Raw genomic sequence first — 72,089 nt, forward strand, 5'->3', positions numbered from 1 at the left:
AGTGATACTTACATGCAGTCATGTTTTGAACCAATATGCCACTCAGTAGATGAACGAATTTACAAAATGGATTTATGTATGCACGGTGGAATTCATACTTCAAATTCATACGGAGCTGGAAAGTCTTGGAAAAATCCCACGAAGTAAAGTAACCAAGACACAAAGAAACAGATTCCGTGGTTTGCTCATTTTTAATAAGTAGGAAATGTCTAGGATAGTAATAGCAGTTGAGCAGAATTGCTCAATAACTATATATGTATGACCATATAAGATGATGATGAGAAAAATGGAATCCTGGATATGGGAACAAAATTTTCTGTTTGTGGTTGTTTTTAATGTACTATGTGATTTCTTTTTTCTTTTGTGTTTTTCCTTTGGTTTATCCCTGTTATATTTGATTTCAATATCCTGTGTATTGTATATACATTTATCTTAATTTGGCAAGGGAAGAGGAACAACGAAATGGCAAGACTAAGAACAAAGGGCAAACCAATGCAATAGCAATACTCACAAAACAACATGTTGGAAATTTACATTACAACTTATGAGGGGTATTGGGCTGAAGGAAAACTGTGAGAAAATTGAGGGAGGGGGTAAAAAGTTACACATGTTATGTATTCACTACCTTATAATTACTGCAACCCCTTCTATATATCACCTTGACGATATAATTAAATTAAAAATTAGCTGTATAAAATATAATATTACTCTATTGGTATAGTAAATATTATTCTATGTGTATTACCTTTTAAAGAAATGAACATTTTTGGCTGCTAATTTGAATTAATTACCCCTTTATCAGAGGGTCATCAACTTGAATATTATCAAACTATACAATATTTTCAGAATATAATTGTCATTATTTTGAAAAAAAGATTGTTTTAGTATTGTCTCATTCTAAAACAAAAAAAGTTCAATTCTGTTGAAACTCCTAACTTTTAAAACGGAATAATTGTTAAGAGGACAGAGTATATATGTTTTTCAACATTCCTATGACTACTAACTACTCATTTTCAAATTCTGAACATGCCACACTAGAGACATTCAAAACAGTACCTGTTTGCATTTTATTTAATTCTGCAATAAGTGCAGTTTTCAATGGGGCGTTACATATTTAAATTCAACAGAAAAAATAGCCACAGTCTGGTAGAAGGTAAAACTATGAAGTATCTATATTAATTCCTCAAGAGTAAAAATTTGTCCATCAAAGTAAGCCATCATTTCTATAACCATCAATCCCAAGTTTTTATGCCATAAAGTCATCCTAGCCCCAAAATTTCCAACTTGTAATGTGCACCTTAAAATTCCTTAAATTCACAACATGACAAGCATATAACTATTGTAAAAAAATACTACATTTCTGCTAATGTGATGCCCTTCGTATTCTTGAAAGAACACTACACTAAACTTGCTGCATCATTTTCCACCCAGTGTTATCCTTGAGATCAGAACACTTGCACATATTATTTACAGTTATATATTTTATCTATCATAGATATTCAGGAGATCTGAATGTCTGAATATTAAGATCTGAAGACTCTGGGAGGACGGTTCCTTAGATTCTTACCTCCAATAAACTGCTCACGAAAAGCCTGACACAAGTGGCACTGAGGTTCAAGTGGTAGAGCAGTAACCTTGAGCAAAAACAGGCTCAGGGACAGTGCCCAGGCCTAGAAGTTAAGATGTCACACAATTACTCTCTTCATACCATGTTACACCAAAGTCTCAAAAAGTTGCTCTTTTGGTAAATTTATAAATTAATAGCATCAATTTGTTGTCAACTTTATCTAGATTATTCACATTATCATGTTACTTATGAACTGTTGAAATTAACTGTTAACTAAGTTCTAATTATAGCTTACATGAAAGAATATTTTAGGCAAATAGAATGCCAGAATCATTTGTGAATTTGTAAATTAAATCTTCTACTTAAAAACAATTTTATAATAACCTATAGAATATTAAATTACAAACAAAAATATTTATTTTAAATCTAAATTATTATTTAGCCAGGTCTACAATGTCCTACTTTAAATGAACTTTCCTATTTCTCTAGACTTAAGCTTTTGAAATCCTTCATCATTTCTTTGGAATCTAACAGAATGATGGTTGCTTTTTCAAATTCTTGGTTGGGAATCATGAGGTCTTTTGCATCTAGTAATGTTCTGTAATGAAGACGACATTTAAACACAACTGAGGATTATATATGAGTTGCATTTCAATAGGAAACTTGACTTCTCAAAACATATTGACAAAATTAGCCCATACTTCCAACTGTCTATTCCTTTCTGGCTTATTTTTTATTCCTTTCTTGGTTTGTTTTATTGAGACAAAATTATACTACCTATTCCACTGAAAGTATCACTATGTCATTCCACTCTCTAATCACCTGTCTTAGTCTGAGTGCTACAATTCCTGGCTTATATCACATTGTCCTACCATAGTTTTTTTATTTATTTAATCTAGATACAGACTAGCAATTCTGAACTTCTCCAATAATATTTTCCACTAGAATGATGGCTGAGGCTGTTTATGTACTATTTTCAAAGATGTTCTAACATTTGGCACAGGATATGAATATTTTCATGTGCACTAAAGGGGTCTCTGATTCATTCCACTCTGGATCCAATCCCTTTATTAATGATGACTTAACTTTCTTACTATCTCCGTTCCCACCTATGTAATATTCTCAAGCTTTTTGGAGAAATTTCACTTGAGGTCTTTCAAATATTAAAAATTATCACTTGATTTTCTTTTTACTCAGGACATATTTTCTAACTTTTCTACAGAATCTGAGAGTTGTTCCATATGTGTGTTTGAACATATAAGTGCATCTGTGTGTATGTGCGTATTTGTATGTATATATGTATGCAAAAACCTCAAGCTCTGGCTGGGAAGGTGGCTCAGTGATAGAGTGCTTGCCTTGCATGCATGAGGCCCTGGGTTCAATTCCTCAGCACCACATAAGCAAAAAAAAAAGCTGGAAGTGGCGCTGTGGCTCAAGTGGTAGAGCGCTAGCCTTGAGCTGAAGAGCTGAGGGACAGCGCCCAGGCCCAGAGTTCAGGACCCACTACCGGACCCCCCCCCCAAAAAAAAAAAAAAAAACCTCAAGCTCTTCTTCAGCAATCTTGCTCATAACTAGCATTCCATCACTTGAGACATTATTCTAATGCATCTTTTGGCTGGTTAATTATAGTGTTTTGCCCAAGCTTGTTGCAAACTGAACTTCCCAGACTCCTTTACATTCTTAAGTTTTATTTCTCCAGGGGTATCAACTTTTGAACTGCAACCATTTTTGTGAGTGTAAAATCTAAGCTGTTTCCCATATTTTTAAATCGAGTTCATATAAAGATAGGTGAACCTACACATTACATATGCTGAGTATACACTGATAGAAATGTGATCCTAAGCAGGGTTCAAGTGGTTCATAACTGTAATCCTAGCTAATTAGGAGGCTGAGATCTGATGATTGCAGTTCAAATCCAGCATGAGTAGGAAAGTTTCTGAGGCATTTATCTCTAATTAACCACCAGAAAACTGGAAGTGGTGTGGGGTTCAATGGTAGAGAAAAAGTTTTGAGCTGAAGAATAGAGGGACAGTGCCCAGGCCCGGAATTCAGGCCCCACTACCATCAAAAAACAAGAAAGAAAGAAAGAAAAGAAAAAGAAAAAGAAATGTAATTTTAGCCACTAGTTCATTGCTAGTATAATTCCTGCTCTTGACATGGCCTTTTTTCCATTTAAGTCCATGGTCTTATATCTGAATTGCTTAGAACCAAAATTATTCTTTCATTCTATTTTTCACAAATTTGAATGATTAACTATCATGATTTAGAGCTAGTAGAAGAAGGAGACTGGTCTCATCCTTCGTGTTCCACTTAGTAGTAATGCTTTGTCTATGTCACTCCCATAGATCTACATACTGGCGTTGGCTTTATTATTTGAAAGTTGTCTTATTTGCAGAGTCTTCTATAGAGTATTGAACCATTATACTTAAATACAGAACTTCTCTTTCTCCTATTCCTATTTTTTCTCCTTCTGTTAACTTATGTACACTTGGATAATAATGCACAACACACTGACAAAAAATGTTTCTGAGAATCTTCTTCCCACTTAAAATAGGTCTTAATTTACAGAGCACTTAGGAAATTTGAACTTAATGTACTCCAGGATAATGTTTTACATTTTCATGCTCTTTATTGTGAAAATGGTGGACAGAAGGGTTAGAGTTACATAAGTAAGTTAATGACTACATTATCTAACGAGCATTGTTACCTCCGCATTTGTCTTTCCCCTGCCATGCCTTTTCTTTTTTTTTCTTTTTTTTTGGGGGGGGGGCCGGTTGTGGGGCCTGAACTCTGGGCCTGGGCGCTGTCCCTCAGTTCTTAAGGTCAAGGCTAGCGCTCTACCACTTGAGCCACAGTGCCACTTCTGGCTTTTTGCTTATGTGGTGCCCAGGAATCGAACCCAGGGCCTCATGCATGCAAGGCAAGCACTCTACCACTGGGCCACCTTCCCAGCCCTCTGCCATGCTTTTTCTCCCCACCACCCCAACTTTCCCCTCCTATCCCCAAGTTGTAAAGTTCGTTTTCAACGTAGTGTTTTGTTCGTCTCATTGTTACAACAGGTCATACTGTATCCTTGTTTCACCATTTTATTTCCCTTCCCCTCCCTACATTAGAAAAACGTATGTGCAAGGTCACCAACATCAAACAGTGGAAATGGGTTATACCATGGATGAAGAAAATAGAAGAGAAACAAAAAAAGCCACATAATATATGTTAGATACATTAAAAACAATAGTAAAAAAGAAAAAAAAAACAAGTTGTGTCTCTATTTTGGGGCTCATTTCACTTAACATATTATTACATGGCCATATGTACATGGATAATGTTTTATAAGCCATGTAAATTCCATATTTTCTTGTTACTAAGTTGTCTCTGAAACACGTGTTACCTCATGCCCAAAGATGTCTTTGTGCTATTTCAATGAAGCCAGAAAACATTCATTTTGCCTGGAGAAGCACCGTAGATTGTTACTGAAGTAATTGGAAGGAACTTTTACAGGAAGAAGAAACTGAATCCAGGAGAGAAATTGAACATAGAGAAATGACAAATTTCAAGTTAATTTGTGTTGTCCTTTTACTGTACAAGAAAATAATCCAAGGCTTGAAGGAAACTCTGTCCCTGACTTTTTGAGTTTGCTCTTTATTCATAAAACTTTCTGTAGACTTCTAGTTCAGAGTATTACAAAAGGAAACAATATGCCATTTGAAGGCCAGCATAGAAAAAATGGAAATAACATTGCTGTACAATGTTCTACTGCCAAGAAACAAAGACACGGAGGTTTTAAAATGTCTTATGCATGGATGTTTAAGTCCTGAGATGATTCTCTTGTTGTAAAAGTCAGATATCATTCCTTTCTTCTGGTCCTGAGTTCGCCATATCCATAAGGATTCCATAAAGCAGGATACAGTGAGTATGATCAGCAAAAGGAGCATCTTTTCAAACCAGTGCTTTAAGGATGGTTCCAAAGAAATATGTGGGGTTCTTTGTTTGCTTTTTTTGTTTCTTTACTTTGTGCTGCTTCTGGGGCTTGAACTCAGAGCCTGGACCCTGTCCCTGAACAATTGTCTTTCCTGCCCACCTGCCCCCAAAGCTAGTACACTACTGCTTGAGCCAAAAGTCCACTTCCGGATTTTTTGGTGTTTAATTAGAGATAAGAATTTGACAGATTCTCCTGCCTGGGTTGGCTTTGAACTGAGATAGTAAGAAAGCTAAGTGACATCAACTGTATGGACTTCTCTTTGGAACCAAGAATTATTAGATTAAGATTATTATAAAGGTAATATTTGACCATTTTTAAAAGAAGAGAATACATCCAGCAAAGAAGCCATAACTTAAATAATTCAGCAAAAGTAGGTGTACTGAATCATATTGGAAAAAATGTTCTGCTTGGGAAGATTACTATTCACGTCATAGTCCCTTTTGGGAAAGCTTAAAGTATATTTGACTATTTTGTTGGTTGTGGGACTTGAACTCTGATCCTGGGCATTGTTCCTCAGCTCTTGAGCTCAAATTGAGTGTTCTACCAGTTTAGATACAGCACCACTTCCTGATTTCTGATGGCTAATTGAAGATAAGCGTCCCATGTACCTTCCTGACCATGCTAGCTTTGAACCACAATCCTCTGGTCTCAACCTCTTGAGTAGCTAGGATGACAGCTGTGAGCCACCAGCACCCGGCTCATATTTGTATTTATGTGCACTTAATGACACTGTAGACAAATAATGGAAATTTGAATCAAATGATGACATTTCAGCTTTTCAGAAAATTTGAGGTAGCAATAAATATGTCCTCCTTTTCCATGTTGTTACATTAAAGACTCATGAGCTATTGGACTCTTACTTTAGCATCTTCTGATGTCTGTGGCGGTGGACTTAGTATAAATAATTGTTAGTAGAGAAATATAGAAAGACTGAGATTTTTAGAAAGCAATGGAAATCAGATAGGAAAGAATAACAAAGAATGGCATTCAATTTATCACACAGAGATTAAGAACTAGCCTAAGTGATATAGAATGCTAAAGGTAATGAGGAGTAAGCTTGGTTCATAGCTAGTTCTTCAATAATCAAATATGGTTCCCTAGAAGAATTTCTGGTATAATTTAGTTATTATTATTGTGAGGTCTGCTCCTGGATGGCTAGCAGACTCTACCCTCCTCTCAGCAAAGTCTCCTCCCAGTACCTGTGTTAACTAGGCATCTAGGACACCTGGAAGAGGTCACATCTGCATCCGCTGAGGTCAATCTGAATTTGATGTGGCCACACCTTTCTGCAACCATACCCTATATAAGGCCTACCCCAGGCCCAGATGCCCTCTCTCTGCTCTTTTCTAGATCTTTCTCAGCTCTTTCCTTCTCTTCTCTTTCCCAGCTCTCTTCTCTTTCCTAGCTCTCCCTTTCCCACCTCTTTCCCAGATACTCTCTTTTCTAGCTCTTTTCTCTCTTTTCTAGCTCTTTTCTCTTTCCCAGCTCTCTCTTTCCCAGCTGTTTCTCTTTCCCAGATCTCCCAGCAATCTTTCCCAGGCCTTTCCCCACCACGTGGAGGACCAAGATGGCCTGATGCCAGCTGGAACGAAGAATACACCTACTACTTGTCTGAATACCACGTGCATGGTGCTGTTCTTGCTCGGCTATCTCTTTTTTAAAAAAAAAAACTAACAATTCCCATTTATTTCATCCATCTGGATTTATTCCTTCACTTCTATCACAACTATTAATTAACTGGTGCCTTTTTGGTGCCATGCTGACCAAAAAGATTTCCAATTCTCACTTAGACGACCCTTCTCATTGTGATTAGCAGTGACCACTCAAAATCTTGGAATCTTTGAATTTCCAGGATTAATCTTCACTTGATATCTAAGCACATTCCGGACATTAATTGCCGTGACTTACTAACAAAATGTTTTTTTTTTCTCAACACAGCCTTCTAATATAGGTAAAGTACATGAATTAAGAACTATGGTTAAGTCATTATTGGAAGGAGCAATTATATATTCAAATATAGGTTCTTTATCTGGCATTTACTAGCTAAAGAATTTTTGCCAGTCCTGGTGCTTGAACTCAGGTCCAGGGAACACTTCCTGAGATGTTTCTTTTCTTTTCTTTTCTTTTTTGCTTAAGGCTTGCACTCTACCACTTGAGGCACAGCACCACTTCCTTTTCTGTTTATGTGGTACTGAGGAATTGAACCCAGGATTTCTTGCATTCTAAGCAATCACTGTACCATGAAGCCACATTCCCAGAGCCCTAAATGACTTTCTTAATATGGCATTACTTTTTCATTCCATTACTATGTATTATAATTTAGGCTAGGTGGTAGAAAAGGAAGTCGAAAACAATACTAAGTCCAGTAAGGCTAACATTCCTATCACCCTAAAGAAGTACAGTGTTAAGACCTGCAGGACTCATAGGGATGTTGCATGTTACATTATTATATAAAAAAACAAAAATTCATCCCTGACATACACAACATTATACTTACACTTTTAAGTTCAAGAGCCAAAAATCTAAACCTTTTTATTGATTGGGTGTATTTCCTAGGAAGGAAGAAGGAGAATGTAGAAGGTGAAGTTGGAAAAATATGTATATTGGCTCTTAGTCCACATTTTTTGCACTTTTAAAAAGTGCTACTGACGAACTCCACATCTACTTTAATATACTGTCTGCACAAAATGCAGAAAATGAAGACATTTATTCTGGTGGATAGTCACATATATTAACAAAATACAGTTCTGGAAAAAGAAGTTACCAGTATAAAGTATTGTCTATAAAATCGTTTCATGTCCTAGCAGAACAAAATGTATCATTGAAATAATTAGTCCAGCTTTCTTTGAGATTTTATGCTCTCACAGTATTAAGATGTTCTCTAATTCCAGTAACATGGAAGCATAAAAGACATGATTTGAAGATCTCAGTAGTTTTAGAAACAAAAGTACATAATAGTTTCCTTCCTGCAGAGACATGTGATGGCAAGTATGACTGATTGTATTATAGTTCTCTTCTTTTTCCTCTTTATCTCAAGTATTGCATATCTTGGCATATTAGTCTGTCCTGTATCAGCTTACTGTAGGTGAGATTTACCTCTACTATGCAATGTCAAGATGGGTCATGTGACTTACTTCGGCTTACAAATATGAACCAGAAGTGGTCAAAGGCTATTTCTAGAGGAAGATTTCTATCCCATTGTCTGTGTCTAAGAGCTAACTTCTTTACCCTTACCGATAAAAATAGCATATTTCTAGAGGGAAACTTTTTTCAACTTATATACTGGAAGAATATAGCTCGTAAAATTGAAGCAAAACTCAAACACAGCAAGAATTAAGCGAATATTAGTATGTGATATTAATATGTTAGTTTCTTACCATTCTTGTATGACTACAGCACATCAGAATTTAACAAATACTAAACAAGTACGAAACAAATAGATAACACTTCCTGTTTGATGCTATTACATTTTTTAAATAAATAAGCATTCTCTATGTGATCACGTGGGGTTAACTCTTTCTATAAATGTGTTTAATCACTCTAGAGTACTGTATCTAACATCCACAATCATTATCAAGAACTTCTGATTGAGATGAGAAAGAAATACCTAGATTTCTCGCTTCTCTTTTCCTCTTCTCCTTTTCCTAGTGAGAATTCTCAGCCTTTCTCCAAATTCTCCTATTAATAAAGAAAGAATAACACATTGTGGATATCAAGCAAAAGGCTTCAAAGCCAGAATTTTATTCTTTCAGAAATAGATGAAATAAATAAGAGTGGCTCAAGGAAGAAGAAAAGCATGGTTTTTCCCTTTCTGGCTTCAACAATAGAGACTGAACACTACTCTAAACATCTAATAAACAATTTTCCTTGGCTAATTTTTAAAAAATATTGTTTTTTAATAAATAATAATTTTGACAATTAAAAAATTTAAAATATGTAGTAATTTGATGTTTGCTTTTAGTAGGCATGAAATAAGACTGCATTAACATTGTGTGAGTTGAGAGGCTAAATTTTATCAGAATCCAAACAAAATGAAAAATATATGATGTTAAGAAAATAGCTTTTAGGTAAATTTTCAACATGAAACACAGGGACGTCTTTTTTCTTCTTTTCCTCTCCACACTTCAATAAGCAGTTCATGTAATTCAAATAGCTGTGTTTCTTTCAGAAATATATTACACATAAACAAGTTAAAAGATGAGAACTAATATTGGTGGTGCATTCTTTAAAAATAGCAGTCAAATAACTATTAACCATAATTCCAAAATAATAATCAAATGCTCTTGAAAAGAGAAGATTGTAAGCAGAATATACAAAAAGTGAAAGTGCCAGAACTGCTTCAGCAGCTGCTGTCTGATATTTAAGATTTCTAGTAAATGACAATTTTTAATCAGGATTAAATGCTTTCAGGAACCAAAATTTTTCTAGTTATATTTTATTGAAGAAATATGTTGTTCAAAATTAATGAAAGGGTAACAGGTAGAAAGAATGCTTACACACTCATTGTGGTAGGCAGTAAAATACCTTCCCAAAATACCTATAGTCCCGAAATATCTAATCAATCAAATGTAGATTTATATTTTATATATGTTTGTAAAATAATCACCTTTCATTACCCAAGGAACACAAATTTGAATAATTATCAGATGGGCAAAAATACTCAGAAGTCCCAGCTGTAGTTCGAAAGGGACATCATTAGGTAAGAATCATCAGAAAGATGTAAAGATGCTACATTAGAAGATTAAGGAAAAGACAAGAAAAAACATACTGAAGTTTCTGGAAATCAGAACAGGAAGTAAATGCCTTTTCCACTAGATTCACCTGAAAAATATTTTAGCTCTGTAGGAGGCTCTATTTTAATCTAGTGAGACTTATTTTAGATTTCTGTCCTTTAGAAATGTAAACGGTAAATACGGATTATTCAATACATTTATCTTGTAAAAATATTTTACAGCAGATTTGGTGTAGTAAGCTAAATCAACCAAGACTTTTCTTGATGCAACTACAAGGATACCACGAATCCTAGTTTCTGAGAATAAGAAAAAGTTGCCACCAGCTTTTTACACATGTATGATGTACATACTACTAAGGGCTTGGAATTAATGAAGTCTTGAATTCCTAAATAATATTTAAACAAGAAGCTCCCTATCTTCATTTTCATATTTGGGGATCACTAAGTACCAAAGTTATGTAGAAGGCTAGGTTAAGAATATAGAAATGAAATCTGTCTCCTGTTATTATAAAGATAATTTATGTTATTTTGATTTACAGTTTCTAAGCTAATAAAAAAAATAAGGTAAAACCGAAACAGTAACTCAATCTTTTCTCCTTCCTAACTTTCCAACAGAAATTAGAGAATCCAGTAAAGATAAGCAATCCCAGGTTGGTATAGGATGTTATAGGATCACCAGATGTTGAAAAAGAAGTTAACAAAAATGGGTCCCATGGAACAATGGTAAAAAAAAAAAAAACCTACACCTACAGATTGTGATATAGCTAGAAAATAGTTTGCCCTATACTAAATCTTTGACATTTTATCTACTTTCATCTCTTAGGAAATGACTACATTAATACTCAAGGGTTTGAAGCTTATAACCCAGCAACAAATAATGCTTCTAAATGTAAACAAGCATGATACTAAGAGTAACCAAGGCTACTTGCATTGCTATAGCTGATAAAGTAGAATGATCTTGGGGAATAGTCAAACAATCTTGAACTTTTTCATATCTTTCCTCTTCTCCAACACAAGAAGTCCTAGTCTAGATATGTAAATTTGCAATAAAGGATTTTTATATTTTTTATCGTTCACATTAAAGCAAATACACTTTTCCTCTTTGCAAGCCTGACTTTAAAAGAGTCAGACCCTCGCCATATTTTATAGACAAACGTTTACTGCTTTGGCTTAGTTGTTTTCTTGCCTTTGGGTGTTGCTCTCTATTATTTTGGCAACTACATAGAAAAAAAAGATAAATCCATTTTACTTATGTTGGATTGTTCAAAGTCTAGCTGTCTTCAGTTTTCTTTTTCCTTCTTCACTGTTAATTGAAGTTCATTTATTCCTCTTTAAATGATAACAAAAACGTGATACTTTAACGTATATTCTCATTGAAACCAGTGAATACAGGAGTGTAGGCGATTGTTTTATAATTGTTTCAAATATTTTCCTTGGCTATTTTCATTATTGCCTTTGTTCCTGTCTTCTAATCAGGAACACAAGGTTACACAAAAGATCTTCCTAAGGAATAGGATGTTAGGCAGAAAAAAATAGATATATAATTAAAGGTTTTCATCTCTTAAGAGACTGAAAAGCTCAGAAGACATTGTGTTATTACTTGTACAGTTAAGATGACTTGAATGTTTTGGTTCTTAAACTAAGTGAAATGCATGTAAAATGTTACAGGTCTTCCAAAAAATGATTATGGTTTATATTTTTCTGCTTCATTGAGATGAAACCTCTTACAAGGTTGGAGAGACTATTTATTTTACGGTAGAAGGTTTAATGTTAGAAAGCCAAGGGAGATTCCTAAAACAACACTGCCTATCACATATCAGTTAAATATACTTATGGCATATAAGTATATAAACATACAAATATGAATTGAGTGAGAAATGTGTGATTTACACAATTGATTCAATGACATTTAAAACCAGAGTTCACTTCTCTACGTTTATATAAACTAGTATATCTAGTGAGAATTTAAAGATTTTTTATAATACATATTTTAACATTTATACCAAAATATTATTTTATTTCTAACTTTATTTTTAATTTTTGTCAGTCATGGAGCTTGAAATCCTGACCTGGACGATGTCGGTAAGGTCTTCAGCTAGTGATCTACCACTTGAGCCATAGCCAGTTTTCTGGTGGGTCATTGGAGATAAGAGTCTTATGGTCTTTCCTGCCTAGGCTAACTTTGAACCATGATTCTCACCTCTCAGCCTCCTTAGTAAATAGCGTTACAAGGATGAGCCATTGGAGCCTAGCAACAGAATTATTTTTTACACATTTATGAAATATGGAGTGATATTCCCATTCATTTATATGTTGTTTAATAATCAAGCCACATCATATCCATTAATTTCTGCATGTAACTTTTCTTTATGGGGAGAATGCTCAAAAACTTATCTTCTGACTGTGATGAAATATCTATTCTTAAGTATAATCACTTTGCTTCTTGTAGTATAAAATTAATATATTTACTTTTAGTCATGGAAGTTTGCTAATTAAAGTTATATAAAACATGAATTGTAAAGTGAAAGAAATTCATAGTTCCTTTACTTGTTTAAAGAAAATAATTATGCATTTTTTCAATTATATTTCTTTGGGAATATGTAGCATTCATTGATTTAACTGTTAAAATTGATAGCAGTTACATTATATCAAGTAGATTCAAACTTGTATTTGAAAATTGCACACTTAATACAAATAGACTTCACTTTCTTCTAAGACATAATTAAAATAATAGTATAGCAAAGCTTGGTGTTAGTTGTTCTTGTGTAGAATCATAGAAACTCAGGAAGCTAACACCTGAATATTTTAGCTCAATATCAGTCCAAACAGACAAAAATGTGAAAAGTTTTCTCCAATTATCCAGCAGGAGGCAGAAGGTGAAGATGTGGCTCAAGGAATAGCGTGTCATCAGCCATGAGCAAAAAATACAAGGGAGACCATTAAACATTGTGTTCAAGAACTAAAAATGGCATATACACAAAAGACAACAACAAAAAAGTAGTATGAGCATCAATAATGAAGACAACATAGTAGAAAAGATCATGAGCAATGTTGTGAAAACATCTGGAAGACAGAAATTATTAGAATTTTGATTCATGAGAGGTAAAAGTCACAGTATAATTTGGACAATCTCATTGTAGTCATATGTGTTGAAACATGGCTATTGGGTAACATGTGAAAGAGCAGACTGCATTACCTGACATATCAGACTTCGTCTGTAACTATGCATCATCTCACTCTGCAAAAATCTAAAATCGTGCTTGTTAATTTAAAAAGAACCTCATGTTAGAGACTGTTTGGCCCACACAGAATGGGGTCCTTATTTTGAGGCTTCAGACCAGTGCTTTTTTTTTTTATAACCACCCCTGATTTACCCATCTTCCCTGGTGCAGCTATACCTTACTAAGCTGGCACCAAGCCAAGGCTTTGAACTAGACCCCCCTGCCTTTTTACATTTAGAAGAATTATTTGTTGCTGGGTTATAAGCTGCGAACATTTGAGTATTAATAAAGTCATTTCCTAAGAGATGACAGTAGCTGTGTAAACAAACCTAAAATGTCAAAGACTTAGGATAGTGAAAACTAATTTCTAGCTATATCACAATCTGTAGGTGTAGATTTTGTTTCCCATTGTTCCATGGGACCCATTTTTGTTAACAGATCGTATTTTGCTGTCTTTTCATGAGAAATCATAGAGGTGATGTTTTGCCTCTTATTCAATTATATCTAATATTTTAAAGTAGATTTGTCCTAATATAATATTAATTTAATCAATCATTTCATTATGGCGATGTTGGTCTGATTTTTCTCCAGTAAATCTTATCGCTTACCATAAATGAGAACATGTGTTTCAGTATCCTATTAATATAACAAAATGCATTATAAAATTAACTTAAAAGGAGGAAAGATAAATCTTGACTTCTGATTGTATACATTTCATTTTATGTTTCTTATCCTCATTGCTTTGATTTGCTGGTGGCACAGTATCCCATGTCAGGAACATGTGATGGATTATTTGTATTCATGGAAGCAAGGAAGTAAAGAAGAGGTGGAATAGGAGTGGGGGAAGGGAGAAAGAGGAGCAGGGGAAGAGGGAGAGGGAGAAGGAAAAGGAGAAGGAGAAAGAGAATTAAAAGAAGGAAGAGGAAGAAAGGACTTTGATCTTAACATCCTCTTTGATCACAAGTTCTCAGTGACCAAATCTTTATGACTATGCCCACTTGAAAGGGTTCATCTCTTTATTGCAACATAGTGAAAGCTAATTATTAATCCCAATCCTTTTTGATTTCAGATTTAATTTATTGCGTGGTGGATAGATACATCTATACAATTGTGATAACTTCTGTTCCTAAATATTTACATGACTTAATCAGAGAAGCTATTTGGCATAAAGGTGGTTTGGTTATACCATTGCTGGAGAAATGAATGAAATATTTAGAAGTACAAATACTTTTTATTTGACAGATAAGGAAGCTTCAAGAGATTTCATTTTTGACTTTCAAAAATGACTATTTCATCTAACTCATAATGACTTGAATTTTTCATAATTTTATGGCATTTCCATTCAGGTATGTGTCATCTATAGTGAGGTTCTTTCTTTCTAGTTGAAGGAACAATAAATACTATCATGATCATTTATTTTTTAGTTATTCTATAGAGAGTAGCTATTCAAAAATAAGTTCTATTAAAGTCTGTTGGAATAATTGGATAACTGATGGAATATCGTGCTTTAGTTATCTCATATTGAGATTGATTCATTTCTAAAATCACTATTGACATATAATACATGAAATTCAGTATTTCTCTGAAATGACTTGTATTCAAACCTTAGAAATACATGACAAATAACTGAGATTTTTATATACCCCAAAATTTATGAATCTACTTTTTTCTGTCAAATATAGCTTATGTTTAAAGGAAGAGAAAATTAAGTGTTCAAAGTATATAATATTTAATGTAATGTAAAATTGCTTCATTCAGCCTGACAGAGCCTGATGCTTTTAGTTTACATGAGAAATTTGATTAATGATTCTTTTTCTCTTTTGAATAATAGAATATTTCAATTTGTCCAAAAATTCTGTCATCTAAACCTTTGAGTGTATATTTTTTCATAAAAATGAAAACTAGTTTTCACACTGCAAGTTCAAGTTTAATAAATAATAATAATCTAAACGTTAATTTGTTAAATGGAGCCTCTAAAATTCAAATAATATGAAATTTAATTTATTCTTACACATATTAAATCTGTGCTAAGCGTAGATGTCTCAAGCTTGTAATCCTCGCTACTCAGGAAGCTGCGGTTCAAAGCCCAAACACATCACAACCCACACACATATCACACACAAATCATAAAACACACACACACACACACACACACACACACACACACACACACACACACACACACACACACACACAAAGCCAGAAACGGAATTCTGGCTAAAATGATAGAGAAATATCTTTGAGGGAAAAATGAAACTAAGTTTTAGGTCTTGAGTTAAAATCACAAGAACAACATACACATACACAATATTATGTCTAAATTCTTATTTTAGTTTGAAGAAATAAACAATATCATGAAAAGTAATATTTGTTACATATCTTGCAACGGTTGTGAAATTGTTTTTAGTATAATTTGTCAAAATATAACAGGATATTTAAATTAATATTAATCTAGTTATATTTATAATTACTCATAATACCTTGGAGTACAACAGTTGGTATATTTTCTATAGCCATAAGAAATATTCTCAGTAAAAGAAAGAAAGAAAGAAAGAAAGAAAGAAAGAAAGAAAGAAAGAAAGAAAGAAAGAAAGAAAGAAAGAAAGAAAAGAAGGAAGGAAAGAAAGAAAAAGAGAGAGTAGGGATGGAAGGAAGGAGGTAGAAAGGAAAGAAATAAAGAAGGAAGGATGAAAAAAGGAAGGAAGGAAGAAATGAATGAACAAAGGAAGGAAAGGAGGGTGAAAGGAAGAGACAAAACTAATTTCTAAAAGCTATTAGTCCAACAGAAACTCGATGTAATTAACCCTTTAGTAAATTCAAGTTTGCAATTTTCACTTCTTTGCATGTTCTCCATGCATGAATGAAACTAACGAATTGAGGATCATGAATAACCAGGTGAATCTGTTTGCATCTATAGTAATATGCATGCAAATCTTTCTCTCATTGTCTATACATTGCAAACAATTTACACTTATAAATATTCTAAAAATTATAAATAATCTAAAAATGATGTAACCAATGAATGTCAATGTATTATATAATGTGCATATTAGTATTTTAGTGTTATTAACGTTACAGTCTTCATGTTATATTAATTACAAAAAAATATTATGTATTTTATCAGAGAAATTAATATCCTCTGATTTTGGTGTCTGTGAAAGTCCTAATAGCAGAAAGTAATTAAAATGAAACCATATTTGTATTTGTTGGCTCAAACGAATATTTCTGAAAGCAATTAACTCATCAGAGATTCTTCAAATACATCAGAAGGGCCTTAGAAAGGCTGTACAATGTTTACATGGTTACCTATGATGTGATTCAAAAGTCATTAAACTATCATACTTCACTTTGCCATCACTATAATTATTCCCATTTTAAGAAAAATCATCCACATAAATAAAATGATATAAGCTTGTCCTTAAGTTATTATCTTCCATGAAATAATATCCAAATGATATACTACCCTAAGTTAAAGCAAATGTTGCAAAGTGTATTGGACGATGTAACTCCTTTCAGATACACATGTTGAAATTTGATTCCCCTGTCGGGTGACATTAGAATCAACCATTTAGAGATGACCCTGCAATAATGATCCTGATTAAGGAAGCCCAATATGATTACTCTGCCTTATGAATGTCCAGCAAATAATTATAATGAACCAGAAAGTGGACCCCCATGAGAAAAAGAATTGCTTGGAACAACCATTTTTATAATCAATGTTCAAGCTTCTAGAGTATGGGTAATATACTGCTTTTGATTTTATGCCACTTACTTTGAAGTGTTCTCTCATAAAAGCCCAATGGCTAACAAAAAGCAAAGTAGTTTGGAGTTAAATATCACAAATTTTGATAAAAATATTTATACTATTTTATTATTTGAATTTTATTCTCCAAGTCTCCAGGTTAGAAATATTTTTAAACTGGAATTGAATTGAGATTCAACTATATTCAACTATCATAATTAATTTCAAAAAGTTTTTATCTTTAAGTAGTTGTACAAAGGAGTTGCCATTCACTGAAACAGTATATGGGATACAGTGCATCTTGATCAATATCACCCCTTTCAACATTCTCATCCACCCCTCCCAATCAAGCCCAATCCTTACGTATCTAAATATTTTGTTATGGAATTACTTGCCATTTAACAAAGCAGTTTATATGTACAATGCACCTGTAATTGTGTTACCACATCAACATCTCCACTCCCATTTCACACTACCCCTTCTTTTGTATATTTCAATTCTAGGAATTATACAATGGATTGTTGTCTGTATTCTATCCTTTTCCCCTTCAATTTCCTACCCCTCTCACATTGCCCCCCACTGTCGTCTCTTGCAGTACGCATTTACTCCTATTTATTTTGCTGGGCTTTGACAGTCTTTTAAGAGAATTATAGTATTTTCACTCTCCATGGACTATGACATTTCAGATAATTCATTTGTACCTCCTTGCATCCCGTAAGTGGGATTGCTGGATAATAGGTAGCTCTCTATTCAGTTTTGTAAGCAACTTCCATAGTTTTTTCCAAAGTGATTGAACAAGATTACAGTCTCACCAACAATGAAAAATAGAGTTTCCTTTGGGCTACCGCCATATCAGTATCTATGATGGTTCATTTTTTCATAATGAAATTGTAACACGGTTGAGATTAGTCTCAGTGTTATTTGGATTTGCATTTCTTTTATGGAGAGAGATGTGTCTATTTGTTATTCTTACTTCTTCTTAGAAGTTATCTTTAAGTATTTAACCATATATTAATTGCGTTCTTCTTTATTTGAGGGTTCATTGTTGTTGGGTTTAACTTTTTCATTTCTAAATATGGGTTAGTTATGAAAATCCTTGTCTGATGATTAGCTAGTAAAATTCTTCTTCCATTCTGTTCTCTTTCTATATATCCTGCTAACTTTTCCTTTGATATGAAGAAACACTTCAGTTGGATGCAATTCTATTGATCCAGATAGAATACTATTACACCATTAATAAGGAAATGGAAAGACTTAGAACAAACATATTAAGTGAAGAAAGACACACTCAAAGAAATATAGGTTGCCTGATTTCCCTCATTTGTTTTATTAGAATGTGCCCCTAATTCTACAAGTAAACACACTTGGATGGTAAAAGAGAAAACATTACACTTGGACATGATAAATTATATGGGATTTTAAACATGTATACACTGAGATCAAAGCAGGATGCCCTTTGGAGAGGATCACAAAAGCTCAATAGTTATATGAATATTATCATATAAAATAATGTTCATTAAAATGATCTCCAATAAATGATAATGAAAGATTTTTTTATTTGTTTGCTTTTTCCTTCTTTCTTCTGATGCTGGGTTTTTTTCTGCAACTTTAGTCTTATATGTAAGTTTTCAAAGGGCAAGGGGGAGCAGAAATGGTGGGACAAAGGGTGAACAAATGCAGCAGTGCTACTCAATAGACACTACATTAAAAATGAACTATACAACTTATAGGGGAAGGAGGTTGGAAGGGAAAAACTGGGAGAACATTAAGGAAGAGATGACACTTCAAAAAGAAATGTGCTCATTATCTGACGTATGTAATTGTAACCCTTCGGTACATCTTCTTTAAAAATTAAAAATAGACCTCATAAACAGGCCAGAGTAGCTATACTAATATTAGATAAAATAGGCTTTAAATTAAAAGTGGTATGAAGGTATAAAATAGGCTTTAAATTAAAAGTGGTATGAAGGTAAAACGAGACAAAGAAAGACATTACATATTGGTAAAGAAAACTATCCATTAGGAGGATATAACAATTCTAACTATCAGTGCCCTGAATCCTAGAGCTCCCAAATTTATCAGACAAATACTACTTACCCTAAAAACATGTATACATCCAAACACATTGTTGGTTGCTTGAACACATCATTCTTACCTCTGGACAGGCCAGCCAGGTAAAAACTTAGCAAAATAACTTCAGTGCTAAATAACTGTATTTACAAACCATACCTAACAGATATCTACAGAATATTTCATCTAGCAGTGTCACAATATATATTCCTCTCAGCAGCCCACAGAACGTTCTCCAAAAAAGATCATATCTCAGATCACAAGGAAAATCTGTGAAAATTCAAAAAAAATGAAATTACTCCTTGTAATCTGTCAGCCCATGATGGGACCAAATGAGATCTCGACATCAAAAGGCATCACAGAAAATTCTGAAACACAGAGACTGAATAACACATTGCTAAATCATCAGTGAGTTACTGATGAGATATGGAGGGAAGTTCCAACGTTTATAGAATTCAGTGGAAGTGAAACAGACAAAATGCTACCTCCTCTGGGATACAACAGCACAGGCAATACTCAAGGAAAATTTATATCTTTGAGTGTGTATATCAACAAATTAGAACAATCTTGAATCAGCATTAGGTACTTGAAAAACAGGAACAAGCCAAACCAAAAACCAGTAGACAGAAATAACACAAATTAGAATAAAGAAATAAATGAATCAGAGTCTCAAAAACCATACAGACAATCATAATTGACTTATCTTCTAGTAGCTGACAACTTCTCCCAATGAGCTCACAACTTCTCCCAATGAATGTCAATGTATCTATTTTCAGAGATAGACTCAACCAGCCCAAACCACTGAACAAAGCAAACTATTAGGATTCTAAGAAACAATATTTTGTTTGCCTTTAAATAAATTTAGTCTGTTATTATTAAGGTGATTTATAGAGGGATTACAATTACATGAGTCAGGTAATGAGTACATTTCCTTTCATAAAATGTCTTCAGTTCCCTCACTAGTTCCCAGTCCTACCCTCCTGTCCCTACCCGTTTGTTAAATAGTTCACTTTTATCAATGTTCAATGAACTCCACTGCTGCAATTTTTCACTAAAGCTCTGTGCCCACCCATACTTTCCTGAAGACATACAATGAATATACCAGGCATGAGGTAAAGACTATAGAATCATCACAAACTATAAACAACAACAATGAACACAAAACAAAACAGGAGTTTTTTGTTTCCATATCACATACTTTGTTTCAGTATATATATTATATAAATATAATTATTTTTATCATAAAATTAATTCAGAGATTGAGGAGTGATAACATAATTTTGCTTTCTATTTAATAATGCTTTTTATTCTAACATTAAAGATGTAAGTAACACAATTGAAGTCCTATGAAATTTGAAGGTTTTGATTTAAAGTTATATTCTCAAAAATTCTAATACTTGCATTTCGGCAACCAAAATGAAAAACAGGAATGTTTTATCCTCAAGAATGTCATTATTTCTTTGCAAAAAACTACAATAAGTGTAATATTAATGTAGTGGAAATAAGAAATCAAATACTTATGCAATGCATCAATTCCATAGATTATGAGATGTATTGATAAAATTAATAAAACTTGTTTTAAATAGATTATTTAAGACATGAAGCAAGTGATAATTTTCTTTTCTAGGTGAAGTTGATATAGAAATCAAAACCCAAAGATTACAGAGTCCTGTATGCTTGATGCGTGGCAATTTACATATATGCTTGTCTCATCTCAAAGTTATTTTAAAATAACTGTGAACAGGAGTAGAATGAAAAGAATCACTCAAATGTTTACTTTTATTTTGTGACTAAATATGCCTTTTTATATGTATTTTATTTCAAATATCTGGTAAATTTATTTAAGTCATACCAACAATAATGAGAAATAAACAGCCCTACTCTCCTTAAAAGACAGTAAATAAAAAAAAAAGGAAACAACAAAGAAAAAAATGAACCTCATTTTGCACGTGGTCTTTTATATTGTGGTGCTTTGTAATTGTGGATTATGTGACTATCTCATGAGTCTGGGCTTGAATCACTAGGGAGGGCTACTGGAAGAAAATTTCAAAATCTAGAGCAGCTAACAAAGCTGAGCAGTTGTTTGTGGGTTTCACTACAGTAGTAGCAGGGCATATGATTTACGAAGGAAATGATTCCACTGTTTTACAGGCCAGAATGTGATGAAAAGCATACTTTTATCTTCTTAGATGAAATAAGAAGACCACACTTTAAAAGATAACTAAACGATCAGCCCTTTAAATAGCATTGCCATCTTTTAGGCACTCCAGATAATTCAAGTCCTTCATCTCCCCACAAACATTGCTGCCATTCACAATCATTGTTAAGGTGAATATCCAGTTCTTTTTGACATTTCAAATGGTTTAGGAGCAATATAAACAATAATACAAGTTGCTGAGAAAAGTTAATTTAGAATTAGTAAACAAATCAGATTCAACTCTATAGCATAACCTTTAGGAAAAATGAATTAAGGAATATGGCGTATCCTTTGTAATTTAATATTAGACATTAGGGCAAAATGCCAGAAACAGACTCTGCAAGAAAGAAAGAGAAGTCTTTAATATGATATATTAAAGATTAACTTGGGAAAAGTAATTTTACCTACAGTTTCTATTATATGATAACATACTTTTGTCTACTAATCAGAGAGACTCAAAAAGATTTTTAATTATGATATGAAAAATGAATCGTCATGAATGAATGAAATCACGGAGTAGATGGCTCATTATTGTCTTTATTTTGAATGATCTGGTGTTTTTGTTTGTGTGGAAGTATGAATGTATTTTATGTCTGGGGAGGAAAGTTTGATTATTAGATCATTGTGCGATATCCAATGTCAGGAACCTAACATGAGTCAAAGTGGTAAATATGTATATGTGTGTGTGTGTGTGTGTGTGTGTGTGTGTGTGTGTGTGTGTGTGTGTATGTGTGTGTGTGGGGGGGTCATGGGGCTTGAACTCTGGGCCTGGGCGCTGTACCTCAGCTCCACAGCTCAAGGCTAGTGCTCTACCACTTGAGCCACAGTACCACTTCCAGAAGCTATTATTCTTACCACGAAAGGACTTCACATTGACAGGTATAATTACAAGAAGTAAAACGATAAATATTCACAGTGGCACAAAAATCCCTTAGGTGCCTAGCAAGACAGCACGTTTTTCCAGACACTGCATGTGGTGTGAGCGATTTGCTCACACCACTGTAGATGTTGGACCCTAAACAAAACTGACAATTGCATAAACCCAGTCCTCTATGACAGATTTAGCAAGGCCTATCTTGGAGATTCTTGTTAGGGACTTGATGAAAAATTTATAGTTTATTTGTTATTACAGAACTCTTTTACAAATATCCCTCAGCCATTAACAATATTTAACATAGTTTCTTTTGCTCTAACATATTTTTTTGGCTCAGGAAACACTTTTGTTTGTGAAAACTTGGTTGTTCACAACATAGACATGAGTCTTTTAAACCTTTTGAAATTGCTGCTCGCATAGAATTCTATGAGATGAGCTACTCTTTGTCATTTCATAGGAATAACATTACTTTGATTCAAACCTGGACAGCAGCTAGCTTGTTCTCCCTCCTAGAAATCCATCTGTGTAGACTTCTTTACATGTAAACAGACCCTCATTTACTTGCAAAAGTCTGTCAGTGAGTCAAACCTAATTCACCCAATGAGGTGAATTCCTTTCCCATGCTTCCTTTACATTAAAAATACAAACAATTTTTACATTTTGTTGAACATTAAAAATGTTCAACAATGTACACACTTTTTAATGTGAAGTGTGATTCCTATTTTCCATAATGTGAATCAAACAGAGAAATCATTTTAAGATGTGAAAGAGCCTTTCAAACAATCTTTGACCTTGAAAATTTTCCTGGGTATGAATTTTTGAAGAAAAATCTCTTTTCAAAATTAAAGGACTCATTTTTTTATATTGTGCTGGTACTCGGGTTTGAACTCCTGGCCTTGCGCTCTACCTGTGTAAGGTCTGCTCCTGGATGGAGAGCAGACTCTATCCTCCTTGCAGTAAAGTCTCCGCCCAATAACTGTGTTACCTAGGCAACTGGCACACCTGGAAGATGTCACATCTGCATCTGCTGAGGTCACATCTGAATTTGATGTGACCACACCTATCTTCACCCATCCCCTAGACAAGGCCTAGCCCATGCCCAGACGTTCTCTTTCCCAGGTCTTTCCCAAGTTTTTCCCAGGCCTTTCCCAGCCGCGTGGTGGACCAACATGGCCTGGTGCCAGCCGGATTGATGAATAAACCTACTGCTTACCTTAATACCACATGTGTGGTGTGGTTCTTACTCAGCAACCTCTTTTTAAAAAGCTAACATAAATGGTGCCATTTGAACCCGGGAAAGGCTTAAAGTCAGGATAGGAGGTGGGATTCCTCTCCTTTTTTTTTTCTTTCTTTTGTTTGTTTTTCCCTTTTTTGCTCTGAGGAATACTACAGTTCTGAAGGCCTTTTGGGAACCGGTCTGTCTGCTGTGGACAAAGTGAATCAATTCCTTGCTGGACTCTGCATCTACCCCCATGCTTGTACATTTTGGTGAGTGAATTACTCTCTAAGGTTTCTCTGTCCCTCAGTCTCTCTCCAAATGTAGTTCCACGCAGAAGAACCTGCTAGGCCTTTAACTGAAACCCAGTCAAGTCTGGAGCTGAGGGCAGTTGTTTCTGGTTGGTTGGCCACTCCCTCCTAGAGGGCTCAGTGTTAAGTTGTGGGACCACTTCCATCCAATAAGCCCACCTTCACTCACTGATTATTTTTCTCTCCTACACCCTTAATGGGGAGCTGTGTGTAACTCCAGTGCCTTGAAACCCCTCTGAAATGCCTCCTGTACTCCCTGCATAGCCAGAGCACCTAATTTTTTAGTCTCTTCTCAGATTTAGACAATTTTTGCCTCTGCAATGTTAAACGGTCAGAAGTCTGTTCATTTTCAGGATCTCTTTGCTCTCTGCTAATCATGTCCAACTTCGTATATCTCTCCCTTTCTTTTCTACAACGTTTTGGATTGTGCCCTGAAGAGTGTAATGAGAGTTGGGTCCCGGGGACCTCCTCTAGCTTCCCTATCAAAGACTAGCCAATCTAGGCTTCATCTATTTGTTCAGGCTTTCTTTGCATACTTTCAGAAATTCACCATCATGAGTTTGCCATCTTGGCCACATGGTAGGTTCAGGGTTTGGTCCTATCTGACCCATACCTTTCCACCAAGTATACTACTCCTCCATCCATCAATTCTATTGTATCTTGCTAACAAGTTGCTCTTTTCTCAGACCCTGGTAACTTAGGCCCAACTATCTGATGTGATTTGTTAGCAAAGATGTCTAAATGTTAATGTAAAAAAATTTAGATTTTGAGTTTTGCCTTTTGGTGTTGTGTTATGTATTCTAGTACTGACTACGTGATTCGAAAATATTGGGCATATCTGTGCTAAGATTCTCACATCTAACGAGTTTTGTCATTTCATTTCAGGATATTACTTGGTCAATTCTTGGTAAGGACCAGGTAAACTCTACTTATTCTATTTGATCTCCATGTTATTTAATTGGAAATAATAAAGAGTTTTCGTGACAAAGTTTGCAATTCAAAGCCAACAGGGGCTAAAAAATTCCCTAAGACTCCATCTCCCAACTAACCTGCAAAGAGCCAGGCTGGAAGTATGGCTTAAGATTCTTAACTCTAACCAGCCAAACACTGGAAGTGGTACTATAACTCAAAATGGTAGAGCACTAGCCTTGAGTAGAAGTGCACAGGCACAGTGCCCAGGCCTTGAGTTCAAATCTCCATGAATACTCACTGAGACAAGTCATCCCAGAAACGAGCACCTAGACTCAGCCAGTCTGGGGAACAAGGGACCATGGAGAGGAGTAAGAAGAGATGATGTCATATCAGCCATTTTGTGCCTGCCCTTTCAAAATTAACCAGAGCCACGCGGAATATAAGTAAGAAGCCTACCATCTAATGTTCATACCTGTCTACCTTTTAACTGGATGGGAATTCACATTCTTGTCTTTGTTACCTGAATCTCCTCTACCTAATCACCAGATAGGGACATTTCTACCAACATTTTTCAGCCCCAAATCCTTCCACTTGCCATTTATTTGCTCTCTAATAATTTTTTCCAGGCCCTCAATGCCTCATGAGACTTTCTCTAGACTTCATCCAAGAGACTTGCCTCCGCCAGACTTTATCAAAGGACTCACACTCACCAAGGGACAGCTGCAGCTCACTGCCTTCTCTGGGATGGGACCAAATTCCAGACTTTTACCCCTAATTTCGACACACCTTGTCAGCAGGAATTAGCCAGAGAGGATCAGCACCCTATTTCATGATTATTAAAAGGCTGGAATATAAGGTCTGCTTCTGGATAGCGAGCAGATTCCACCCTCCTCCAAGCAAAGTCTCCTCCGAGTACCTGCGTTACCTAGGCAACTGGCACTCCTGGAAGATATCACATCTGCATCTGCTGAGGTTATATCTGAAAGTGATGTGGCCACACCTTTCTCCACACATACCCTAGATAAGGCCTAGCTGCTCTCTTTCTCAGGTCTTTTCCAGGTCTTTCCCAGGACTTTCCCAGACACATGGAGGGCCAACATGGCCTGGTGCCAGCGGGAATGATGAATAAACTTACCCGTTTTCTGAATACCTCGTGTTTGTGTGGTTCTTACTCGACCACTCTTTAAAAACCTAACAATCTGGGCTGCAATTCTCAATGTTACTCTATACCTCCTGAAACACACTTTCACTTCTTCCTATTACCACAAGTGGATAAAAGAATCTCTTAGGTTTATCTACTTAGAATAGCTTTGAATTACAATTGTCAAACTTGAACCCACCTAGTGTGGAGCTGTAAGCCACTGGTGCTCTGCTAGAACTCACTTCTTATTAATAAATATTCACAAAAAGAGGAGAAAACATATTTGTTCAATTACGTATGTATTGACAGATAAACCAAATCACTTGCTACTAGAAGAGAAAAAGAGAGAAGATAGAAATGAATATGGAGGAGAGAGACATAAAGAAAGAAGAAGGGAAGTGAGGGTAAGTGATAGGAGGGGAGGGGAAGGAAGGATGGAAGAGGAGGGGGGAGCTGAGTATAATTGTCTATTCCTCACCAAGGTATTGTTGAACAATAGTGCCCTTGCATTTATGTAACCAAAGCTTTCTATTTTGGGTAGTAGTAAGCTGAGATATAAAATACAAATTTACGTGTAAAACCTGTTAGTGTGCTTATTCCTGCAGGAAGGAAGCCACAGTTAGGTTACTGTTAGAGACAAGGAAAGAGTAAGCAGTTTAAGTGATTCTGAGAAACAATAATTGATATGCCAGGAATGCTCCCTTGCCCAATTATTTCTTTTGTTCCCTGCTCCAGTCTTCCTTTCTACAAGGATAGCAGAAACAGGGAGGCTGGAAAGGGATCTGAAGGGGAAACAAAGAAGGAGGCTACAATGCTTGATAAGAAATGTACTCATTATCTTGCCCATGTAATTGTAACCCCTCTGTATAGTATTTTCACAATAAAAATAAATAAAAATTAAAAAAAGAATAGCAGAAACAGAAGAGGAAGTAGATATCTGAGCAATGATCATTTTCTGTTTACCCTCATCTGTTTACCCTCATCCCTTCAAACAAAAAGGAGACTTAACCTGAACTAGTAGGGGAAATGGGGGGGTGGGATTTCATTCCAACTTATTGTGAAAGTTTTAAAATAATTGGGACAGCATTTCAAATATTGAAATAAAACTTTTTCAATTATTAATAAAAAGTAACTCGAAATTTATTGAAAATTTATAAGACTACAGCACTCACTACATAGTGGATTCTGCATAATTAAAACTGACCCCTGTTTCTATCATCAGAAATTGAAAATCATCCCTAAACTTCCAATACTAGGTAAATTGTCCTCAATATTCTCTTAAAATGTGTGAATATAATGCAGAAAACATAACTTTAAATTTAGACTGTTGAAGTGATAAGTGATGGACATTCATTATGGATAGCATAATATTGAGAGCATGGAAATTATTTTCCTTCCAAATTCAGTGTGTAGAAAGTGAGAAAGCTCTATTTGATGGCCCTGAAGGTCCAATTCTAAATTTAGGACAGAAGGTGAATAATAAAGGAGACCTATCTCAGGCATTCACAGATTGAAAATGTGGAGAAATAGCCTCATTTATGTAGGTCAAATATGGAAGTGAGGATGTGGCAAGCCCAAAGCCAAATGCCAAAGTAAGAGATATTTTACAAAATACCATGAAGTTGAAATAAGTCTTAAATAAGGAGCTGGGCTTAAAGGGAGTAGGACAGAAGAATGGAGGGGGAAATGTAGAACTAATACAGTCAGATCACTCAACGTACATATGTGAGAATATAAGTAGGAAACTTGAAGGGATAGGTGGGGTTGGGGAAAGGGAAGGAAGAAAAGTGGAAAGATTTACAATGATCCAGATGTGTTGTACAATGAAATGTAAATACACTCTATTCCACACTGACATGATGGAGTGAAACCCCTTTGCACAACTAGCTAAAGATGAAAAAAATTTGGTTTTAATATTAAGAGACCAGAAGCATAAACCTTTAGAGATAAATAACAGAATAGCATTGACGTATTGTTGAGGCTTATGCTCTTTTCAATATACAAAATTTGATAAGTGTCAAGTCTGCTGCAAATGTAAATTTTACTTTGCCAATTCTTTTTGCAAATTGCATAAACTATAGAGAACCAAATTCCAATATCCCTTCACTTCAAATAAAAAAATCTTATAGACCTTTAGTTTTTAAATATCTTACGGTAATGCACTGGAACTAATTTCATTCCAAATTTAAATTTAAATTTTAAAGCACTAAAGTCATTTAAAATCCTCTCACTCGGGCACAGGTATGGATAGATAACTAATATGGGCAGAATCAGAATTATTCAGACGGTTGTAAATGGATGCTTACCCAGTTTTCTCTCTGGGGGATCATAGAATACTGACTATGCTAATTGGAAAAATTTAGCCTTCCCAGGTTTTCTGCATATAAACACTCCATCAACATTTTCTCTTTTTCTAATTTTAATTTTATTTTTTGTGAACATACTGGACAGAGGGGTTAAAATTACATGGGCAAGACAAAGAATATATTTCTTATCAATCATTGCAGCCTCCTCCTTTGTTTACCCTTCACATCCCTTCCCAGCCTCCCACCCCCACCCCAGCAATTCCTCACCCCTTCCGGACCAAAGTTGTAAAGTCCGTTTTTGACATGACAACTTGTACTTCTCATAGTTAGATCCGGTCCACCTGTATCCTTAAACGACTTTTTTTTTTTAATTTAAATTTTTATTTTTTGTGAACATAATGTACAGAGGGGTTACAATTACATGGGCAAGATAATGAGTACATTTCTTATCAAGAATTGCAGCCTGCTCCTTTGTTTACCCTTCACATCCCTTCCCAGCCTCACCTCGCACCCCACCCAAACCCACACCCCCCAAAGTTGTAAAGTTAGTTTTTGACATGACGACTTGTACTTCTCATAGTTGCATGGGGTCCACCTGTATCCTTAAACGACTTGTTTTTCCCCATCTCCTCCACAAATTATACAGACAACAAATATAGTGAAAGCAGGGGTTGTACTGTGGGGGAGGGACATGCAAAGCAACAAAGAAATAATCTTATATATATGTTAGAAACAGTCACATGAAAAAAACATTTGAATACATATTTTAGGGTTCATTTCCTTAACATCACCTGATCTGAACTTTTCTGCTTGACTCAGACATATACTAGATATGGCAAATAAGGGAAACCGTTGGACCTATGTTTCTTTGGGCCTGGCTTACTTCACTTAATATTTTTTTTTCGAAGCCTTTCCATTTCCTAACAAATGGGGCAATGTCATTCTTTCTGATGGAGGCATAGAATTCCATTGTGTATATATATCACATTTTCTTGATCCATTCATCTACTGAGGGGCATCTGGGTTGGTTCCATATCTTAGCTATGGTAAATGATGCGGGAATAAACATAGTTGTGCTACTAGATTTAGTGTGGTCTTGTTTGTAATCATTTGGGTAAATGCCCAAAAGTGGGATTGCTGGGTCATAGGGGAGCTCTATGTGAAGTCTTTTGAGGAACCTCCATACTGCTTTCCAAATTGGTTGAACAAGTTTACACTCCCACCAACAATGAAGTAAGGTTCCCTTCTGTCCACATCTCCTCCAGCATCTGTTGTTGTTAGAGTTCTTGATTATAGACATTCTAGCTGAGGTGAGGTAGTAATTCAATGTTGTTTTGATTTGCATTTATTTTATGGCTAGGAAGGTTGAGCATTTATTCATGTGTATGTTGGCCATCATTCTTTCTTCTTCAGAGAAGTTTCTCTTCAACTCTTTAGCCGACTTATTTATTGGGGAGTTGATTCTTTGAGGATTTGTTGTTGGGGGATTTAATTTTTTGAGCTCTAAGTATATTTTAGATATGAGACCCTTGTCCGTTGTATGGCTAGTGAAGATATTTTCCTAATCTGTGGGCTTTCTATTGATCTTGCTAGCTATGTCCTTTGCCATGCAGAAGCTCTGCAACTTCATGCAATCCCATTTGTCCAACCTTTCTATGATTTGTTGTGTTTTCGGGTCTCTACCCAGAAAATTTCGGCCTGAGCCAAAGAGGCCTAGGGTTTCTCCTATTCCATCCTGTAAGGTTTTCAGAGTGTCTGCTTTGACTCCGATGTCTTTGATCCATTTGGAGTTGATTCTGGTGCAGGGTGATATATAAGCATCTAGTTTTAGTTTTCTGCAAGTAGTTAACCAATTTTGCCAGCACTATTTACTGAAGAGGCTGTCTTTCTTCCATTCTATTATTTTAGCTCCCTTTTCGAAGATTAGTTAGCTATAGGTCTGTAGGTTAATTTCTGGGTTTTCAATTCTATTCCATTGGTCCTGAGGTCTGTTCTTATGCCAGGACCAAACTCATTTGATTACTATGGCTTTATAGTAAAGTTTGAAATTTGGCATTGATATTCCACCAGGAGTGATCTTTCCGTTGAGGAGCGTTTTTGCTATTCAGGGTCTTCTATTGTTCCATATGAATTTTTGGATTGCCTTTTCTATTCCCTTGAAGAATGAAGTTGGAATTTTGATAGGTATCGCATTGAGTTTGCAGATAGCCTTGGGAACTACAGCCATTTTCACAATGTTAATCATTCGAATTCAGGAGCATGGGATGTTTTGCCATTTTCTAAGTTTTGTTTGGATTTCCTATTTCAAGATTTTAAAGTTTTCATCAGAGAGTCCTTCATTTCTTTGGTTAAGTTAATTAATAGGTATTTTATTTTTTGAAGGGCTATGACAAATGGAGTTACTTTCTTAATTTCAGCCACACTTTTCACATTGTTGGCATACAGAAAAGCCATTGATTTTGGGGGGTTAATTTTATACCCTGCTACTTTGCCAAAATTTTGAATCAGCTTGAGTAACTTGGGAGTGGAGTCCATGGGATTCTTTAAATACATGATCATGTCATCTGCAAATGGGAGAGCTATATTTCTTCTGTCCCTATTTGGATCTGCTTTATGTTTTTGATCTTGTCTTATTGCTGTAGCTAGGCATTCTAATACTAGATTGAAGAGAAGTAGAGAGAGTGGACATCCTTTTCTTGTTCCTGAGTTAAGAGGAAATGGCTTTAGTTTTTGACCATCATGTATAATGCTGGCTGTAGGTTTGTAATATACAGCCTTTATTGTATTGAGGAATGTTCCATGGATTCCTAATTTTTCTAAAACCTTCATCAAAAAGGGGTGTTGGATCTTGTCGAATGCTTTTTCTGCATCTATTGACATAACCATGTGGTTCTTATCTTGCTCCGGTTGATGTGATGAATGATATTAATGATTGGCGTATATTGAACTAGCTTTGCATCCCTGAAATGAATCCTGTTTGACCGTGGTGTATGATTTTTTGGATGAATTGTTGAAGTCGATTGGCCAAAATTTTGTTGAGAAGTTTTGCATCAATGTTCATCAAAGAAATGGGTCTATAGTCCTCTTTATTTGATGAGTCCCTGCCTGGTTTTGGGATGAGCGTTATGGTGGCTTCATAGAATGTGTTTGGTAGTGAACTTTCTCTTCCAATTTCATTGAAGAGTTGGAGGAGTATTGGTGTGGGCTCGGCTTTGAAGAACTTGTAGAATTCTGTAAAACCATCTGGTCCTGGACTTTTCTTAGCTGGGAGGTCTCTTATTGCTGTTTCTATTTCAATGCTTGATATGGGCCTGTTAAGCTGGTTTAACTCATCTTGGTTTAGTTTTGACATGTCAATATTTGCTAGGAAAAGGTCCATTTCTGTCAATTTCTCAAACTTATTAACATAAAGTTTTGAGAAATATTCCCTTATCATGTTCTGAATCATGGTTTTTTCTGTGGTTCTGTTTCCACTCTCATCTCTGACTTTATTAATTTGGGTGTGTTCTCTTCTTTTTCTGATAAGATTTGCTAAGGGGCTGTCAATTTTGTTAAGTTTTTCTAAGAACCAACTCTTTGTTTTGATGATTCTTTTGATAGTTTTTTGGATTCTAATTCATTTAATTCTGATTTAATTTTAATTATTTCTTTCTGTCTACTGGATTGGGGTTTACCTTGCTGCTGTTTTTCAAGGAGGTTCAGATGTCTCATTAAATTGTTGGTTTCAGATCTGTCCAATTTGTTGATTTAGGAGCTGAGAGCTATAAACTTGCCTCTGAGTAATGCCTTTGCTGTGTCCCAGAGGAGCTGGTAATTTGTGTGCTCATTTTTGTTGAATAGCATGAACATTTGAATTTCCTTTCTAATCTCTTCCATGATCCACTCGTGATTCAGCAGTGTGTTCTTCAACCTCCATGTGTTACTGGACTATCTTTTTGTTTGTTTGGGAAGTTCTCTGCTAGGATCCTGTTAAAAAAATTTCCTAGACCATTAACTTCTGTTTCTAGGTGATCCTCTATACCCATTTTCCTTAGATTAGGCCTTCTGATGGTGTCTTCCAAGTGTTGGATAGATCTATCATATTTCTTTGACTTGTCTTGGATGGTTGTATGTTCTTTCTCTATAATATCTAGGCTATCTTTAATCCCCGAGATTCGATCTTCTGCATGGTCTAACCTGCTGTCAAGACTTTCTACTTTGTTTTTTTAGTTCTTTTCCTTCTAATTGGTCAGCTTTGATGACTTCAAATTCTTTGTTGAAGTTTTGTTTTAGATCTTGTATGGACTTCTTTACTTCCTTAATTTGGTGTTCAGTGTTTATTCTCAAATCACTTAGTTGATTGGTTATGGTTTTCTTGGGCTCCCATTCCTTCTGTTGGTTTACATTCAGGATTCCCTTTGTGGTTTCCCTGACTTCCTTCAGCTCTTTATTAATGGATTCCATGAATCCCCTTAATGATCTTTGTGTATTCTCATCTTGCTCTCTCAATTCTTGTATTACTCTTTGGTTAGCTTCCTCCCGTTCATGCTATTCTTGTAGTTCTCTTTGAGTGTTCTCATGCTCTTCAGGCCATTCCTGCCTTTCTCTTTGAGGATGTTCAAGCTGTACCCACAAATCCTGTATCAGTTTTTGAGTAGCTTCCTCACGATCATGATATTCCTGTATAAAGCTTTGGATTGTCTCCTCTCTATCCCTATCACGCTTATACAGAGTTCATTGTATATTTTCAATCTTTTCATTAATCATGTTTGCCATCAGTTTTTGTAGAGCTATTTGGGAACTCTCCTCTGGATTATTCATTATCTGTTCTGTCCCCTGATTATCATGAGTGGGAGTGGAGTTACGCTGACTTACCATTTTTCTTGTGGTTTTCCAGCTTACTCTGCCCATTTGGGATGAAAGTAACACCAGTTTTGTGCTAGAACACTAACTTAAGGCAAGCATCAACCAAAGTCTGAATTTGCACAATCAATAGTCTGCAGATACAATCTGGTTCAACAGATACTTCTATTCAACATCAAACAACTATATATTAATGGGCTACGAACCGCAAAGAATAATTTGGTAAACCAGAAATTATTAGGTTAGGGGGAGATGTGGGTAAAAAATAGGAATAGAGTGATATGGGAAGGTACAGGGAGAATTAACTAAGTCCTAGTCTCAAAGCAGGAAATAGGTTAGATAGGATGAAAGCAGAGAGAGAGAAAACAAGAAGAAATGGAAAGGGAAAAAAAAGACCAGAAAAAATAGAAAAATAAAAGTTAATAATATGCAGATTCAAGAACAATCTATTCAAAGAACGTGAATATGTTGAGAGAAGGGGAGGGATATATAAGAGATGTGAAAAATTTAAAATAAAAATACTTAAAATATTATATAGGTATAAAGAGGTATTACTGCTATTAAGGAATTTAAGTCTCAGAAGTTTTGAATTGAGTAATAAATTTGTGGATTAAGTGTGTACACAATGGGGGATAGGGTCTAATAGTCAAATATGGGTTTATCTGAGGATGTGCAGAACAACAATTAAGTCCCATAAAGAGGAACAAAAGAGAGGAAAAGGTGAGAAGGATAAGGAAGAAAGAAAAAAAAAGATCAGAAGTTCAGTCCAGCTAAGCAAAAAAAAAAGAAAAATTTTTTTAAAAGAAGAAAAAAAAGACAAAGAAAAACGCACACACACATGTATCCCTAAAATAAAGATTATAAGGTGGAAAAAAGTTACTAGAAAACAATTTTTTTCAAAAAAGGTCAAAATTTAAAATTAAAAAAAAGTTTTAGAAAATAAAAAAAAATTGTAAAAGTTATATAAAAAAAAAGAAGAGGAAAAAAAAGTTCTTTGATTTTTTTGGGGGAGGGTTTGGAAAAATCCTATATCTCCCTTGTGCCTGTAATCAGCCTCTGGTTGGAGTCTCTGGTCTGTTTGTGGTCCTGTGGCTTGGTTGGTTTCTAAAGTCAGTTTGTTTAGACAGGCAGAAAAATGCTCTGCTTTACCCAGGATTTTTCAATCCTCCTCACAAGTTAGTTCAATGGGAGGGGGGTGTGCTTTGAGTATCACAAAAGAGGGAGATGGCTTTTTCCTCAAGTTTGGAGATGCTGTGATGAGGTTATGTTCTGTGTAGAGTTGAGACCTTTCAGCAAACAGTAGTCTTCCCTGGGCATAGTTTGTGAGAAACTCACAGAGCACAGCCTGGAGCCACTCTCAGGGATTCTGTTTAGTGAATTTTAGTTGATTGTCCAGGCTGCTAAAGGGAGGGGCAGCCTCTGGCTCTGATTACCCGATGAAGAAAGCCATTCCTAGGGCTGGTGCCCTAACTGGGTGACTTTTACCTGAGTAGAGCTGAGTCTGGCAGGTTACGACGTTGTTAAGTTATTGTGACCTGTTAAATGACCGTAGTTTTATTCTAAGGCCTGAGTTGGAGCTCGCAACTCCGCGGAGCTTTGTTGGTATGCAAGATGGAGATCTCAGGTACTGGGGGGGAGGGGTGGCCTTCCCTCCTCTGCTCCCTGAGAAGGAGTGAGGAAGTGCGGCTTCTACTCATGCTGAGTCTTGGTTCCTGGGTCGTCTCTGGTCTGCGAACTGCAGGATGAAAATGTCTGCTCCTTGTTGGTTCTTGCTGGTGTTGAGTAGAATCCGCTTGCCCTCCGAGTCTGGTTCTTTCGTCCCTGTTATGCCTCCACTTCTCCTTTGCCATCTTCCTGGATCCCTGTCCACGACTTGATTTTCCCCATCTCCTCCACAAATTATACTGACATCAAATATAGTGAAAGTAGGGGTTATACTGTGGGGGATGGACATACAAAGCTACAAAGAAATAATCTTATAAATGAAAGAAAAACAGTTAAATACTTATCTAAGTATTCTTTTTCCTAACATCACATTATCTGACTTTTCCTGCTTGACTCATACATATACTAGATATTGCAAACAAGGGAAACCATGGGACCTTTGTGTATTTGGGCTTGGCTTACTTCACTTAATATAATTTTTTCCAAGCCTTTCCATTTCCTATCAAATGGGGAAATGTCATTCTTTCTGATGGAGGCATAGAATTCCATTGTGTATATAGACATGACAGAAAGGTGAGGGAAAACCTTTTATACTTCAGTGAGGTTGTGGCTTGTGTTTCACAAAGTGTTATGAAAGCTATCCATGAGAAATCTAGCAGCACTATTTCTAAAAAGTACTTGCATGTTTACACTTTCTGATAATGTCTCAATTCAAGTACTTCTCCTTGGACTTCAGTACTATTCAATGATGCTGTGTCAGCTTTTTGTTACATTTTGCAGACCAGTCTTGGTGATGAAATTTGTGCTTCCAATTCCATCCACAAAATGCAGACAAAAATTATCTGAAAAAATTTGTATCTGTTGACAGTGCATATACTTTTATTTTTTATTACAAACATAGAATGAAGTACAAATTTTCATAGCAATTACACTGCACTAGGTTGTGGGCAGATTCTAATGTAAATAATAACTGTGTTCATGTAGATTATTTGAGTATCCGATGTTTTAATATGCCGGTGGTCCTAAAACCAATACCTTACTGATATTGAGTGACAAATACAACTTCCTATTAGTACAAAAATTTTCCTTGTATCTTTTATATATATATATAGAGAGAGAGACAGATATAGATAGATAGATAGATAGATAGATAGATAGATAGATAGATAGATAGATAGATAGATAGATAGATAAATAGTTAGATAGATAGATAGATAGATAGATAGATAGATAGATATTTATATTGTAAAGATACTGTACAGAGGGGTTACAGTTACATAAGTAAGGTAATGAGTACAATTTTTTTCTTGACTATTGGTCATGGGCTTGAACTCTATGCCTGAGCACTGTCCCTCAACTCTTCAGCTCAAAGCTATCGCTTTACCACTTGAGCTACAGTGCCAATTCTGGTTCTCTGGTGGTTTATTGGAGATAAGAGTTTTACAGACTTTCCTTCCCTGGCCGCCTTTGAACCATGATCCTCAGACCTCAGCCTCCTGAGTTGTTAGGATTACAGGCATGAGCCACCGGCACCTGGCATGAGTCCATTTCTTATTGAGCATTTTTACCCCATCCTTTGTTTTCCCCTACCATCCCTTCTCTTCACACCTCGTCAACTCATCCCTCCATCCATTCTCTGATAAAGTGTCTTATTATTACATTATTATTATCTCATTATTACAATGGGTCAATCTGAATCCTATCTTTGTATATTAAATGAAGAAATGCTGGCTTGATTTATGCTGATTCTACTTGTGTAGACACAAGTAAAATCAGTCACCATGTCCAAGAGCATATAAATGAAATGTACACCTTTTTTGTCAGTTGGTTTAGTTGTGTTCTACACATTTATTGACAGGTTACAAATTATTCTCTGCCGCGGACCGGGTTCTGTCGGGACAACGGAGGATACCTAGGGGAGGAACCTGGAATAGGACGGGGAGATGGCAAACAGACAACTCACACACATTAGGAGTGGATGCTGAGTGCTGAGTGCTGAGTGCGATTTAATGCAGTGGATAACAAACTTTTATAACAAAAAGTCTCCATAAGAAAGGGCAAAAGGTTACATAATCTTGCTGCAGGGCTTCATTCTTGGGCGGTCACCAGCTGGTCGCCTGAAAGGGCAAAAGGTTACACAACCTTGCTGCAGGGCTTCATCCTTGGGTGGTCACCAACTGGTCGCCTGATAGGCACTTGTTTCCGGCTTTACCTCTATTTTTAAGAAATACAATTGGTTTCGATGATTGTCACCAATTAACCACTACTTTTTTCTATAGAGGCCTTAACTGTCCCATTAAGATCTTTCCTGTTCCTTCTTTAATAGTAAGCACCAAGGAGACTTAGATTTAGCAAGTCTCTTAGTAAATGAGGAAGTTCTTTCTCCTAAGTAGTTATCTCAGCAATTGCCATACATTCTTTCTGTTCTAGCCGCGCCTACAACTTTTTGTAAATCTTACAATTCCTTCTGGAGTGACTTTGTGAAACCCCCAATACTTTTATATTTACTTATAACTTGTCTACTAGCCTCCATAAGAAGGGTTTCAGGGTAGCACTTAACTCTGGTGAGTTAGTCATATTTTTAAGACACTCATCAGATATTGGAGTCGTCAACACTCTTAAGAAAGAGCTTTGAATAAGGGAATGTTGACAATGAGTAAGTACAATGAACAGTAGAAACAGTAAAAGATTAATAGGCACTCTTTATGAGGAGAAGAAAGACAGAAACACATCTTTTCCAGGGGTTTTTGCCAGCCTTTTCCCAGGAGTAGGCCTCTTAGAAGCCCTATTCTCCGAGGTAGACTTCAGTGAAGTCCCAAAACTTGGAGATAGGTTTCTGTAAAGCCCCATTCTCTGAGGTAGACTTCGGTGAAGTCCCAAAACTCAGAGATGGGTCTCGAGGCCCCTATCATGGTCTGATAGATGGTTTCCCATGCTAAGCAGACTCTACTGGGGTCGGCGTGGCATTTGCCCCTTTTTTTTTTTTTTTTTTTTTTTTTTTTTAGATGTGCCAGATTTCAGCTCGTATAGAGGAGATGGAGCGGAAGACTAGTTTGAAGAGGACTGGAAAGACAACAAGAACACATATAACAATTAGTGTTATGACTCCAAATGTAACCAAATAGTGCCACCAATCTAAAGGATTAAGACTTTTTAATCCTTTCTGTAAGTCTTCTGCTAACGAATTTATCCCTGCAGTTTCCAAATGAGCTTGACTAAGGGCTGAGATGTCTTTTTGTAGCTGTCCTATATCATGAGTTAAACTATTGTCCTTCCAGATTCCTTGTAAATGCACTTTGGTAGCTTCCCAATCTAAGCTGTCATTATAAGGCAATGGGGTAACACAAATGTACTTAAATGATTGATGACATTTAGTGGCCAGCCGGGTTTTAAGATTATTAACTTCAGTCCCTAACTTTAAGACTACTTCCTCCAAAACCTCTAGTTTGCTGTCTAATTTTTGATCAATGATCTGCTGCTCTGTTAAGGCTAGAGAAACATTCTTATTTAACTCATTAACAAAATGTGCCGAGTGCACTTGTTGTACTAGCGCAGTGGTGGATACAGCAAGAGAAGTTACCAATGCTATAAGGGAAGCAATTCCAAAAATCAATGCCGCAACAAATCTTTTTGGTCGTATTAATTCATACAGAACACGAAGTGTTTGCAAAGCAGAATTATCAAACCAAGGATCATCATGTAAATTCACAGGAAGCATTACATATTCAGGTCTTTTTACAATAATTACTACTGAAAATTCTTTATCTAAGGAAGCATCAACACAGTTGGTCAGTCGACAAGAGTAACATTGAATTAAAAAGGAATTTCCTATATGTGTAATGTTAATCTTCTTTTCACTTCCAATTAAAGCTGCATACGGATAAGACAAACAAGCTCTCAATGCAATTGACTCTGGTAGGTTAGTTTTGGGCTTTTTTAGCAATACCATATTTGCAGCTGCAGCAAATCTAAACAAATTTCTATGGGTAACGATGGTTCCATAATGACTAGATTTAGCAACCCACATGGGGGTGACAAATCCAGGTGTGAACCAACGCCTTACCGGTTCCGAGTCAGCCGGAGCTCGATAGCCTGTAAATTTCACATTCTCATTTTCTTTCAAATATTTTTTATAGTCATAAGTTGGGTTGGCAATGGAAAAATCAAATACCAAATCTGTAGTACCCTTAGGCCAATGTACAGAGGCAGAATGGGGAAATCCACAATCCAACCATGTTGGAAGTTCTTTTTCTGTTCTGCTGTCCCAAAATTGATCTTTATCCTGGTAAGTTGTTAAACAATTTGGAAAAGGCATGCTAACATTGTTATCAAAGGTCTCATTGTAATTAGCATACCCAAGTGTTTGAAAACTCAATTCCCACATCACCCTCTTACTGCTAGAAGCAGTATTAGTCTTATCAGGTGCATCAGTATAAAGGGTCCTGTAGTTAACAGGTAAGCATGCAAAAGGAGCACGGCCTTTTAAAGCCAAGCATATAGGGGTGACATCAGATCTTCCCTCATAATCTAGATACGTGGAGGTCATAGGCTCCTCCGACCCCACTGGAATGCCCCCTAGTATAGAGGTATCATTCATTAGCACTTTTATGTTAGATGGGTGAGTCCAGCCCACGGGATGAAGCAAAGGTGGGTCAGGAACATATGCCCAATACATTGTACAAAAAGTGTACTTCACCTGTAAAGAAACAAGAGCAAGCATGGCTAAAAACATGTTTTCCGGACTGGGTTGATTTCCGGTGGCCTCAACAGTGTGTCGAGCTTCTTCGCACAACTTCTGGATCTGTTCCCACGTAGGTGGTGCAACGATGTTTGTAGAATCAGCCTGCGGTGGTGATAGAGAGAAAGTCTTCATCTTCTGCACCAGTTTTCTCTCCCGATGTATTTTCACTTTCCTCCTGACTCTTTTTTGGGCCCGAGAAGGGCCGGATGAGTCTGTCTGGGACCCAAATGGGGGATTCTGCATCCTGTGGGAAAACACAAGCATAGCCTCTCCCAGATGTTAACAGGAGGTCTGGCCCACGCCAGGTTCCAGTGAGCAGATCCTTCCATTTTACTGAAGGAAGAGCTGTAGTTTTTTCCATGCCCCAATGTCTCATCATCGGAGTTATTCCTTGCTCATCAGCATTGAAATGATTAAGGACCAGTAAAGCATGGTTAAGAGTGTAATGGGGGGAGTATTGCTTCCCTCCTCCCCGTCTAATTCTTGTCAATTGATTTTTTAAAGTCTGATGAGCTCGTTCTATGATTGCTTGGCCTTGTGGATTATATGGAATCCCTGTTTTGTGCACGATTTTCCATTGTGCACAGAATGTAGCAAAAGCTTTGGAGGTGTATGCTGGTCCATTGTCTGTTTTTATTTCCTTAGGAATTCCTAGGTCCACAAAGGCTTTAAGCAAATGTTGAATAACATCTTTCACAGCTTCTCCAGAATGGGCTGTCGCAACCATGGCATGAGAATAAGTATCTATACTAACATGGACAAAGGCAAGTTTCCCAAACTCTGTTACATGGGTAACATCCATTTGCCACAACATGTTTGGCTTTAAGCCTCTGGGATTAACTCCCATTTTTTGTGGATGAAAAACTTCCGGGCATGCCTCACATTCCCTGACAATTTGTCTTGCCTGTTCTCGAGATACTTGAAACATCTTTCTTAAGGCATTAGCATTTTGATGATGTAGTTTATGACTTTCCTGAGCTTCTTCTAAAGCTGACATTACATGACCTTCCTTAGTTAATAAGTCTGCAAACTTGTTACCTTGAGACAGAGGTCCAGGGAGATTGCTATGCCCCCTGATGTGACCCACAAACACCTTTGCCGTTCTTTGTTGTAATAGCTGTTGTAATTGTACTAAGTATTCTTTAACTTTAGATTGACCAGTAACTAAGGCTGTTTCAATGGCAGGGAACAAGGAAACTACATAGCGGGAATCTGTGTAAAGGTTAAACTCCTCTGAATAATTTTGAAAGGCTAGCAGAACTGCAATAAGTTCTGCCTGTTGTGCAGATACAGTTGGGTCATAAGACATTAATGGTAGTCTTGTACTGCAATAAACCACAGACTTTCCACTAGAAGATCCATCTGTAAAAATAGTTAATGCCCCGCCCAAAGGCTCTGTAACCACAACCTTTGGAAATATCACAGGAGTTTCAGTATAAAATTGTAACAAAGGATGTTGGGGCATATGAAAGCTTATTTTACCTGTATAAGTCAACACAGCAATTTTCCAATCATCATCAAATTGTATCAAATGATCTAATTGTTTCTTATTATAGGGAACAATAATGTTAGGTATCTCTTGGCCAAATAATTCTCTAGCTCTTAATCTAGCTTTTAAAATCAAATTAGCACATAAGAAGGGATATGAAGCAACTATTTTTCCAGGGTTATGGGAATAATGGATCCATTCCAATATTCCATCCTGCCAAAAACATCCTGTGGGAGTAAAGCTTGTAGCCAGAATTATAAAGGACCATGTTTGTGTAATATTAATTTGCTGTATTTTAGCTGTATTTAATGCTTCTTCTATCAATTTTATACAGGCTAGGGCTGCAGGAGTTATTTCCCTGGCAGATTTAGGGTGAGGATCTCCATTCAACATTTTCATCAAAGGATCTAATTGTCCTGTAGTTATTTTTAAACTAGGCCGAATCCAATTAATATTTCCTAATAATTTTTGAAAATCATTTAATGTTTTTAGTTTATCTATTCTAATTTGCGTTTTTTGGGACACAACATAATCATGTCCAATCACTTTTCCTAGATAATTTAAAGGCCGTTCATGCTGAACTTTATCAGGAGCTATTATTAACCCAAATTTTGTTAATTGTTCTATCATATCCTGTAATACATTCTCTGTCTTTTCTCTAGTTTCATCGGCCATAAGTATATCATCCATATAATGAATAATATATGCCTCTGGATATTTTTCTCTAACCTTTTCTATAGCCCTCTTTACATATTGTTGACATAAGGTAGGGCTGTTTTTCATGCCCTGAGGTAGCACTTTCCATTGGTACCTATTATAAGGTTGTTTAAAATTAGCTGAAGGGACACTGAAAGCAAATCTCTTGGAATCTTCTGGCTGTAATTTTATTGTAAAAAAGCAATCCTGTAAGTCTATTATTATTATATATCTACCCTGTGGGACTGCAACAGGAGAAGGCAGGCCTGGTTGAAGGGCTCCCATGTCATGCATGGTCTCATTAATTGCCCTTAGATCTTGTAATAATCTCCACTTTCCTGACTTCTTTTTTATTACAAAAATTGGAGTATTCCACGGACTAGTAGTCTCTTCTATCCTTCCTTGACTTAATTGTTCTAAAACTAATTCCTGTATGGCTTGAATCTTTTCTTGGGTTAGGGGCCACTGATTAATCCATACAGGGTCATCATTTTTCCATATTATTTTGTCAGCATAAAGCTGTTCCTCAGTGGCCCCTATGAAAAATTTTGCTCCTTCGATGAGGAGTCTATTTGCCCTATTTGAACATTCATGTCCTGCATGATGTCCCTACCCCATAAAGAAAAAGGCAAGCTTGGGATAACATAAGGTTTGAAGTGGCCTTGCTGCCCTTCACATACCCATTTGAGTTTCTGAGCTGACTGAGCTACATTAGAAGCCATCCCTAATCCTATTAGGGAGGAAGAAGTCTCTTGCACTGGCCAAGCTGTAGGCCAATCCTTTCCAGCTATACAGGATCTGTCAGCCCCTGTGTCTAGGAGCCCTGTTATTTGTTTTCCATTGACCTTAATGTCCTTGAAAGGCCTTTCATCTGTAATTTCCTGAACCCAGGCTACAGTATCTGTGGTGCCAAACCCTCCTTCTCTGTTCTGAGTCAAGGTGGGATTAGGCAACTTTAAATATGAAAGTAAAAGTATCTGGGCTATCCTCTGCCCTTTATGAATTTGAATAGTCTCTTTTAAAGACCTTATCATGACTTTTATAGTGGTAGGACTGTCTGAGTCTATTACTCCTGGTAAAACCTCAAAATTCTTTTTATAGTTTGAACTCCGGCCCATTATTAGGCCCATTACTCCCGAAGGGAGTTCCCCTTTTACGTTTGTCTCTAACAATACAACCCCATTATCTCGGGATATGATATGATCTTGAGTAGCAGCCAAGTCCAATCCAGCACTCCCTGGAGTGGCTCTGGGCAAGTCATGAATAGTTTGCTTTAGTTCCTCTCTTGGGGAGGGGCTGAGAGGTTGCCCCTCCGTCCGTTTTTTGTTTCCTCTTGAAGAGGAGTTCCGTCTTTATGGAACTTAGATCTACATTTACTTTTCCAATGGTACCCTTTTTGACACCGAGCACATAGGTCTGGTGCTTTTCCTAATCCCTTCTGTTGCTTTTGAGCTCTACACTCCTTTTGAACGTGGCCTGGTTTGCCACAATTATGACATACTCTTTGTTCAGGATTATATCCTGAGCCTCTGGTTACCTTTTTCACATATGTTTGAAAAGGCGTTTCTTTTATGGCAGCAGCATACGCAAGTCCCTGAATCATAGCAGGAGAAGCATCTATGCAAGCCTTAACATAGTCTTGTAGGCCTCCTGTTTTCCTCACTGGCCTGATTAATTCCTGACACACAGTGTTAGCATTCTCCCATGCCAATTGTTTGAGAATGATTTGAGCTCCCTCAGAAGGAGGGAACATTCTTGTAATAGCTTCCTCCAACCTAGCTATGAATTCCTCATATGGCTCCTCAGGCCGTTGCTTAATTCCTGATAGAACAGTGGTCTTTCCTTCCCCTGATGGTAACTTTCTCCAGGCCTTAATAACAAGCTTAGTGATGGTTTCTAAAATCTCCTTTGAGAGTTTAAGTTGTTTTCTAATGTCTGCATAATCCTCCTGACCAGTTAACATGGAGACTGTAGGCTTAGGGCCTGAATTTGTGAATAATCGCCGCTGCACTTCTCCTTTAACAAGGTCCTCATATTCTGTTCTCCATAATATGTATTGCCCCGGTGTTAGCACCGACTTTGCAGTTTGATACCAATCATAAGGAGTTAGCCAATCGTTTGCTATGGAGTCAAGGATTGTTAAAGTAAAAGGGGCAGAAGGACCCATAGTTTTTACTGCTGTTTGTAATTCTTTTAGTAATTTTAAGGATAATGGCTCCCACTGAGGTGGGCTCTGGTCCAGGTCAACAATAGGGAAAGTGAACGTAGTATCGCCGAGCTTTTTTGCCTCTAACATAGCTGCTCGGAAACCTGTGAGCGGAAGTGCGGGCGTTTTCACTTCTTCAGTATTATTGTCCCCGTCTTTATCTAAATCTATACATGGTTTTTCCTTATTACCTAAGTTTGTAGCTTCCATTGTTGTGCCATAGTTTTGACACCGATCGCAGCTCTTTAACTCAGAGGTTTCTTTGACTGCGGGACCTGCCTCCTCGGCTAAGCATTTTTGCTCAGTCTTCTCCTCCATAAGATCTCTTATCTGAGTCCATAATGAATAGACTGTCATAGGGACTGCTGCTGAGCCCTGAGCTTGGTAGAACTCCTTTATCCCTTGTCCTACTTTTTGCCAATCTTGTAGAGAAAGGCTTCCTTCCTCCGGGAACCAAGGATTAGTTTGTAACACAAAATTATAAAATTTTTTCACTGTTGCTGTGGAGATCTTAATGCCTCGTGCTTTCAGCTTCTGTTTTAGTATAGAGACAAACCTATTCTTATTCTTAGAAGATGAACTCCCCATGATTTACTCGTTATCTTTCTCAGTCACAACTGAGGGGCCTGCAGCACCCCAACGAGCTTCTGACTACTATTCCAGGTGAAAGGAAAAGAGAAAGAGAGAGAGAGAGATGCTTACCTCCCAAGGTTCCTTGACTGAAGAAACTGCTTCGTGCCCCGCTCTGAGCCTCGCTTCGAGCCCCGCTTCGAGCCCCACGTTGGGCGCCACCTGCCGCGGACCGGGTTCTGTCGGGACAACGGAGGATACCTAGGGGAGGAACCTGGAATAGGACGGGGAGATGGCAAACAGACAACTCACACACATTAGGAGTGGATGCTGAGTGCTGAGTGCTGAGTGCGATTTAATGCAGTGGATAACAAACTTTTATAACAAAAAGTCTCCATAAGAAAGGGCAAAAGGTTACATAATCTTGCTGCAGGGCTTCATTCTTGGGCGGTCACCAGCTGGTCGCCTGAAAGGGCAAAAGGTTACACAACCTTGCTGCAGGGCTTCATCCTTGGGTGGTCACCAACTGGTCGCCTGATAGGCACTTGTTTCCGGCTTTACCTCTATTTTTAAGAAATACAATTGGTTTCGATGATTGTCACCAATTAACCACTACTTTTTTCTATAGAGGCCTTAACTGTCCCATTAAGATCTTTCCTGTTCCTTCTTTAATAGTAAGCACCAAGGAGACTTAGATTTAGCAAGTCTCTTAGTAAATGAGGAAGTTCTTTCTCCTAAGTAGTTATCTCAGCAATTGCCATACATTCTTTCTGTTCTAGCCGCGCCTACAACTTTTTGTAAATCTTACAATTCCTTCTGGAGTGACTTTGTGAAACCCCCAATACTTTTATATTTACTTATAACTTGTCTACTAGCCTCCATAAGAAGGGTTTCAGGGTAGCACTTAACTCTGGTGAGTTAGTCATATTTTTAAGACACTCATCAGATATTGGAGTCGTCAACACTCTTAAGAAAGAGCTTTGAATAAGGGAATGTTGACAATGAGTAAGTACAATGAACAGTAGAAACAGTAAAAGATTAATAGGCACTCTTTATGAGGAGAAGAAAGACAGAAACACATCTTTTCCAGGGGTTTTTGCCAGCCTTTTCCCAGGAGTAGGCCTCTTAGAAGCCCTATTCTCCGAGGTAGACTTCAGTGAAGTCCCAAAACTTGGAGATAGGTTTCTGTAAAGCCCCATTCTCTGAGGTAGACTTCGGTGAAGTCCCAAAACTCAGAGATGGGTCTCGAGGCCCCTATCATGGTCTGATAGATGGTTTCCCATGCTAAGCAGACTCTACTGGGGTCGGCGTGGCAATTCTCAAACTTTAATATGTTAAAAATAATCTCTTCGTTTCTTATTTTCTTAGCCAGAAAATCAGCAAGACCTCAGTCAGCATTTCTCTCATAGGAATTTTCACATGAGTTGGTTACCTGTTGACCTGAGGTCCAGTTTTATGCGGACTCACTAATCTGCTTAGGAATTGATGCTGGCTGTTGGAAAAGAATTCAAAGAAGGATGCCATTTAAAGGCTTATAATTTTATTCTTTACCATGATATTCTCCTGCTACTTTGGTTGTTGAGAGTGTGTATAAGAGCAAGCATTCCGTGGGCATCAGGGAGATACCACATGATCTTTACATACTGACATTTCCGAGTAACTTGCTATCACGTATACTGCATTTTGCAATTCCAATCTGTCAAAACCTACCAGTTTTAAGAGATAAGAGGAGTGGTAAAAGAACTCTTAGAGACAAATACATCTTGAACATATTTTGTTCCAAGCATTCCATCTAAGGCATTTTCAGCAACTAATGAAACTTGCGTTGGCTGTAATTATGTGTCTTTCTCCATGTGTGCATGTATTCATGTGTATATGTATATGTGAATTTGTGTGTATAGTAACATATATGTGTACAATATAAGGGCATATACACACATATATGCATATATAAATAAATATACATATACAAATATATATGCATATATATCTTTGTTCAGTGACTTAATCTATAGTTCCCAGAACATTGTCATTCTCACAAAGTGTTCATAATAAACTGCTCTGAGGACCTGTGCTCTATTGTACTCATTTCCACCATTACCTTCTTTTTCATTCCTGTGAACAACTTCGGTCTATTTTCCACAGGAGAGCTTTATTTTCATTACATGTAGTTACAAACAGATAATCAAAGACAAAGGTTGTTTGTAAAAGAAAAAGAACTTTTAGGTCACAGGTTAAAATATCTTTTTTTTTGGTGGGGGGTCCAGTCTTGGTGCCTGAAGTCTGGGCCTGGGAACTGTCCCTCAGCTCTTCAGCTCTAGGCTAGCGCTCTATCACTTGAGCCACAGTGCCACTTCTGGCTTTTTTTCTTTTTGTTTATGTGCTGCTGAGGAATCGAACCCAGGGCCTCATGCATGCAAGGCAAGCACTCTACCACTGAGCCACCTTCCTATCCCACGTTAAAATATATCCATCCAAATGATTCCTATGAGATGAAATTTGTAATAGTAGTAAATGTGAAAAGGAATTCCTAGACCTGTTGTTTTGCCCTTTAGAATGTCAAAGAATAATATCACGTCACTCAAAATTCTTAACGAATGCAAGGGAAGATGTTAGTCCCCATCATGTTCCCACAAAGCGAGTGGATCCTCAAGGATAATAGTAGACCAGCAGAAATTCTATGTAGCAGACATGGAGCATGAAAGAGAAAGAGAGGAAATGAGAGAGCGTGAAAGAGGGAGAAATATCATGATACTGAAAGTGCATAACAGATAAAAAAGAGCTGTACATGAATATTCATACTGTTATCTTTAGACTCTACATGTACATTTGAAGGTATTTGATGTATGATAATCCATCAACCCAAAATATAAAATGATTCTAATAAAAATTAAAAATGACTCAGAAGTAATTAAAAATGCTAACACAATTTTCACATTAACAAACTCTCAGAGATATTTCATGACTTTGAAAAGAAAAAAGTGGCTGGGGTTAGTATAAATTTAGAAGTATAACAAGACACAAAAATATGAAAAGATATTCATATATTTCATTATATAACCGAAAGCAGAAAGAAAATGTTGTTTAGATGAATCTTTAAAACCCAGTCTATCAGGAGCTGGGACGGTGGCTGTTGTAGAGTGCCTGCCTTGCATGCATGAGGCCCTAGGTTTGATTCCTCAGCATCACATAAGTAGAAAAGGACGGAAGTTGTTCTGTGGCTCAAGTGGTGGCACTAGCCTTGAGCTGAGGTACAGCAACCAGGCCCCAGAGTTCAACCCCATGGCCAACAAAATCAAAGTAAAAAACAAAACAAAACACAGTCTCTCACTTTTGTGACCTCAACTCTGTAATATCACTGCTTCAGCCTAGGGCTAAGATTTTAAGTGTGGACATTTATCATCCCTCCTTATTCTGACTGTACTTGATAATTTTAATCAATATTTTGTTCTTAATTTTGCTTTTTGTAAATTCACATGCAACTATAAAAAATGGTTTGGCCATCCCAGTAACCTTCTCAAAGTACCTCCTGATGATAGATAACAAAAGGTTTTATTATATTACAAGGGAAACAATACTACAAATAAAGCAACACAATAACTAAATATTAATGATTAATAAAATAAAATACCAAAGAATTACCAGTGTTTTCAGTATTTGAAGTGTACTTACATATTTGATTTTACTATTCTCACATTCCTGTACATTTAACACTGAATAAGATTATGATATTCAACAAGAGTTTTTTAGGCTATGTGTAGTTTTTAAAGTTACCCACTAAGATTGCTTTTTATGACTCATCTCATCATTTGTATATGTATATGTATATGGCTTATATCATCATTTGTTCCTCACTAACATATAAAGTAAGGAAGCCCTAAAGTTTTAAGAGAAACTATGCAGTTAACAAAGTCTTAACTCTTCACTCTGCTTCTTTACACTAAGACTTTGCAACATCTCATTAGTAATGTTTCTCTAAACTGAAATGTAGTTTTTAGTAGCATATGTCTGCTACCATAAATCTTAAATATTTATAGAAAAGTTGTATGACCTGACAAACAATCCTAATTTTGGCCTATATAAGCAAATTCCCAAAATTAAATATATTTAAAACATTAAAACTTTTAAAAACCCTTAACACTTGCCGCAGTGTTCATTATGACAGGTGCCTTATACAGAATAATTGAATTCGTCCTCCTACACATCTCTTTTTTTATTTTTATTTTTTGTGAACATACTGTACAGAGGGGTTACATTTACATGGGCAAGATAATGAGTACATTTCTTATCAAGCTTGCAGCCTCCTCCTTTGTTTACCCTTCACATCCCTTCCCAGCCTTCCTCCGCCCCCCCACCTGATTCCACCCCCTTCCCCCGATCTTACACATATCTTGAACAACAATATCTGGGATTATTTTGTTTTTGATATGTCAATCTTGGCTATTCTTAAATGTGTGCTTATGTAAGAAGTACATGGTTCTAAAATTTCATGAGAATTCTTCAAAACTTACTTTTCTTTGAATTGTCTAGTTTAAGAAAATCAATTACACTTTATATATAAAAAATGCTCTGTGCTCAATTCAGCAGCACATACACTAAAATTGGAGCAGTACAGAGAAGATTAACATGGCCCCTGCGCAAGGTTGATATGCAAATTCTTGAATCATTCCATATTTTTACAACTAAAGATGCTGGAGAGGATGTGGCCACAAGGGAACCTTACTTGATTCTTGGTTGGAGTGTTAACTTGTTCAACCACTTTGGAAAGAAGTATGGAGGCTCATCAAAAGACTCCATATAAAGCTCCCCTATGACCAAGCAATCACACTTTTGGGGATTTACCCAAATGATCACAAAGAAGACCATACTAAAACTACCAGAACAACTATGTTTACTGCAGCATTATTTACAATAGCTAAGATATGGAGCCCACCCCGATGGCCCACAGAAGATGAATGGATCATGAAAATGTGGTATATATACACAATGAAATTCTATGCCTCCATGAGAAAGAATGACATCGCCCAATTTGTTAAGAATTGGAAAGACTTGGAAAACAAAATTTATTCAGTGACGTAAGCCAAGTCCAAAGAAACATACGTCCCATGGTTTCCCTTATTTTCCACAGCTAATATATGTCTGTATAAGCAGAATAGATCAGAAGCTATGTGCATATCAGATAAGATAATATTACAGGAAATGAACCAGACAAGTGGTTTTTTTTGTTACTTGCTATTGTTTCTAAGATACTTATACTGTGTGATGTGATTTTTTTTTGTTCCTTTATATGTTCCTCCCCTACGCTCTAATCCATGTTTTCACTGTATTTGAAGTTGGTGCGCCTACACCCTGTGTATACGTTTCTCTAATTTGGGGAGGGGAAAGGGAAATACAAAATTCTTAAACAAGGATACAGGTTGAGATGCACAAGACACTATCTTGAAAATGAACTTTACAATTTAGGCAGGGGAAGGGGGAGGGGAGTGTATTTGTGGAGGTGGGAGGGAAAGGATGGTGGAAGAAAAAGAAAGGAAGAGGTAACAATGCTAGTTAGGAAATGTACTCATTATATATATAAATATGACACCTCTGTACAGTTATTTTTACAGGTGGACCCATTGCAACAATGAGAATTACAAGTCATTATGTTGAAAACGAACTTTACAATTTTGGTGGGGGGAGCGGGGAGGATTGGGTGGGAGGGCTAGGAGGATGGGAAGGGATTGGAAGGGGAAACAAAGGAGGATGCCACAATGCTTGATAAGAAATGTACTCAGGATGTGAAGGGTAAACAAAGGAGGAGGCTGCAATGCTTGGTAAGAAATGTATGCATTATCCTGCCCATGTAATTGTAACTCCTCTGTACATTATGTTCACAAATAAAATAAAATTAAATAAAAAAAGAAATGTACTCATCTTGCCCATGTAATTGTAACCCCTCTGTACAGTATTTTCACATTAAAAAAACAAAAACGTATAAAAATGTTCTGATATAGAAGTTTATTTCCTCTATTTTACCCGATAATATCTTTAACAATGAAATTAATGCAGAACACTGATATGCTGATTTGAAGGTATTTTGAATAAATGTGTGTGTGGGGGGGTGTGTGTACACACACGCATGCACACATGCACACATGCATATGCTTGTGCATTGGCATGCTCAGAGTTTGAAATCAGGGCTTCAAGGTCTTGCTAGGCCTTTCCTCTCTTGATTGATGAGCTAATATATGAGCTACATCTCCATTCCTGGCTCTTTGCTAGTTCATTATAATTTCTGAAAAATAATCTCTTGAATTTATTCTGCCCTGAGTGGCTTCAAACAGTTATCCATAGATCTCAGGCTCCTGAGTAGATATCCGGAGTAGATAGGATTAAAGGTGTGACCAGCCAGGACAAGGATTTCAGAATAATTTTAAAGGTAGAAGAAAGTTTACTTGATGGGGGCCTGTTTTATCATCTCCTACTTTTAAATCATTTTGGAGTGATTATATGTGAACTTACTTCGTTTTCGGATTCTTAAAAGATAGTAAGTGTTGGTATTTAAAAGTTTTAGTACTTTTTAAAAAAGGATACAGGAGCGATGGGACAAAAGAAATTTGACTATCTTTGGACCTCAATTTATAAGCTCAGCTCTGTGCATGATAACCCAATGTCACCAACACAGTCTGTGTTGGAGACAAAAGGTAACAGAAAACAATCACCATGGGCAATATTTGGTATGCTATTATTTATAGGACAATATGAATATTGAATTGAGAGTGTAAGAGAATGGAGAGATTTTACCTCCTTTTTTTGTATTGCTAAAAGTCTTTTGGAGACTGTGACTCATTTCCTTCCTCAGTGTGTGCCTTTGGGCCATGCACTTCGTGCCTTTAATTACAATTTTTCCCAACGCTAAAATGATAATAACATTAGCATTATAGCAAATGTTATCTTAAGAATTGAGAGAAATAAAACTTGCAAAATACTTAACATAAACTTCTGTGAATGAGCTTTGAGTTTAGCCAAAAATTTTTAATACTAAATAGAATGCAATAATATTACAGAAAACATTACAGGTAGTGAGCAACCAGAAGGAATGTGATCTATTGACCATGCTCTGCTTCCAAGGAAGCCAGGTGTACAACGTGTCATGCTTTAAATCAAACTGGTTATCTTATGTCTTGGTAGTGTAAAAGTATCAAGGACAGAATAATGAAGGAATGTTGTAGACTGAGGTAAAGTCCATAGGATAATGTGCAAAACTGATAAAACATAAAAGTACCTGAGCAGTATATTGTGTTTTATATTATTTAAGTTCTATTGCAAAGATAGGGAATACCTCGAACAATGAATTCTCTTTTTGATATCCTATCATAGGTCCTTAGCAGGCTGAACTCTTTCTTCATTCTTGTTGAGGCATTATAAAATGAGAAGAAATGTATCTTTTGTTTGCTTCCTTCAATTTATTCTTCAATTTGAAATCTGAACTACTTGACACTGAAAGAAACCAAGGTAAATTAGACACACAGGCTTTGGAAAGAACAATTAACATAAAATAAATAAAATACATATAGCTTTATGAAAGGTCTAACTAAATTGAATTATATAGTCTAAAGCATAAACAGAAAATGATATAAGCAATATGATGTTGAAAGTTGGAAAATGTAAAGAGTTGCTTAATTTTTTCCTTTCTCCTCCCTTGAATTAATTATTGATTTTGTATAAAGAGATTAAAGATGAGATTAACAAGAAATGATTAAAATTCAAAAGAGTTCTGGGAAGATGGTAGGGGAGAAGGTGGAGTCTAAACAGGCTCTCTCATAGAAAGCAGTTTAAGTATTCCAGTGAACAGTCCTAAGTAAAAGAATCACACCAAGGGTGCCATCACAATACAGAGAGTTTGGCCAGAGAGGGAAAATCCAGGCAAGGGGACAGGTCCGTGCACTTGCCAGCAGGCTCCGCTGCGGTTGTGGTGGGTGCTGGGGCAGCCATAGCCATCAAACATGAAACACAAAGAGTCTGGGACGAAGGCCCCAGATCAGCAGGCTAGGGGATTCTACACAACACCAGCAAGAACTGACAAGGAACAGACATCTTCATCCTTCCAATCGCAGACCAGCGATGACCCAGGAACCAAGACTCTGGCATGAGTAGAAGCCTGACATCCTCACTCCTTCTAAGGGAGCAGAGGAGGAAAGGCAACACTTCCCCTCCCCACTACTGGAGATCTCCATCTTTTATACTGATAAAGGCCTGGCTGAGCAGCTAGCTCCAACTCAGGCCTTGGAAGAAAACAAGAGTCATTTAGCAGATCACAGGAACCTGACCTCACCTGCCAAGCTCAGCTCCACCCAGGGAAAAGTCATCCCGCCCAGGCAGAGAAAGCTCTGCCCTCCTCAGTGTTGATTTCTTCACAGGCTAAACAGAGCCAGAGGCTGCCCCTCCCTACAGCAGTCTTGACAATCAACTGAAATTCAGTAAACATAAACCCTGAGAATGTCTCCAGGCTAGGCTCTGTAAATGTCTCAGAAGCTAGCCCCTCAGGGAAACTCTACTGCTTGCTGAAAGGCCTCCACTCTACCCAGAACCAAGCCTCAACAGAGCATCTCCAAACTAGAAGAAAAAGCCATCTCCCTCTTTTGTGATACTCAAAGCAGATCTCCCTCCCATTGAACTTGCCTGGGAGGAGGATCACAAAATTCTGGTTAAAGCAGAACATTTTTCTTCCTGCTCAAACAAACTAACTTAAGAAACCAATCAAGCCACAGGAAAATCAAACACTACCATCAGACCAGAGACTCCAACAAGAGACTGGTTACAGACACAAGGGAGATACAGGATCTTCCCACTCCCTCCAAAAAATCAAAGAATTCATTTTTTGTACCTTTTAAAATTTGTTTAAATTTTTTGTTTTCATTTTTAATTTTAAAAAATTGTTTGCTGTTAACCTTTTTTTTCTTCCTCTTATAATTTTTATTTTGGGAGAATATCTGTGCACGGGCGTGTGTGTGTGTGTGTGTGTGTGTGTGTGTGTGTGTGTGTGTGTGTGTGTGTGTGTGTGTGTGTTAGTTCTACTTAACCTTTGATCCTTTTTTTCTTTCTCATTCTTTTCACTTTTTTCTTCTTTCGTTCTTTTTTGCGTGACTTAATTAAGTTCTGCTCATCCACAGATATACGAATAGTTGATTATTAGACCTTATCCCCCGTTGTGTACACAATCCAGAAATTTATTACTCAACTCAAATCCTCTTTGACTTAAGTTTCTTAATAGCAGTACTACCTCTTTATACCTGTATAATATTTTCAACATTTTTTTTACTTTTTCGCATCTCCTTTCTATCCCTCCCCTTCTCTCATCCTATCCCTCTTCTATGAATATTACGTTGTTAAATTTGCATAAATTTTAAGTGTTTCAATTAATAACTTTTAATATTTGTTTTTCTATTCTTTCTTGTCTCTTTTTTTATTTTTCTTATTTTTTCTTCTTTTTTTCTCTCTCTTCTATCATTCTATCCAAACTATTTCCCTTATTGAGATTAGGACTTAGTTAATTTAACTCTCCTTTTACCTTTCCACATCCCTCTATATCTCTTTTTACCCACATCTCTCCCTAAACCTTATAATTTCTGGTATGTCAAATTATTCTTTGCTGTTCATAGCCCATTAGTACATAGTTGTTTGATATTGAATAAAATGATCTGTTGAAGTAGATTGTATCTGCAGACTTTTGACTGTGCAACTACAGACTTTGGATGATGCTTGTCTTAAGATAGTGTTCTAGCACAAAACTGGTGTTATGTTCATCCCAAATCGGCAGAATGAGCAGAAAAACACAAGAAAAATGGCAAGTCCGGGTATCTCAACTCCCACTCATGATAATCAGCGGACAGAACAGATAATAAAAATCCAGGGGAGAGCGCCCCAAAAGCTATACAAACACTACTGGTAAACATGGTAAATGAAAAAATTGAAAACCTGCAAAGGACTAAGCTTAAGCATGATAGGGAGACAGAGGAGGCAAACCAAAGGTCAATACAGGACTATCATGAGCTTGAGACACTTACTCAAAGATTGACACAGGAATTGCTTGAGCAGATTGAAAACACTCAAAGAGAAATACGGGGATGGCATGAGCAGGCTGAGTTCAGTCAAAGAGATAGACATGAATTGCGTGAGCTGGCTGAGAATAGACAAAGAGAAAGTCAGGAATTGCATAAACGTGAGGAAGCTAAACAAAGATTAATACAGGAATTGAGAAAGCGGGATGAGATAGACAAAGATCTTTAGAGGCATTTAGGGAATCCATAAATAGAGAGCTGAAAGAAGTCAGGAAGTTCACAAAGGGAATGCTGAATGGAACCCAACAGAAGGAATAGGAGTCCAAGGAAACCATAACCAATCAACTAAGTGATTTGAGAATAAACACTGAACACCAAAATAAAGAAGCAGGTTAGACCATGCAGAAGATCGAATCTTGGGGATTGAAGACAGCTTAGATATTATAGAGAAAGAACGTACAAACATCAAGACAAATCCAAGAAATATGACAGATCTATCAGAAGGCCTAATCTGAGGATAATGGGTGTAATGGAGCACTTAGAGAGAGAAGTTAATGGTCTAGGAAATGTGTTTAACAGGATCCTAGCAGAGAACTTCCCAAACATGCAAAAAGATAGGCCTATTCAGATACAAGAAGCTTTTGGAACTCCAAGTAGACCAGACCAGAACAGGACTTCCCTCCTTCACATAATAATCCACACAGGATCAATTCAGACCAAGAAAAAGATCCTTAAAGTTCTCAAGGAGAAAAGATCAATAACCTATTAAGGGAAACCAATTAGAGTCACCTCAGATTTCTCAGCAGAGACAACCAAAGCAAGAAGAGCCTGGGATAAGGTGTGCCATGCCCTAAAGACAAACAATTATAAACCAAGAATACTATACACAGCTAAACTTTCCTCCATAACTGAAGGTCAAATATAAACCTACCATAGCAAAGAGAAATTGAAACAATATATCTCTGCCAAACCAGGCCTACAAAAGATTCTTAAAGATATCCTACACATAGAAAACCAACAAGACCACAATAACGGCCAAGAAACTGCACCCAAACTGAGAATACAAGAACATAGGAAGAACCCAGTTGGCACAGCTCGCAAGAAGGTGGATAAAATGGCAGGAACTCCCAAATACCTCTCAGTCCTATCTCTCCACACTAACGGAAGGAACTCTCCAATTAAGCAACATAGACTGCCTAATTGGATTAAAAAGCAAGATCCTTCTATCTGCTGCCTTCAGGAGTCACATCTTGCCCATAAAACAAACACATTTTGAATGTGAAATGCTGGAACAAAATCTACCAAGTAAACGGCCCCCATAAACAGGCAGGTGTTGCAAGCCTCATATCAGATAAAATAGATTTCAAATTAAAATCAATGAGAAGAGATAAGGAAGCTCGCTATATACTAATTAAGTGATCCCTCCTTCAGGAGGATATTACAATTCTAAATATCTATTTTCCAAACAACAGAGCACACAAATTTATCTAAGAAAAACTACTTTCCCTCATATGCCACATAGATCCAATGGCATTGATTGTTGGGAACTTGACACACCACTCTCCCCACTAGATAGATGAACTCGGCAAAAACTCAACAGAGAAACCACAGACCTAAAAAACTGCATAGATCAACAAGATTTCACAGACATCTACCGAATATTTCACTCAGCAGCATCAGAATACACGTTCTTCTCATCAGCACATGGAACCTTTTCCAAAATAGACCACTTTTTAGGTCACAAAGCAAACTTGCCCAAATTCAGAAACATTGCAGTTATACCTTGCATTCTCTCAGACCATAAGGGAATAAAATTAGAACTCAAAACCAAAAGCAACCAAAGAAAGTCCTGTAACTCATGGAGGCTGAACAACACACTGCTGACTCACGAGTGGGAGTTGGAAGAAATTAGAAAGGAAATTCAAATGTTCATGTTATTCAATAAAAAGGAACACACATATTACCAGGTCTTCTGGGACACAGCAAAGGCAGTACTCAGAGGCAAGTTTATAGCTCTGAGATGCTATATCAACAAATTGAAGAGATCTGAAACCAACAATTTAACGATAAATCTGAGGCTCCTTGAAAAAGAGCAGCAAGATAAACCCCAATCCAGTAGATGGAAAGAAATGAAAAATTAAGTCAGAAATAAATGAATTAGAATCCAAAAAAACATCGAAAGAATCAACAAAACAAAGAGTGGGTTATATGAAAAAATTAAAAAAAATTGATAGCCCCTTAGCAAATCTTATCAGGAAAAAGAGGAGAATACATACAAATAAACTCAGAGATGAGAATTTTAACATCACCACAGGAACAAACAAGATTCAGTACATTATAAGGGAATAATCCTCAAACTTATTATGCTAATAAGTTTGAGAACTTGGCAAAGACAGAACTTTTCCTGCCAAATATTGACATGTTGTAAATAAACCAAGATGAGTTAAACCATCTGAACAGGCCCGTTTCAAGCAATGAAATAGAAAGAGCAATAAGAGACCTCCCATCTAAGAAAAGTCCAAGACCAGGTGGTTTTACAGTGGAATTCTACAAGGCCTTCAAAGCAGAGCTCACACCAATAATCCTTTAGCTCTTCAATGAAATTTGAAGAGAAAGTTCACTACCGAGCTCATTCTATGAAGCCATCATAACCCTCATCCCAAAACCAGGGAGGGACTCATCAAAGAAAGAGTACTATAGACCCATTTGATTGATGAACATTGATGCAAACATATCAACAAAATTTTGGCCAATCGATTTCAACAATTTATCCAAAAAATCATGCATCATGCTCAAACAGGATTCATTTCAGGAATGCAAAGCTGGCTCAATATATACAAATCAATTAATATAATTCATAACCTCAACTGAAGCAAGGATAAGAACTGCATGGTTATCTCAATAGATGCAGAAAAAGCATTTGACAAGATCCAAAACCCATTTATAATGAAGGTTCTGAAAAAATTAGGAATCCATGGAACATTCCTCAATACAATAAAGGCTGTATATAACAAACCTACAGCGAGCATTATACTTAATTGTGAAAAACTGAAGCCATTCCCTCTTAACTCAAGAATGAGACAAGGATATTCACTATCTCCACTTATCTTCAATCTAGTATTAGAATGCCTAGCTACAATCATAAGATACAAACATAAAGGGGATCCAAATAGGGAATGAAAAAGTAAAACTCTCCCTCTTTGCAAATGATATGTTATTGTACTTAAAGAATCTCACAGACTCCACTCCCAAATTTCTCAAGTTGATACAAAACTTTGGCAAAGTAGCACGGTATAAAATTAACCCTCAACAATCAATGGCTTTTCTGTTTACCAACAATAAGGAAAGTGTGGCTGAAATTAGGAAAGCAACTCCATTCATAATAGGCCTCCAAAAAAATGACTAGGAATTAAATTAACCAAAAAGTGAAGGACGTCTATGATGAAAAATTTAAAAACCTGAAAAAGGAAATCAAAACAGAACTTAGAAAGTGGTAAAAACTCCCATGGTCTTGCATTGGAAAGATCAACACCGTGAAAATGGCAATACTTCCCAAGACTATCTACAAATTCAATGCGATATTTATCAATATTCCAATCTCCTTCTTCAAGAAAATAGAAGCGGCAATCAAAAATGTCATATGAAACAATAAAAGATGCCAAATAGTGAAAATGATCCCTAACAGAAAGCGCAGGGCTAGAGGAATGTCAATACCAAATTTCAAAATCTACTACAAAGCATAATAATCAAAACAGCTTGGAACTGGCACAAGAACAGACCTCAGGACCAATGGAATAGAATTGAAAACCTAGAAATGAACCTACAGACCTATAGCCATCTAATTTTCAATAAGGGAGCTGAAATATAGAATGGACGAAAGACAGCCTTTTCTGTAAATGGTGCTGGCAAAATTGGTTAACTACTTGAAGAGAACTAAGGGTAGATCGTTAGATATCACTATGCACCAGAATCAACTCCAAATGGATGAAAGACCTTGGAGTCAAAGCAGATATTCTGAAAACATTACAGAATTGAATAGGAGAAACCTTAGCTCTCCTTGGCAGAGGCCTAAGTTTTCTTAATAGAGACCCAGAAACACAACAAATCAAGAAAGGTTGGATAAGTGGGATTGCATGAAATTGTAGGGCTTGTGCATGGCAAAGGACATAGCTAGCAACATCAATCGAAAGCCGACTGATTGGGAGAAGATCTTCACTAGCCATACAACAGACAAGGGTCTCATATCTAAAATATACCTGCAACTCAAAAAAAATAAATTCCCCAAGAACAAATCTTCAAAGTAACAACAGCCCAATAAGTAAGTGGGCTAAAGAAAAGGAGAGACTTCTCTGAAGAGGAAAGAAGCATGGCCAATAGACACATGAAGAAATGCTCAACCTCCCTAGCCATAAAAGAAATGCAAATCAAAACAACATTGAGATACCACCTCATCCCAGTTAGAATGGCGATAATCAAGAACTCTAATAGCAACAGATGCCGGAGGGGATGTGGACAGAAGGAAAGCTTACTGCATTGTTGTTGGGAGTGTAAATTTGTTCAACCACTTTCAAAAGCAGTATAGAGATTCCTCCAAAGGCTCCACATAGAGCTCCCCTATGACCCAGCATTCCTACTTTTGGGCATTTACTCAAATGACCCCAAACAAGAATACCAGCACGACTATGTTTATTGTTGAATTATTTACCTTAGCAAAGGTATGGAACCAAACCAGATGCCCCTCCACTGATGAATGGATCAAGAAAATATTGTATATATACACAATGGAATTTTATGCGTCCATCAGAAAGAAGGATATTGCCCCATTTGTTAGGAATTGGAAAGACTTGGAAAAAAATTATTTTAAGTGAAGTAAGCCAGGCCCAAAAAAACATAGGTCCCATGGTTTCCCTTATTAGCAATAACTAGTATATGTCTAAGTCATGCAGAAAAGGTCAGATCAGGTGATGTTAGGGAAATGAACCCTAAGATATGTATTCAAATGTTTTTTTTTTGTTTCATGCAATTGTTCCTAAAGTATATATAAGATTTTTTTGTTGCTTTCTATGTCCCTCCTCCGCGGTATAACCCCTGCTTTCATTGTATTTGATGTTGGTATAATTTGTGGAGGAGAAGGAAGAAAAAAATCGTTTAAATAGGAATACAGGTGGACCCATTGAAACAATGAGAGTTACAAGTTATTCTGTTTAAAAACTAACTTTAAACTTTTATGAGGGGAGAAGAGGGGGACTAAGATTGGCTGGGCGGCACGGGGAGGATGGGAAGGGATGGGAATGGGAAACAAAGAGGAGGCTACAATGCTTGATAAGGAATGTACTTATCTTTCGCATGTAATTGTAACCCCTCTGTACAGTATTTTCACATTAAAAAACAGAAATGATTAAAATTGGACAAAAGTTCGGAATAGACCTGTTTTCCAAATAGCCATGAAAGTAGCCAGTGGGTTTACAAAGTCGTGTTTAACACAACTTCTATGTTGGCTTAATGCTTTTGGAACAGAAGTCATTAGAGAAATGCAATTCAAAATTACTATGATACTACTTCATAACTATTATAACACTTATCCAAAAAATCAAAGGAACCTGGTGTGGTGGTAAAGGCTTGTAATTCCAAACATTTAGCAGGTTGGAATAATAGGATTTTATTCTAAGGCCAGTCTGGGTTACTGCACATAGTACAAACCTGCCCTTAAAAAAAAGGTAATAATGTTGGTGAGAATGTGGATAAAAGAAATTTTCTAGGGCTGGAAAGGTGGCTCAGTGTTAGAGTGCTTGCCTTGCATGCCTGAGGCCCTGGGTTTGATTCCTAAGCACCACATAAGCAAAAAGAAGAAATTTTCTACACTCTTAGTCAAAATACAAGTTAATATTCTCGTTGTAGAAAGTAGTATGCGGTTTTCTAGAGAAATGTAAAGTTGAAATATCATCTGACCCACCGATCATGTGTTTATTTCTCTTTCGGTAACTGATAAATATATCTATAGTTCATTGCTATTGACATTATTCACAATAACGGCCAAGATATAAATCGAAGTTAAGGGTTGAACTACAGACTAATAAAGCACTGTGTTGCATGCACAATATATTTTTGTTTCATCTTTAATATAGCAAGAGTCTTTTCCCAGTAGCCACAATTTACAATAACCTGAAAGATGTATTTTAAATGAAAAAAAAAGTCTTCTGATCTTTGTAAAACCACACATACACACACACACACACACACACACACACACACACACACACACACACACACACCAACCTCAACGATTTAGAGAGAAATGATTTTTTTGTTCCCAAGAATTTTTTTATTGTGAAAATACAATACAGAGGGGTTACAATTACATGGACAACATAATGAGTACATTTCTTGTAGTGCCCACGTTGCTTGACCCCCACCAAGAAGACCAACAAGAGTCAGACGTTCTGAAAAGCAAAATCAAGGTTTTATTTAGAAGGGCTGCAGCTTGGGCCTCGTCCTACACTCCCACACACTGGAGCCTAGGTGGAGAGCCCTGAGATAAATAAAGATTTGCAGGGCTTATAAAGGCAAACAACCAGGTGTTTGGATTACCACCACGAGTTCTCTGCTAGCTGAGATAAACAAGCAACAAATGATCACTGCTCACTGCCTCAAAAATGGAGTTACTTTAACCCTTCCTCCCCCCTTGACTTATGGTCCTGAGACACAATATTGTGGCTCCGGCCCCAAACTTCACTCCAACAGCTCTCGATCTTGACTAGTTCGTCTATGACCATACCCATGTTGTCTTTTGCTATTCCTGAATGGTCAATGTGAAAACAACACTCTTCTCCTAGGACAGCACAATGTTCCCCTTGTTGTACTGAGCACCTCCCGGAAGTTCTGCAAATGATAATTGAAACAATACCAATAACAATCAGTCCATTTTGCTTTTCTTGAGTTATATATGGAGTGGTTGGGTAGGATGCTTAGAGTCTTCCCATGTTTCCCCATGGTCATCCATGGCAATGGGGTCAGCCGGTCTTTCATGGGTGCAGTGGATCTAAGTAGCAATGCTGTCTACCTTAAGGGCAGTGGGTATAGCCAGAGGTACCAAGTAAGGCCCCTTCTACTGTGGTTCCAAAAATCTCAAGTTGTACCTTCGAACAAACACACAGTTCCCTGGTTTAAACAAATGGGGGGTAGGAATAGAAGCAGAATCATATAATGTTCTAAGCTGGGGCCACCCACTTTTGTGGACAAGCTATAGATAGTCAAGTTTACATAGAAATTCAGTGTCACTCAAATGAGCAAGCAATCCAGTCTGAAGGCTAGGGATAACAGGTGGAGGATGTCCATACATTATTTCAAAAGGAGTACACCCAAAGTGATAGGGTGAATTTCTTATTCTAAACAGGTCAAAAAGATGGAGTGATACCCAGTCTGTGCCAGTCTCCAAAGCCAATTTAGTTAAGGTCTCTTTTAGAGTCTGCTTCATTCTTTCTACATGCCCTGAACTCTGGAGTCTATAAGCACGGTGCAATTTCCAATCTGTCCCCAGTGCCACAGCTATCCCCTGACTTACTTTTGAGACCAAGGCCTGTCCATTTTCCGACCTGATGGTGGATGGGAAGCCATATATGGGTAGGATTTCTTCCAGGATCTTCTTAGCCGCGAAGTTCACGATATCATGCTTTGTTGGGTAGGCTTCAACCCATCCTGAAAAGGTGTCTACAAAAACTAGCAAATATTTATTTCCAACTTTTCCACTTTAAATTTCTGTGAAGTCTAATTCCCAATACACATCTGGCCTATCTCCACGGAGGCAAGCTCCTTTTTTAACCGGTTGATTGGGGGCATTGGTGAGCTGACAGGCTTTATAATTTTTAACAATGTCCTCATTGAGTTGATTTCCTTGCTTAATTTTTACTTCTGAGTGTTGGAGCAAGTCCTGCATTCTTTGGGTTCCCATGTGAGAGGCCTGATGCATTCTCTTAAGAATCCCCTTGCCCAATCTTTGTGACAAGATAAGTTTCCCCTCACCAGTTCTACACCAGTCTTTATTTTCTTCTCTGCCTGGGGGTTTATAGGGGGTTTATAGGGAATTTTCTTTATCCACTCCAAGTTTTCTTGGGAGTACTGAGGCTCAGGAGGCAAAGCTCAAGTCCCTGCATCTACTAGAGTAAGTACTCCCCCTCTGGGATGCAGGGCCGCCTCATTAGATGCCTGATTGTACAAGTTATTTCCTTTGGTTGTTGAATCAGTTCCCTTTTGATGGCCAAGGCAGTGCATAATGGCAATATTTGCTGGTTCCCATAAGGCCTGGACAAGGCTTAAAATTTCTTGTTTGTTTTTAATAGCCTTTCCTTCAGCTGTCAGCAGCCCCCTCTCTTGGTAAATGGCTCCCTGGACATGCATGGTAGCAAAAGCGTACCGACTGTCCATGTAAATGTTTAATCCCATCCCTTTCCCCATCCATAGGGCTTTTGTTAGTGCCACTAGTTCTGCTCTTTGTGCAGATGTTCCCTGGGGGAGTGCTTCAGCCTACACTATCTCAGTGTCCATGGTGACTGCTGCGCCCACATACCTTTTTCCATCTCGAATGGAACTGCTGCCATCTGTGAACCAGGTATGCACGGCGTGTGAGAATGACAAGTCCAACAAGTCTGGCCTCTTTTCCTTGGCCTGGTCTCTCTTTTCATGCTCAATTTCACGTTCTTTGCCCTTCCTTTCCTTTCTTTGCTCCTCTGTCTCTAACTTACTGTAAACCTTTTCCACCACGGCTATTAGATCCCTAATAGACTTTTCACCAAGTCTTTCTAGAGCCTGCAAATTTGCTTTATGTCTGATGCAGATTGATTTATATAGGAAAACATAATCATTTGAGCTGACTCCTGGGTCTCAAGATCATACGGGGTATATTGACTAAAAGCTTCCATGAGCTGCTCAAGATAACCTGCCGGACTTTCACTTCCTCCCTATCTAACATCATAGACTCTGGCCATATTAGTAGGTCGGTGAGCCACCACCTTGAGACCTACAAACAGAGCCTGGTGATAGATGAGGAGTCGCTCCCTACCTTCAACCATATTGTAGTCCCATGTTGGTCAGATCTCAGGAAAATAGGCAGCGATCATGTCAGGATCTGTGATGGGCGCTCCTGTGTGGCCAGGGATTTGTTTCCGGGCCACCTCTCAGATACGGTCTCTCTCTTCGATGGTAAAAAGGACCTGTAAAAGCTGACTGAAATCATCTCAAGTGGGTGATGAGTAATGAGAATGGTTTCAAGCAAACGAATTAAATCCTGGGGTTTCTCAGAAAAGGAGGCATTTTGGGTGTGCCAATTGTATAGATCACTGGTAGAAAATGGCCAATATTAGAATTGCTGTTGACCATTTGCATCCACAGGACCTACTGTGCTTAAGGAAAAAAACAGCTGCATTAGAAGGGAGAGAGGGGCTGATCCCATGGCTTCCTCTAGTGACTGGCCCCTCAGAAACCTTAAAGGCAGGTGCCAAGGGTTCGGCTGCTGGTTCTATAGCTACCTCCTCCTCTTGATGATCCTCAGGCTCTGCAAAAGGAACCTGGGAAGCTGCGTATGAGGTAGGAAATATTTTTTTCCACGTTATCTCCCTGAAAAACCGAAGGGTACAATATCTTTTCCCCTTTCTTAGATTTTTTCTTTTTGTAAGTCTAGGGGGTTAGATGGAGTGTTGCCCATGATTTCCCGTCCCATTAGTCGTACAGTCCAAAAAACAATAAACAGTACAAACAAAACATACACAGCCCTGACAGTTAAAAAATAAGTTTACAAAGTGGAGATCCCCTGAATTGGTCCGCTGACCCCTGTAATAGGGAAGCAGAAGGAGCAGACCCACAGTGAGTGAGTTAGGACTCAGTTAGGAGGCCCTCTTGGTCAGTTCTGGCCCAACACCAAACCAAACTAGGCACCACAATTTTCATAGCAGGGATCCAAGGACCATCCCCCTCACAAGAGGATCTGGAATGTCTCCCAGTTCCTCCAGGGTTGTCATGCAAGTGCGTCCGCTATGACAACCCTTTACACAATACGAATTGGAGTGGCCGTCCTCACAAACAAAAATGAAAGTAAAACACATAAAGAGAGTAACGACAGGACAAGACAATTTGACAGCACTTTTTACCTTCGGAGTCTGAGGTCTCGTGGGTCTGTCTCTTGAGGTATCCTGGACGAGCCCTCACTAACATGTAGTGACCATTTTGCAGGACCCCCACAAAGAAGACCAACTAGAGTTAGACGTTCCGAAATGCAAAAGCAAAGTTTTATTTAGACGGGCTGCAGCTCGGGCCTCATCCTACACTCTCACACAGTGGAGCCTAGGAGGAGAGCCTTGAGCTAAAGATTTGCAGGGCTTATGAAGGCAAACAACCAGGTGTTTGGATACCACCATGTGTTGCTCTGCTAGCTGAGATAAACAAGAAACAAATAGTCACTGCCTCAAAAATGGTGTTACTTTAACCCTTCATTCTTATCCAGCATTGTAGCCTCCATCTTTGTTTCCCATTCCCATTCCTTCCCATCCTCCCGCTCACCCAATCCTCCTCCTCCCCCAAAGTTGTAAAGTTCATTTTCAAAATAATGACTTTTACATCTCATTGTTGCAATGGGTCCACCTGTAACCGTATTTAAATGATTTTTTTTGTCTTACCATCCACAAATTATACCAACATAAAATACCATGAAAGTGGGGGTTATACCATGGGGAAGGGACATACAAAGCAACAAAAAAAATCTTATAAATACTTTAGATACAATTGCATGAAAGAAATAAACATTTGAATACATATCTTAGGGTTCATTTCCCTAACATCAACTTATCTGGCCTTTTCTGGTTGACTCTGACATATATTAGTTATTGCAAATGAAGGAAACCATGGGACCTATGTTTCCTTGGGCCTGGCTTACTTCACTTAATATAATTTTTTCCAAGTCTTTCCACTTCCTAACAAATGGGGCAATGTCATTCTTTCTGAGGGAGGCATAGAATTCTATTGTGTATAAATACCCCATTTACTTGATCCATTCCTCACTTGAGGGGCATCTTAGCTATGGTACATAATGCTGCAATAAACATAGTCGTGCTGGTAGCTTTAGTGTGGTCTTGTTTGTGATCATTTAGGTAGATACCCAAAAATCAGATTGCTGGGTGATAGGGGAACTCTTTGTTGAGTCTTTGGAGGAACCTCCATACTGCTTTCCAAAGTGGTTGAGCAAGTTTACACTCCCAATGCAGTAAGGTTCCCTTCTGTCCACATCCCTTCCAGCATCTGTTGTTATTAGAGTTCTTCATTATAGCCATTCTAACTGGGATGAGGTGGTATGTCATTGTTGTTTTGATTTGCATTTCTTTTATGGCTAGGGAGGTTGAGCATTTCTTTCTGTGTCTATTGGCCCTGCTTCTTTCCTCTTCAGAGAAGTTTCTCTTCAAGTCTTTAGCCCACTTACTTATTGGGCATTGTTTCTTTGAAGATTTGTTTTTGATGGATTTAATTTTTTGAGTTCCAGGTATATTTTAGATATGAGTAACTTCTCCGTTGTATGTCTAGTCATCAATAAAGGAGCTAAAAAACATTGAATGGAGAAAGACAGCCTCTTCAGAAAATGGTGCTGGCAAAATTGGTTAACTACTTGTAGAAAATTAAAGCTAGATCCTTAGATATCACTCTACACCAGAATCAACTCCAAATGCTTCAAAGACCTCTGAGTCAAAGCCGACACTCTAAAAACATTACAAGATGGAATAGAAAAAACCTTGGGTCACCTTGGAATAGTCCAGATTTTCTTAATAGAGACCCAGAAACACAACAAATCAAAGAAACGTTGGACAAATGGGATTGCATGAAATTGCAGAGCTTCTGTATGGCAAAGGACATAGCTAGCAAGATCAATAGAAAACCCTCAGATTCGGAGAACATCTTCAATAGAGAGAAATTTTTTTAAAAAGTAAAGCGAAGTGGAATTCCTGGGGCATTTAGGTCACAATGTAGAAGACAGTAGATATACTTGATGATCAAGTATAAAGTTGTAATGTACAACATGAGGATACAGGGGGCAACACTGGCTTACACAGGAATGAAGATAAGTGAACAGGAGTTCTTCTTCCTAATGGGGATTGCTATTTTAATTGTTCTCCTTCAGTAATGGATAAGCTGAACATAATTCTTTAAGTATATCTGCCTTTTGCCCCATTTGTCCGGAAATGGAAAGACTTGGAAAAAATTATATTCAGTGAAGTAAGCCAGGCGCAAAGAAACATACGTCCCATGGTTTCCCTTATGTACAATAACTAGTATATGTCTGAGACAAGATATAACGGTCAGATAAGTTGATGTTGGGTGAAATGAACCTCAAGATAAGGACTCTTTTTTTTTCTTTCTTGCTATCATTTCTAACATATTTAAAAGTTATTTCTTTGTTGCTTTGTGTGTCCCTCCCCCATGGTATAACCCCTGCTTTCACTGAATTTGATGTAGGTATAATTTGTGTAAGTGAAGCAAAAAAAATGTTTAAATAGGTGGACTCATTGCAACAATGAGATGTACAGGACTTTAAGTCTAAAATCGAACTTTACAACCTTTGCACAAGAGTTGGCAGGAGGGATAGGAATTGATGGTTAGGGGAAACAAAGTTGGAGGCAACAACTTTTGATAAGAAATATACTCATTACCTTGCCATGTAATTGTAAGTCCTCCATACGGTATTTTCACAATAAAAATTTATTAAGAAGATACATTGTATTAAACCTTATACAGTGGCTACAAACTTCATTTTAATGGTTAAATAAATAGTAGCCGTCCTCAAAAAAAGAAAGAATAACAAACAATATAGTAATAATGTTGTATGTTTAACATAGAGAACAAAATTTCAAATTAAAATACATGAGATTTTCCTTGATGTAACCTAATTATTACAAATAAGGAAAACCTGGGGAGCTATGTTCCTTTAAGTCTGGCTTACTTCACTTAGTATGATGTTTTTTCAAGATCTTTCATTTCCTTACGGATGAGGTGGTATCATTGTTTCTGATGGAAGCATAGTATTCCATGTATGTGTATGTGTGTATGTCTGTGTGTCTGTGTGACATTTTCTATATCTATTCATCTACTGAGGGGCATCTGGCTTAATTCCATACCTTAGCTATGGTAAATAATAATGTAAAAACATAATTGTGCTGGTAGCTTCATTGTGGCCTTGTTTGTGGTCACATGGTTAAATGCCCAGAAGTGGGTTTACTGAATAATAGGGGAGCATTATTGTGCACATCAAGGATAATCTTAGTAGATGAGCAGAATAACTCAATAGCTATGTACATATGACCATAAAAGGTGATTCCAAGTGAAATGAACTCCAAGACATGTTCTTTGTTGTTGTTCTTAATGTACTATGTACTTTTCATCCTTTTGTGTTTTCCCCATATATGGTTTATCCCCTCTAGTCACTGTATTTGATTTTGATACCCAGGTTATCACAACTAGGGAACTAGGGAAGGGTAAGAGAAAAAACAAAATGGTGAGACAAAGGACAAAGGGGGAACCTATGCAAAAGTGAAAATCACGAGACAATTTGTTGGAAATAATCTTGGGGGGAATGTTGGGAGGTACGATAGAGAAAAATGGGGGAAAGGTAAAAAGTTATAAAATAAATGAATTCATTACCTTACTTATGTAACTATAAACCCTCTGTACATTACCTTGACAATACAATTTAAATAAAAAATGAAATAAAATACTTGAGAGCAGCAATACAGGAGATGCAAGTGTGGGAAATACAATAGTATACAAAGAAGAGTAGAACAGCTGTTGGAAGCAGTAGTTTGACTTTAACATAGGAAGTAATAAACTAGCATACAGATTTTCAGCCTCATGTCAGTCACTACAAAGGGAAAATAAAATGCACAATCAGCAAACGAATAGAGATAAAATAGAAAACTAAACAACTAAGGTGAGGAGATGACTTGGACCAAGAATAAGAAATGAAACAATTAGAAAACAAATAACAGGCTGGTAAGTTTAAAAATTATTACCTACAATTCTATTAAAAGTTTTTTACATCAGGGCTGGGAAGGTGGCTCAGTAAAGAGCACTTGCCTTGCATGCATGAGGCCCTGGGTTTGATTCCTCAGCACCACATAAGCAGAAAGAAAAAAGCCAGAAGTGGCGCTGTGGCTCAAGTGGTAGAGCACTAGCCTTGAACTGAAGAGCTGAGGGACAGCGTCCATTCACAGAGTTCAGGCCCCACAACCGGACCCAAAAAAAAAGTTTTTTACATCACAATTTATTAGAACTATAATTCAAATCACAGTTTAATAGTAGATCATTTTAATAACAGGTTTCTTAATATTAAATATTTAATATATAATTTAAATTTAATATATAAATTAAATTTGAATTTAATATATCATTTAAAATTTACAAAAGAAGAAATTGAAACTAATTTTAATAATACATTTCATGAATTGTAAAATTGACAAGAATTAGAATTTAAAAAATAATATATCATTACTGTTTCATTTATGTGAATTAATGGAATAATTCAAAGTGTATTCGACACTTAGCACTCATCTTGACATCAAATAATAAATTATTGCACATGACTCTTGGTATTAGGTGGAAGAGTTCAGCACTGTGGTAACACACCACACAGTACATGAGGGTATGACTCCTCTCATCTAGCTTAAATTGTGGAAATTTAATTTCTTCATGCATGTTAAATTCCTTTCTAGGTGACATCTACACAGTTAAATGCAATTAGATACATGAGTAGCATTTCAGATGATTCTTAAAAGTTATATTCATTAGTTAAATTTTTATTATTTTGTACCAAATACGTATTTATAGAGAGACTGAATTTCTGAGTAGATGATGGTGTATATGTGCCAGATTACACATCTTGAGGTTCATTTTATATTCCTGACGTTGCTTCTATTCTTGGAATGAATATTACCTAAGGGGTTAAGTGTATTATATTGGATATATGAAAGTAAACTAAATGTTTATTCCATTAATCTTTTGCCACTTGTCTAATTGCAATATAAATTATCCATGTGTTTGAAGTAATGAAAATAACAATAGATATAAGCCAGATAAATCAGTCTGTAGTAGACAAGTATTTTCACCTTTATTTTGATAATTGGTCCTCTTTTACAATAGAGAATATTCTTGGGAAAATGTGCTGCAGGATGGCCCAAACTACAGAATATTATGTTTTTATCTATCGTAAAACAAGGAAGAAAGGCCAACCTTCCATAGAAAAGTCCGTTCCCAGTGATGTGATCTGTTTTATGGTGGTCACTTGGAAATGAACATTTTTCACAGTCAACCTTGAAAAGCCATCTTGATAGACTATTTCTGTAAGTGGTTACAGAGGCTCATTGATGGCTTTGCAAAGATCCAGATTGCCTCATTTTGAGACAATTAAAACAGGAATTTAGTCAGTTGTTTTTGTATCTTTAGGAAAAAAGCCATTGACTCTAGGCCAGGGGATCACTCGGGCCCAGAGAATTTACTACCTTGAATAGTAATCCTAGATCTCTAAAAAACACACAAACAAACAGAAAAGTCCAGTAAGTACAGCCAGTCAGGGCTGCTATCACAGCCTACATGAAGTCAGGCAAAAAAGAGAAGCTGAGAGTCAGTTAACTAATAATTAATATATTTGTTATGAGGCAGACTGAAATGAGATTCCCGAGAGAGGGTCAGAAAGACTGATCAGAGAGACTAAAATTGATCACACAAAGATTGGATAATAGAATTCCTTGTAGAACAAATAAATCATAGAACACTTGTGCATGTAAGAACAAGACATAAGACCAATTCCAGAAATAAACATTTTCTTAGAGTTCAGCTGAATGAATTATCAATGGAAATCTTTGAATTCTTAAATATTTGACCACATGTGGGAGAAGGCCAATTGCTGAAGAGAAAGAAAATGTCATCACTCTGTTAGGAGGTCCAATATCACATTAGGAAGTAATCAAACACAGATATGTAATAAAAAGAGAAAACAATTATTCCAAATGAGGGTTTTATTTGTTTTAATGTAACAGTTCTTGATTTACATCTTAGCAATTAACATACAATTGATCCAGTCCCACAGCTGAATTGATATTGACTGCAGTGTTCCCACATGAAGGAAAAGAGAAAATTTACAAATGTCTGATGAAATGAGTTGAGGGTGCCATGTCCTAATAGTGATATCTGATATTTAGACACAGGTGAAGAGGAGGATTTTCTTTTATAAAAACCCCCCATTTTTAGCTTGCTACCAGAGGCTCATAGTTGTAATCCTAGCTACTCAGGAAGCTGAGATCTGAGGACTGCCGTTAAAAGCCAGCCTGGGCAGGAAAGCCCCTGAGCCTCTTATCTCCAATTAACCACCAGAAAACCAGAACAGGCCCTGTGGCTCAAGATAAAAAGCCCTTACCTTGAGCTGAAGAGCTCAGGGCCAGTGCCCAAGCCCAGACATCAAGCCCCTCAACCAACAACAACAACAAAATAATCTCCCATTTCTTGGACTGCTTACAGCTTTTCCTAACATTCAATAAAGAAGCCATTTTATCACCAACTACATTTAAGTCCTATCGTAGCTGTTACAAATAGAATGATTTGGAATCTTATGTCAAAAGATTCATATTTGGGGAAACAAATACCAGCAATGTAACTTTTTTCCAGTCTTGAACTCTGGGTCTGGGCCTTGAACATGGTTATGCTGGTAGTTTTAATGTGAACTTCTTTGTTATTTTTTGGAATACTGCCCCTGAGTGGAATTACTGGGTAATAGGGAGATCTATATTTAGTCTTTTGAGGAAAGTTCATACTGCATTCCAGACTGGTTGAACAAGTTCAATTTCCTACTAACAGTGTAATAGAGTTCCCATTTGGCTACATTCACCTCAGCATTTGCTATTGTCAATTTTCTTGATAATGGCCCTCCTAACTGGGACGAGGTAGAATCTGTCTTGTTATTGTAGATTTCTAGGCACCTTCTAGCTACCATAAATGAAAGAATCCATGAAACCTATATTGCTCTGAGTGTGCATTCCTTTCTCTTAGTATAATTTCCCCAAGCCTTTCATTTTCCTTAAGACTAGTGAAAAGTCATCCCTTCTGATGGGTGAATAGAATTCCATTGTGTGTGTGTGTGTGTGTGTGTGTGTGTGTGTGTGTGTGTGTGTGTGTGTGTGTGTGTCTTTGTGTGCCTGTGTGTGTGTGTGTAAAATGACTCTAGGCCCATGAGTTCATTTCTAAGCTTTCTGTTTCATCTGTAATTTTGTAATTTCATATGAAATTTTGATTGCTTTCCCTACTGCATTGAAGAATATTGTTGGGATTTTGCTGGGTATTGCATTGTCAATTGTTTGGGGGTAATATTGCAGTTTTCACAATGTTAATTCTTCCAACCAGGAGCATTGAAAGACTTTACATTTCCTTGAATCTCCTTCAATTACCCATTTTAGAGTTTTAACGTTTTTACAGTAGAGGTCCTTCACATTTTTAGTTAAATTAATTAATTCCTAGTTTCGTTGTTGTTTTCTTCTGTTTAGTTTTGATTTGA

The 72,089-nt window shown here is 37.0% G+C and overlaps 1 protein-coding gene and 1 non-coding gene across 2 annotated transcripts; one reads left to right on the forward strand and one right to left on the reverse strand.

Annotated features, from left to right (window-relative positions):
- Positions 1–37,776: 37,776 nt before the first annotated feature.
- LOC138829397 (endogenous retrovirus group K member 13-1 Env polyprotein-like) lies at positions 37,777–39,450 on the reverse strand. Its single transcript, XM_070025713.1, has one exon. It carries the CDS (start codon positions 39,448–39,450, stop codon positions 37,777–37,779), a length of 1,674 nt encoding a protein of 557 aa, XP_069881814.1.
- Positions 39,451–49,048: 9,598 nt separating this feature from the next.
- Positions 49,049–49,155, forward strand: LOC138829398 (U6 spliceosomal RNA). Its single transcript, XR_011372579.1, has one exon. It is a non-coding gene; the product is annotated as a U6 spliceosomal RNA (small nuclear RNA).
- The last annotated feature ends 22,934 nt before the right edge of the window (positions 49,156–72,089 follow it).

This window comes from Dipodomys merriami, unplaced genomic scaffold (assembly GCF_024711535.1).
Source record: "Dipodomys merriami isolate MVZ:Mamm:240054 unplaced genomic scaffold, mDipMer1.0.p SCAF_1707, whole genome shotgun sequence".
NCBI lineage: Eukaryota > Metazoa > Chordata > Mammalia > Rodentia > Heteromyidae > Dipodomys > Dipodomys merriami.

Excerpts from the sequence above, each read along its gene's own strand:
- LOC138829397 (XM_070025713.1), bottom strand. The coding sequence starts at position 39,450 with ATGTATTGGGCATATGTTCCTGACCCACCTTTGCTTCATCCCGTGGGC.